Source organism: Dermacentor andersoni, chromosome 5, assembly GCF_023375885.2.
Source record: "Dermacentor andersoni chromosome 5, qqDerAnde1_hic_scaffold, whole genome shotgun sequence".
NCBI classification, from domain to species: domain Eukaryota; kingdom Metazoa; phylum Arthropoda; class Arachnida; order Ixodida; family Ixodidae; genus Dermacentor; species Dermacentor andersoni.
The window spans coordinates 91,741,901-91,813,989 of NC_092818.1; the positions used below are offsets into that span (position 1 = coordinate 91,741,901).

Below are 72,089 nucleotides of genomic sequence, written 5' to 3' on the forward strand. Positions count from 1 at the left end.
CTCGCTAAACTTACTGCGCGATATGGTTAGCGCGGAGTCTTCACATCACAGGGAACCGTCTCAGCGAGCCTATAGAACTTGTTTTAAGTCTGTCTCATTAGCGTTCATATATTAATCGTGTCACTAGAAATCGACAGTGACTCGACCGCACATGAATGAATTCAAGCGCTGATACAAACTGAATGGATGCGTGATTTTTATTTATTTTATTTATTTATTTAGGTACCCTAAACGCCCTGAAGGGGGGTGCCACTTAGAAAGGGGGTGGGAGGTACAGTACAAAATCATTGTGTCAAACGCCTGAACAAACAAGAAGAAACGATTTGGGTGACAGGAAGACACCGTCATATAAAGGAAGTTTAACGCCACTTACGGGATGTTATTCACATTTGAACCAGGCGCTACGAGATAAATATTACACAATTTCGAATGCGCATAAATAACGGCAACACTGAAATTAATCTCGGAATCGGTGAGTACTGTACTATAATATAAAGTTTGAGTGACACATGTGCGTGAGTAAACAAAAAAAGACATAATTGTAAGAGAGACATACACACAAAAATAGCCGTTATTCATGGAGATGCTCCAGAAGCTCCCTTTGAGAACTAGCTGCATCAGTGCAAGCGACAATGTTTTTTGGTAACGCGTTCCATTCGTTTATAGATTGCACTAGAGGTGAACATTGGTACTTTAGTGTACGATCAAATATGGGTTGCACTTTGTGTTCATGATACCGCCTGGATGGAATGTGATCTGCCGGTTTAATGCGATTCGTTGCAAATGTTGACTCACAGTAATATAAAGAATGAAAGACGGTTAAGCGCGATTATTTCCGTCAGTTGTTCGGAGTGGAAATGTTGATGCTGCTTTTTAAGAATGATATGCTCGTATAGGGGGTGAACATGAGGAAAGTATGAATCTTACCGCCTTATTCTATACTGACTCGATGCGGTTCTGCAATGTAATAGTAACTGATTAACTTCATGCGCTGAGAAAGTAAGCCATAGCCTGGAACGTTTAGCTTGAAGCTATCGTTGCGTCTTGGTGACTAGTCCATCAAAACGTTTCTATGTGGAAATGTTGGCTCGAAGCTATAGTGTCTGGACATAGGCTCCCGTGCATAAGTGTGTGTGTGTGGTTTGAGGGGGGGGGGGGGGGAGGAGGATGTGCGCAACGGAAAAAAAAATATGCATCAACTGGCACTGAGGTAAGGACATTAGCAATGCATCAGCCGCCAAATTTTGGTCAGCCGTTCATTTGCAGGAAAGCAGGCTTTGGGACATTCGAAAGGGTTAGGACACTGCACAGGAGGACGCGAAAAGGGTTTGCTACACATTTTATTTCGTCGTCAAATACCATTCTTGGAGTAGTATTCGTATCATGTGGCAAAAAATAGCCGCAAAATACGTCACCGACGGTGAGAAACGCAGGTGCGATAGCGGTGCCAGGTTGGTAGATAAGGCTGTAAGGTATTCCTCGAAAGGGAGACGTCTATGGCTATACTTTTGCGGCAGACAAAGCAGGTTGGCGTCTGCTTGATGAATATCAAAGTTTAGCGTGACCTAATTTAGAGAAACGCACATTAAAACAGCAGAAGTTTTAGACTGTCATGTTAACTAACGCTAACGCGTTTGAAATCGGCTTTTGCATTAGTAAAAGGTTCTCCAGGAAATGAAGGGTGCATTTCTTCCTGATAACTTGCGAATTTTACATGAAAACTACAAGGCGCTGCAGACTTTCACCCTGTCCTATATTGTTTGACTCCTAACAAAACCGGGGCTTCTAGTCAGCTAAAAGCATCGCTAATTGAGGCATGTGGTTCTGTAGAAAATTTTAAAGAGCAATTCTCAAAAGCAGCTATCGCGACATTTGGTGTGGGAAAACCCGCTTTTATGTTGTCGACGGTTGAGGTTCCCATGATCTGTCTCAAATGTTTGTTGAAAGGTTGGCGACATCCGAATGAATTATGTTACAGGCAATTTCTTTAGGTCTACAACCAACATCGAACAGCAAACCAACGTCTGCTTTTACTCTCCTCTTTTTTCATACAGATTATTTCAATATTTGACAACTCGGGCACAGTCGGATTCTCGGTATTTATGTCGCTATGGGGTGAGTGTAAGTCACGTTTTATGTCATGTTGTGGCCACTGTCCAATTGCTAAAGAAAATTATTGCTATGAATATTCTAAATGCTACTAGTTAGATTATTAGGGAAAATGATATGCCCCACTTATTGAAAATTTTCAAATGCCCCGTACTTCCTTTATCCAATAATCATCTATGACATATTGAAACATATATGATTTTATATAGGATCCGATATGTTTAATATCAGTATATTCAATATAGTGATTGTGGAGCTTATAGTACGCTTCGTTTTTTTTTTTCGATAAAGCCGCGTGGCATAATTAACAACTAACACTACGCAAGTACCGGGTGATTACCCGGTACTCGTATGTCGGAACAAATGCTTGCTACCAAAGTACCTAACCTCATCACTCCCGTCCGAAGCTACGATAGATCGCTAAGTCCGCACTCTGATCTTAGCAGTTACACTAAAAATTCTAAAGTAGTCACACATTTAGGGTCATGCCTCTCTTCCCACCACAGTAGATCAGTGATTATAATGTTTTCGTAATGAATACGAGGTCACTGGTTCAAATTCAGACTGCGGTGGTCACATTCCCGAGGGCATGGAATACAAAAAAATAGGAGTCTATGTACCATGTATTGTAAGCACGTAAAAGAACTTCGCGTGGTCAAAAATATTCTGTGGCCGTCTACAATGGCATCTTTAATCCTAGCCTCTTGGTGGCATCTCTCAACCTTGCCTCATCCGAACCACTCTAGAAGAGAACGGGTTCAAGTAGGCCAGTATAGGTGGCGTGGTGAGAATCGGAAACGAAATCAGGAAAGAAAAAATAGATGATAACTCAAAGGGAAGCTCATTACTTTTCGAAGCGAGATCGGGATGCCTTAGAACACGCACCTATAAAGCGAGATATAAGAAGGAAGAAGAAGCATGTACTTGCTGCGGTAAAGCTAGGGAAACTATGGATCATGTGTTATTAGGATGTGAAGACGTCGACCCAGTATTATATTTAGGCACCACTGGCCTTCTTAAAGCCCTTGGGTTCAGCGAGAGCAGTGGAAAAGTAAACATGTCCGCAGGGATTAGTAAGGAGCGAGTGGAAGATTGGTGAAATAAAAATAGGGAAACGACAAAAAACGGAGACGTACAAAAGCACAGTTCGCAATAGGGGATCAGAAAATTTGTTTGTGGGAGTTCATAGTGTTTTTTTATTTAATCTAGGTAGAACATTAGGCAGTATAATAGCAAGAGCTTGGTGGCGCAACCCACCACCCCGTTCCAAAGGGTACGCTCATAACATCCATCCATCCATCCATCCATCCATGAGATGGGCAAAAGTGGTAACTTGAGCGGGACCCCACGTAAACGACACATTCTTCTTCAGAAGAAAAGCAAGTGGTCGGGCAATCCCTGTGAAATTTTTCACAAACCGTCGGAAGTAGGAATTTAGCGCTACAAAACTTCGGACGTCTTTGACAGACTTAGGTGCAGGAAAAGACGTAACAGGACGAATTTTCTCCGTGTCTGGTCGAATACCAAAAGCGTCGACGAGGTGGCCAAGCACTGTGATCTGCCGGCGGCCGCAGTCGCACTTTGATTAATTCAGTTTTAGCCCAGCCTTCCGGAATACTTGAAGAATAGCTGATAAGCGCTCAAGGTGTGTCTCAAATGTAGGGGAATGTACGAGAACGTCGTCTAGGTAGCAGATGAATGTTGACCATTTGAACCATTGAAGCAGAGTCCATCATAGGTTCGAACGTTGCCGAGGCATGGCACAGACCGAATGGCATAACTGAGTTGATTTAGACAATCAGGGTTGACGAACGCTGTCTTCTCTTCATCCATTTCATTCACAGAAGTTTGCCAATAACGAGACTGAAGGTCTATTGGTGAAAATTAGTTGGTACCGTAGAGACGATCGAGGGTGACGTCAGTGTGAGGCAAGCAGTAGACGTCCGTTTTGGTAATTCGGCTGAGATGGCAATAATCTACGCGAAAACGCCACGTGCCATCTTTTTTTTAACAAGCTCAAAGGACGACGCCCAAGGGCTCGACGAGGGTTAATCAATGCCTTTGGCAAGCATTTTGTTCACTTTATCTTGAATAACCTTACGCTCTGAAGCAGAAACTCGATATGGCCGGCGATGTATGGAGCTAGCATCACTAGTAATTATGTAGGGCTTAACAAGTGAAATCGGACTCAGTTGTCGATTGCTGAGGTCGAACATGTAAAGTTTATTCTCTCTTTTGCAATGTCATACAGCATCCAAACATGCATCACCACATCAGGAGGGAGGCTAAAGGCTTTGTATGCCTGACGAGGCCTAGCTATCCTCCTCGTGGTGACAAACAGTGCATTTGAGACGACAACAAGCTTTCTTCTAAAGTAACATTAAAATCGCACGAAAAAGGAACATCCACAATTCTGTACAGTATATAAATGTTTCGACATAGTAATTTTTGAAATTACGGCTGTGAAAAGAAACAGGAAAGAGAGCACACAGAAATCAATAAGTAAACCGCCGTTATCTAGCAATGTTGTAAATAATCTGCCACGTTAAGACTACAGTAGGTCTAAGTTGTGTGTTATGACCTAAGTAACAGATCCTTAACTCTTTTTTTTTGTAACGTATTTTACTTGGGAACTCGTGTATGAGCGTTTCGATACCTTTGTTGTCATTCAAGAAAGTCATAATGGTATGTTCAAAAGTCTGAAGCCCATAGTTAGTTCTAACCTCAGGAGTTGGAAACCAAAAGGCGGCATTGCCTGAACACAGCTGCTGCTTGTTCAGGCAATAAGGCAGCAGCAATCATGGGACTGCATCTCGCGTCGAGGCAAATTGCATCCCGTTGACATGGTGAAGAATCGGAGCAGACGTTGACTTAAAAACTCGTGACGTGATCATCTGCTATAGCATGCCGCATGGCAACCGATATGCCTTGCCGTAGCACTTGCTTTGTCAGGCCAAAATTGACGACGGGGACGCATGTCCAGTTATCGACAACGGTTACGACGGAGGGAGGCACATTACTTTTGCGCATCAAAAGTACATCAGGAACAGATGTGATGACGTAATCATCATCGGGCACAGGGAAAGATGATAGCAAATCGACGAAAGTCAAGGCTTTAGGTGGAAGGTGGACGAAGGCAGTCATACTAAACTTGTTCGGGAGTTCGGTCCCAATATGCGGGAGAAGAGGAAGGTCGAGGCAAAGGGTACCGGCAGAACGGTCGATCAGAGTGGAATGCGCCGTAAGAAAGTCTAGTCCGAGTATTGGGGAGGGGGGGGGGGAGGGGGGGGGGATGGTGGCGACAATTGGTCAGTACTGTAAAAGGAACAGGAACGTGATGGTCGGCGATACTTACACAGGCAGCATACATTCCAGTGATGGCGACAGTACTGCCATCGGCGACGCGTACGGCCCGTGCAGTACCAGGCGTAATAACCTTCTTTAGTCGACGAAGGAGGTTAGCATTCATTATCGACATCTGTGCTCCAGTATCTATTAACGCCGTCAAAGGGAAACCGTCGACGTGAACATCAAGAAAGTTCTGGTTCGTTGGGAGCGTCAATGGAGGATTTTGGCACGATGAAAGTAATGCGGCGCGTCCCCGCACGTCCACCAGAATGTTACGCGAACGAGGGATTAAACACTGAAGGCTATTAACAAAGTATATTTACAAAACAACTGCAGCGCAGGCCAATTCACCTGACACCTCGAGACCCTGGAGCAGTTCGTTTTCCTCGCCGAGGTGCCTGTGCGTATTGTCCAAAAGAAATAAGCAATATGCACATAGCAATACGAATGTCCGTAGCCAACGTGCCATTAGGCCTGCTAATTTATAAGCACAGTCTGACCTCAGCTCGAAGCCCTCCGTGATCGCTTAGTAGCTATGGTGTTGGGCTGCTAAGCACGAAGTCCCGGTATCAAATCCTGGCCACGGTGGTAGCATTTGGATGGGCGAAATGCGAAAACACCCGAGTACTTAGATTTGTGGGCAGATTAAAGAACGCCAGGTGGTCCAAATTTTTCCGCAGTCCCCCACTAGCGCGTACCTCATAATCAGTTCGCGGTTTTAGCACGTAAAACCTTATAATTTTTTTTACCTCAGCTCCAGAGCACACCTCCCGTACCTCCATTGCAAGATGACATTATCCTGAAACATTATTCATTTTCTTCCTGTGTTTTACGTGCCAAAACCACAATATGATTATGAAGCACGCCGTAGAGCGAAACTCCGGATTAATTTCGATCCCATGGGATTCTTTAACTTGCTCCTATATATAAGTATACACGAGCGTTCTTGCGTTTCGCGCCCATCGAAAATCGACAGACAGCCTCGGCCTGGATTTGAACCCACGACTTCGTGAGCTCAGCTGCGCAAGCGTCATATCCAGCACTTGTCTTTATCTGAACTTTCGAGACCATTCCATCTCGATAACGTTGCTGGCGGTTGCAGCCACCATATTCATCGAGTTCTGGAAGCGCCAACAGGTTGTACTCGCCTGGGAGTGGAATCTCAGCAACGTCGACACCCTCACGGTGAGCTTCGCAACAGCCGCGCGGACCACCAGATATTGCAATGAATCCGCCGACACCACCCTTTATTCAATGTGGGTTACTTCGGTAGTACTTAGATTATTGCGCATCGAGAGTTGTTAAAGGGCCTTAAATTCTATTGTTCTCGTCGTCGTGGACGTCGTTTTACGAGTATATGTAGCAAAACGTACTCATCTTCCTTTTTACGAGGCACTTCTTTCTTTATTGTTGTTCGCTTCTTTTATTTTTCGCAGGCTTCATTTTTTTTTGTTGTTGTTGCTATGTTCACGCCATAACTGTTCGCCGTACCATTTGTTTCTTGTTATGTACCAGTAATACAAGGTCCGATTAACTGTTCTAACTTTAGGTTCTCCTAATGCTCCACAATATACAGGGTGTTTCAGCGAACACTTTCAAAAATCTTTAAAAGTTGCCTAAGGCAGATATTACAATTCTAGTTCATGAGCTGGTCTAATCGAAGCGGCGGACAATACTTGCACAAACAAATTGAGATGCGAAATCGACTAATTAATAAAAATTCGCTAATTAAGCTTTTAACTAATTATACTATTGCCCATATTGCAATTTACTAATTATAGCCGTGGAGTTCGCAAGGCGGATCCACTTGGAACGAATTTTCAAGATGGCACCAGTATCGAGATGTAAATTCCCGAACTTTGCGGAGAAATGCATTGGCGTTCCAGTTAATTTGTTAACAAAACGTCGTTTCATGCACTGAAGCACACAAGGAACTGGAACGCCAATGCATTTCTCCACAAAGGTCGGGAATTTATATCTCGAAAGTGGTGTCGTCCTGAGAATTCCTTCCAAGTGGATCCGCCTTTCGAAATCCACTGCTAGAATTTGTAAATTGCAATATGGGGCATAATTAGCTTAACAGTTTATTAGTGAATTCTTGTTATTTATTTAATTTTGCATTATAGCTTTTTTTGCCAGTAGTGTCCGCCGCTTTGAGTAGACCGGCTCATAATCTATAATTGAGTTGTCTGCTACAGGAAACCTTTACAAAATTTTTAAAGTGTTCGCTGAAACTTCCTGTATATATGTTACCGTATGCCCGCTGGTTCAAGTATGTCCTCAGTCATCGTACGCCCCTTTCATAGCAGGCTGCACTGATATTTCATAAAACCACGGACGTACAGCTCGGAAGTTGAAGTGCAATACTTGCAGCTTCGCTGCCGTATATATACAGTACCTACTGCCAACAGGCCACTGTAAGATGAGCGGAGGTACGACACACCTTACTCATCATTACCGCTTAATCACCCAGGAATCATTCGAGTGCCCACTTAAAGGCTGCGCACAACAAGGGTCGTTTAGCCAACGCAGGTATCACTCGCGTACCACATCGGGATATAAAGGGGACAGTTTGTTTCTTTTCACCTTTATAAAGATGTAACAGACTGACAAGGGAGTTTTCCGTCAGATATTCATTATAGTACCCGTGCATATGTTTGAGTCGTTCAATATTGCAGGTCTCGCCAAAGATATGGACTCTTGGTTAATCACTGTTTTTTGTTTTTGCCGTGCAGGAAGTGGTGAATCCAGAATACGAAGCCAAGGCACGCGTCTATAAGCTGAACCCTGTCACCCTCGTAAGCAAACAAACATAATACGGTAAAAGACTGACAGTCGAGATCTTGCATAGACGAATACCAGGGTTATTTCAACCTCCCCCCAAAACACAAGAAAGGCGGTGCGACGGAGTTCCTTTTAAAACGCGCTTTAACTGGAAAATGGTGTTTACGAACGTAACAAAATAATAAAATAAAAAAGTAATTTGCTGAAATATCTTGTTCTGATACGCAAAGAAGCAACTGTTGCGTGCGTGGACACAGTGCCCATGTCTTGAACTTCCCTCAGGTTTCTTGTTGTTCTTTTTTTTTTGTCAGTTCTCGTTCGCCTTTATTCTCACTTCCAAAAAAAGAAAAACTAGACCCTATTGCCCAAATAGGGTAGAGGAGTATTGAGGGGGGCGCTCAAGAAGTCAAGACCAGATGACAAAGGCCGCACCGGTGTCTCAAGAACCATCATACCGCGGGCAAAACGCTCTAGTTTGACAACCATACATGGCTTGGCGTCCACATTTGTGCATGCGACTTGTTTTTGCCGGTACTATGGGTTGGTGGCCAAGAAAAAGCAACAGACACTGAACTTCAAGTGAATTGGGCCCTCTGCATAGTTAACGCGAATTCCATTTCACTTCCAATGCGCCCCGTACTGCTACAGACGACCACATTGCTGAAAGTACCACAATAATTGACGAGTTGTTTGCTTGCCGCATGCCGGCAACAATGCAGAAAGAATAATTTTTCTTTGTGGTAATTCGTGTGGCCAATAATAAAGATGTTCGCGTCCTTCAATATATTGATTTGTTTTTTTAATGCAAGAACGGAGCATTACTGACTTCACAATAATTAGACAATCATTTAATCTCTAATTATAATTAATAGCCAGAAAATGCAAAATGCCCAAACCTACTATCTTGTCTTGCACTGGAGTATCGAGTGCTTCGGAATGAAGTTGTGTAAATTTGGCATGTTTTTTACCAGTCGATTATAATTCGCGTCTGAAAGCGATAATGCAACATATTGAAACAGCAATGTCAAACTAATATAATTTATTAGGTAAGTTCTGGAAGGGCCGAAATCAGCTCAACATAACCAATGAGGTGGCTAATTTGGTCATGCCACGCGAAAGTACACTTAGTACTACTGTGGATGCTCGTGAACACACATTTTAGCGAAAGTAGATCGTTTTTCATAACTGACGTAATTCATCTCTCATCCCCAAGCAAAGGCCATAATTTGCTGGTGTGCAACGCAATGCTAAGCCTAGACAGAGTCAATTGCCCTACTGTAGGTATTCGCGTGAGAAACTCAAAGGCAATATATGGTTCCCAAGTTTCAATTAAGCTTTACTGCCAAAAAGCTATGAACTTGGCTGCTTTACGTTGCAACGTTGACTTCAACCAAGCGTTGTCTTGCAGAGGTACGAGCCCCATGTGCCCTTCTGGGAAAGGATCGGTCGGGTCGCCGCTGCCAATGTTATCCTCTTGTTCATGGTGCGTCATCGTAATATCTTCTTTATGCTATACTGCACAATAACGAGAAATCCTTAAATACATGCCTGAACTACACACTAAAGATTGCGAGGTTTGGTGCATGTGCCCTGAAGTATTGGTGTGGTAGCTCAATTGGTCACAATTGGTCATTCTGCTCTGTCCTATAAGAAGTGTCTGTCTAACCAAATAATCCAGCTCAGGAGGCTTCAGATAGCGATACCAGCCTCAAGCCGGTGGGTTTAAGAAATAATAGCCGCGCAGATCATTTCTGAAGACAAGGCCTTATTTTCTGGCTTCACACGGGTTTGGAGTTTCTGGGGTCTGGGTATCTTGTAACAACATCCAAAAAAAAACGGCCCTTTCGTGCCTCCAGAGCGTCGTAGCGAGTCGTAAAAGATATCAAAATGTAGTTCGTTGAGGCAAGAAGCGAAAATTAGTCGCAAAGCAGGTGCAATAACGGCACGGGCGTAATTAGCGCCACTATAGTCGCAAATTAACCACATTGCACCATAGACTGCTATCTCCGGGATCGACTTGCTTCGCCTCGTCGTACAAAGTGTCGACACTAAAGAAGATGAGGCTGACGTAATTGCGTTTGAAATCCGATACGAATAAAACACGAAATCAGTGAATAACGAACGCGAAAATACAGAATAGCGAAACAAAGTCAACATTTAACCACCGAATCACTTGAACCATCATGTGCGTCGAGCTTGTCTTCTTCAGCGTCGACACTTAGTTGACCTCTTGTTATTTTCTAAACGAAAAATACGCTGTTTCGCCCGGAAGGCGAAGCATGGATTGCGATAGCAAAGTAGTGGACAGCTATATGAAGTAAAGATAGTTGTTTTATCGGTCGTATAAGCTTGTAAAGATAAGCACACTAAGTAAATTAAAAACCATGGTCTCACGCGCGCACAAGCAAACACGAATACATTTGATTCGATGACCGCGGAAGCTCGGTGTCAAAACGCTGGCATGAGGAAACGCGGCAGCAGCAGCGAGCGAAGTGACTCTCATGCTGTCTATCGCTTCAACGAAAAGTGAGCGTCGAGCACACACAGCACGCACAAAGCTACGAGCCGCCGACGCACCTAGACTCTGCCCCGAACGCAGATCGCTCTCAAGATATGGCCGGGCGACTGCGCACTGCCGCCACATACGCAATTGCAGCCGGAATAGAATGGCCCCCCTCTCTCTCTCTCCTTCCCCCACTGCCTCGCAACGTTGGGTGCCTCGCTCACGACGGGAGACGGCGCGTTTCCTGCCCGCTTTTGTCTCTATCACGTGGGCGAGATTGAGCCGCGATCCTCGTCTCCCCTCGCGCGCCTTCACTCGCACATACAGCGTAGGGCGCGCGGCGACGGTGTTACCACCCTTGGACTTTGTGCGGAACATCACGGCGACGGCGAAAGTGCTCTTGGAGTGTCCATATAATTGCTATTGCAATAGTAAAAGACGAAAGGACGTGCTTCTCTATTGCATGAGGTATAGTGCACGTAAACGTAAACGTGGCGTGACAAAAACGATCTGTCCTGCCTACGTTCTCGCCGCAGCTCTTACTGGTGCTGTGCACAGTCATGGGGGTGATCGGATACCGCATCTTCATGGTGACCTTCCTGTCGAGCAAGGTCTCCAGGATCACGGCGACAATCGGCTCCACCGTCAGCGCGTCCACGATCAACTTGGCTGTCATTCTGTGCATGAACAGGGTGCGTGGTGCTCAGCGTACAGAGCCGCTGAAAGAATTTGCTGGTGGAAACTACGCGATCTTTCAGCTACTGCATAGAGATGATGGAGTTCTTCATTACGCTCTTGTGGGGTTATTTACGCTTTTTCTTTTTAATTTTTCAAGCAGTCGTAGTTCTTTTTTTTAGACGCATGAAGGAAACAATTACGGCAGGACTCATCTCACGATGGCTGTCGACGTTAATGCCATTAGTATTCGAGCTATGTATCGACATACCACATTTCTGAAGTCACGATTACGAGAGCGAATCAGGAAGTCTTTGTCCCTATTTGTTTAGCCAAAATACGGCTGTAAATATATCCATTCGCTGCGATGGACCTCGGACTGCGCCGGCCTCCGGTAGCTCCGCGGCACGGCGCTGCTGTCAGTCGTTGAATAACGATTACCGAGTAACGAAGTGCGATTCACCTTCTATGGAGCAAGGGACGAACGCCCATGGAAATCCGCAGGGAAAACGTGGGGAAACGTGTCTCGCTTTGAGAAGTGTTACTGGCAGGACTGGCGTTTAAAAGGCATTCTCAGATCATGAACAGCAGGTTAGCATTATCCCTCAAGAGAAAATTGCATAACAGCTGTGTCTTACCAGTACTCACGTACGGGGCAGAAACCTGGAGACTTACGAAAAAGGTGCTACTTAAATTGAGGACGACGCAACGGGCTATGGAAAGAAGAATGGTGGGTGTAAGGTTAAGGGATAAGAAAAGAGCAGATTAGGTGAGGGAACAAACGTGAGTTAATGACATCTTAGTTGAAATCAAGAAAAAGAAATGGGCATGGGCAGGACATGTAATGAGGAGTGAAGATAACCGATGGTCATTAAGGGTTACGGACTAGATTCCAAGGGAAGGGAAGCGTAGCAGGGGGCGGCAGAAAGTTAGGTGGGCGGATGACATTAAGAAGTTTGCAGGGACAGCATGGCCAAAATTAGTACATGACCGGGGTAGTTGTAGAAGTGTGGGAGAGGCCTTTGCCCTGCAGTGGGGGTAACCAGGCTGATGATGATGATGATGACGACGACGACGACTGGTAGCACAGCGATCTACGTGTAATGATGAAGCCAAGACTGCAGTCTGACGGTTGTTCCACAGTCATCCGGACGAATTCTACGTCTGGGGCATCTAAAATTTAGCGCTGCGATGGGACAAATGTCTGCACCGGTTTCGGGACTAGTGGAAAAATAGTGTAAGGTACGGCAAAACAATACGTGTATTTGTAATACCCAATAGAAAATAGGGGCAAGGACTTCCTGATTCACCCTCGTGTTTGCCATCGGTAGTGGTCATTCTGAGACTTCCGTTGCTTCGGCTATATGCGACGTATGTCGGTATCGTCCCATTTGGCTGTAGCACTCGCTTGCCTAGGTCGCTTACGAGCATGTCACGATGGGATGACGAGGAAGGAATGAGCTCGATGGAATGACACAGGTAAGGACGACGACGACATGATGACGATGATATGATTGATTCCTAATAGATTTCAATGATTTCACGATAACAGTGTAACAGCGAGGCGACATGGTGACAATGGAGTGAAGACGACAGTTTGACGACAAAGGGATAACGAAGCCGAAATGACGACGACGGCACAACTACGATGGCATTATCATGACTGTATGAGAGCTCTGGTGCATAAAATGGACTGCCTGACGACGACGCAATGACGAAGATGACATGACTACTATGGCCCGAAAAGAGTCGGATGACAAAGTTAGGATGATGCCGATAGAACGACCGCGGCGGCATCACAACAACGGTATGAGAACAAATGCATGACGACGACACAATGATGACGATTGCATGACATTGGTATGAGGATAATGAGGTGGCGACGAGTGTATGACGACAATAGCGTGACTAAGACTACGCCGCAAAGCCTGTACGACGAAGATGGTGTAACGACGAAGGCATGACAAGAGTCGCATGACGAAGCTGAAGTCTCGCCGTTGGAACCACGATGACATTCCGGGTGGTGTGACAACGAATGCATGACGACGGTCGCGTGAACATGATGGCATGACGATGTCGGAGTAGAATTCACGACTGCGTATGCTTGTATGCTGGTAACCGTATGCTGGTAACCGCCAGGGACTGGAACGGTCTGCCTGCCAACATCACGCACCACTCCGACACTCATCACTTCAAGGCTGCTCTCGAATCACTGTTTTGTTAAAGCCCATCCCTCATGTAATACCCCATCTCTGGGGCCTTTGAGGTATAATAAATAAATAAATGAGCTGAAGATCACGAAGCTGTAATGACGTCGATGGAACTTGAGCTACTGGATCGGCGTAAGAGCGTGTAACGTTAAGGGATAAGAAAAGAGCAGATTGGGTGAGGGAACAAACGCGAGGTAATGACATCTTAGTTGAAATCAAGAAAAAGAAATGGGCATGGGCAGGACATGTAATGAGGAGGGAAGATAACCGATGGTCATTAAGGGTTACGGACTGGATTCCAAGGGAAGGGAAGCGTAGCAGGGGGCAGCAGAAGGTTAGGTGGGCGGATGAGATTTAAGAAGTTTGCAGGGACAATATGGCCACAATTAGTACATGACCGGGGTCCGGGGTAGTTGGAGAAGTATGGGAGAGGCCTTTGCCCTGCAGTGGGCATAACCAGGATGATGATGATGATGATGATGATGATGATGATGATGATGATGATGATGATCCATCCATGGATGGATGGATGGATGGATGGATGGATGGATGGATGGACGGACGGACGGACTCAAAACGCCTGAAGTTGGCAGACAATGATAATCACATTAATAACTCCCTGCGCACGCGCATATTCGTAGCGCACAGTCATACTACCACAATTTTGCTTACTATTGTTCGCGAGATTGAGCAGAGTCGCCGCCTGGCGGAGAATGGCTGAACCAAGATTGCGTGGATGGCGCGTCGCGCAGCCTGCCAGCGAATACTTGTTTACATGTGCGCGTACGGCGCACATAACCTTTACTGTCTGCTGACCCCGTGGTTGTAGCGCAGTCGTATAAGGCGGTGTGCAATTTCTTTAACGATGTATAGACTCGTTTGGGTTAGCGCTGTAGTCTCTGCACTGCCATAAAATCTGTGTGTGTCGAGCGCGCGATGTGTGATCATCGCGCCCACCGTTTGTCACAATTATTCAAATTTTAGTGCCGAATTGTGATTCAAGCACTTCTCTAGAACATTTCGCGTCGTTTGAAATAAATGAGGTGGTCGAAGCGAGGAGTGAACTAATGCAGTGCTTCAGGGACTCCTGGTAACGGTGTGTTTATGATTTCACAATATTTGTGGTACCCTATGACACATCAACGAGGTGGCGTGAGATCACTCAGCAGTAAGAAAGAAAACCTTAAGAGCCCGTATGATGTCGCGGGATACAATTGCTCTTAGACGTATAATTGCATGAGCGGGGTTGTGACTGTGATTAGTGGTTACACAACCATCCTTAGCTGTTCCGGAGGTGCCCTTCTGTAATTTCGATAGTCCACTACGCAGAAATAGTTTTTCCTCGCAAGCGAATGTTCGCGCTTTGCTACTTTGATTATGTGCTATTAAATGGAAGCGGAAATAGAGCGTTACCAGAGGACCAATTGTAAGATTGCAGTCGCTAGACACAGGATTTCGTAAAACTCAGCTGCTGGCGGCTAATATAATGAGCTCTTTAGCCTGATTTTGTTAGCTAGATGGAAAGTAGAGGTCATTATCTTCACAAATAAAGAGTTTAATAAGGTTGACTCTTAAAATAATTTAAGATCGTTCGCACCAATATCATGCACGTAATTATGCAACCACATCCTTAAGCTAGAATGCTACGCTTTTACCGGGAGGGGAGAGAGAAGGACGTGTTTGAAGTCACACGAGGATCCTTCCACTGCGCTGCAACTCCTAGTGGCATACCCTGTTTAACCAAACTTATTAACTATCTTGCATTTGACTGAGAATAGATATAAAGAAGTGAAAGGTAGTCATTTACGTATGCGTTCAAGTGGTGAAGTAGAGTAACAATAACTACCTACGTTAACTTCACTGCAAAGAAATATAGGCAAGAATACTAGAAAGTTGCGTTTCACACCAGCAGCGCCAACAAAGTCGGTTGAACGCAAGCCGAGCCCCAACAAAAAGGACCATGAATGCACCGGAGCAGAAACTGCGTTTCGCTCTGCTTTCACGTATAGCAGGAATGTTCAGTGTGTTTCAGCAAAAATGTGGCATTGGATAGCAATATCTAATCAGTTCACTGCGGTCAACGCGTATCATTACCAAACAGCATAGTCTTCCCGAATGGCTCATAGCGAAGCGCCGCCGTGTACATTTCAGTACGCGCCGCTGACCGCCCATCCACATTAAGGTGCCAATATGTCCATATAGGGGCCAATGGTGCTGCCCCCTATAGCCTGTGGAGGTATTCTGTAAGAGCCCACCTAGTGGGCATGTCCATTTCGTCCGCTGCTGAAGTGGTGATTGGCTGTAGCGCGTCACTGCTGTGGACACGCAGCCCAGCCCAGCCAATCAGAACAGCAGATCAAATGGACATGTCCACTAGGTTGATTCTTACAGAATACCTTCCCTGATCTCGCAGCCAATAGCGTCATATAATGTTGAATCTCAAAAGTTCGTAAGGGCGAAAGATTGTTTGCAGCTAGAAGGACGAGCTTTAGGCAAATATATGCACTACTCGTCAATGCTAAGCTGGCATGAGCCGTCATTCTAACTGCTTCGGAGGATGCCAACGCTAAATATCCATCTTGTAACGTTATTAAAGAAACGGCCTGCTACACGAGGCACAACAGCACCACGTTTCCAAGGGACAGCTATTGTTGATATATCAATACTATAGTACTCTGCAGTCGAGACGTCATATGAACATTGTTCTTCAGAAGGGTAGGCGTTGGGATCAGTTGCCACATCGTTAAAAAGCTATAAAAGCGCGGCGCACTCGACTCAAAGACCAGAACAGGACACACAAGCGTTAGCTTACAACTGAAGGTTTAATAAAATTTGTCGCCCCCTCTGGACCCCGGCGCATGCGTAAAAGCCATTCATAACCGCTACCAAGGTACATCAAAGTTTCAACGTACAAGTGCGGACAGCAATACCTGTAACGCGCTCCGAATTCTGACACGCTGCAAACAACGTTCCGATATTGGCGTAAAAAATTCACCTACGATTACGGTACTCCCTAATGCGAATTTAGAGCGCAGTTGTTTAGGTGTTTCGAGCTCGTTACGCATTGTGGCAAGGAATTTAATTCTGAACGACAGGGTCCTCTCGGCGGCAGCGCTGAGCCTCTCCCGCCGCGCTCCGCGTTCCCTCCCTCATCCTTCGCTGTGCTCCTTCGCTCGGTTACGCCGAGGGACGCCGACGCTCAACGCAGGAACGGGCGCCTAAGTTCTTGCGCTCTAAATAAATTAATCGAGTGGTGCCAGCTGGCCATGAGCGCCGGATCTCGCGCATGCGTCAACTACTTTCTTGCTTCTATCCTAAGCTGCTAGAGGGCTCTGTGATTTAGTTCGGCCACAGCTCCCTTATATCAGTTACTATTGTCCGCACTTCCACTTAGTGACTGAATATGAAAATCAATGCGACATTTAAATGACTTAAAGTAAGAGAAAAAGTCCACTCACCATCGCGGTCCTGCGAAAGTGGATGTCCAGCGAAGCTGTTGAAAACCACCTTTAAAACTTCTGAGGGAGGTATGCAATGCTTTATCGCTTTAGAGTTATGACACTAGGTGACTTAGAGTAACTGGAGTAATGGTAATTTTGACAGCACCCCGCTGCTTGTCGTAGTATCATTTCTTTTCCCATTTGCTGTTCCACGTATTCACGCTGCCTTCCCGGGGCCCTAACTACGCGTTGCCTAGCCAAAGCGCCGTTGCAGCAACAATAAACTCAGTTGCTAAGCTGGTTCTTTTATCTACGAAGGGCTAGTGACGTCACTGCCACGTCGCAAGCTGCCATTGCCGCGGCAGCTAGCGCAACGATCTATTGACGGGGAAACATGTGCGGAGAGCGCTACGTGCTTCGCATTGTTATCGGGAGCTCTTTATCAATTATGTGGTTCCTATGCTTGTTTTGTGCTTGTTGTTTACTGAAAAAAATTCTCTTCTGTACGTTGTATGCATTATTCCAAAGATTGTACGCCCTTTTCGCTTCACTTTGCTGAGTGCGTGAAGCCTGCTTCGCCTCCGCCGTGGGCCGGCCCGGTATTGCATTACCTCCTAGATTCGCGCACATTTTCGCCCACGTATATGAACATAAAATAGGCCGACCAACGAGAGGCTAACGGCTGCGTTGTAAAAAAAAAAAAATTCTTGAAAACAGGGAAATGGTTTCAGTTCGATTTGCGAATGTGCCGCAGTCCACCGTGGTAGAAAGCCTTAATTAAACTTTCAGTTGCGAGTTAGTACGCGCGTGTACTGTTCTTTTCTATCAGCCCTGCGAGTTTAACGCTCTTTTCACCTCTGAAGTTTGTACTTCAACATGACACTCATTGAATGGTAAATATTCACGCTTGCCAGGAACCTACTTTGTTTACAACAATAATGACTTATGCGGGTTTCAGAGCAACAGTAACAGTTAGGTTATGAGGCACTGCATACATTCGAGGGCGGTACGTTGGCACACGCACGCACACGCGCACGCGCACACACACGCGCACATACACACACACGCACGCACGCACGTACACACACATACAAAGAGCTCTCCGCAAAGCAGAATTCATCAGTGCCACTGATCTACTCATCATCAAGCCACTGAGTAGATGCTCATTGGCAGACAAAATTTGGATGAAACCTCACCAAGATTCACTTCTTTCTTTCCAGGTGTATGGCTGGGTCGCCACTCGTTTGACAGATCTGGGTGAGTGCCTGCGGCGATGGTTTGCGCTATTCGGAGTAACTGCGTTAGTATGCAGACCGATTTGAACGTTGGTGGCTCAAGTAGTAAAAAAACCACAGAACATAATTTGCGCGTTCCTTGCGATGGATTGCTCTTTATGCTATGGAAAGGGGGCGACGCTGCGTCCTCTATTGGGATGGCTGAGTATAATACTATGTATACTCAGCAGTGAGCATACTATTGCATTACGACGCTATAGTGACTAAGGCCTTTCTGAAGCTCTCGGTGTTTCTAGGGCCGTCAATTCCCATACCCGGTAGCCCATGTACCGACACTATGAATCATCATAAATCGCTCCTTCTTGACAATAACCTGACAGTTCTACGATGCGACCACGTAATATTTGGGCTCGCGTACTTTTATTGTTAATATGTTTTCACATGCTAGCACAGCAACCATTCGTAGAAAATTTTGCGGCCCTTGTTAATTCTGTAGGCTAACCAGCCTTCTTTCTTGATTCATTGACTGGCTTTTATTTATTTCTTTTGTAACATAAAGTTCGCACACACTGAGTGGACTCATGGCCCAAGGCTAGTTTCGGTCCAAAAAGAATTATTTTGTCACAATAGCAATTCGGACAGGTTAAGCAACATTGAACATAATCCAATATATAAAATCACCAAATATCAGATGAACTGCTAGTCAACAGTCAAGCATGCAATTTAACTAAATATCAAATCAAATATCCAATCTATGAAATCTAGTCAAACCAAATATAAAATCTGATGTACAATTAATATACAAAAGAGTTTTGAGAAGAAACAGAAAAAAATTTGAGAAATGCAAATGAGTTACATATTTCCTTAACATTTCATTACGTCAGTGTTGCTAATTGTTCAATGTAGTGTTGTTGTAGTGCATGCTTCCGTGCTCTCTCCCGTCATTTTTTCTTCTTCTTTCTTTCCAGAACGGCCTCGGACGCAGCGGGAATACGAGTACAGCTTCGCATTCAAGATGTTCCTCTTCACCTTCCTCAACAACTACTCGTCCCTCATATACATCGCCTTCTTCAAGGGAAGGTCAGAGAACGGCTACACATCTTGCTACCATCATTCAACAATGTTTCGCTAAAGATAACATCTGCGATTAGAAACTAACCTTCAGTCATATGATCAACCATTCAGTTCCTTTGGACGACGCTTTGTCGCTACAAAGAAATAGTTTCAAATCCAGCGACGCAATGAAGCAGTATGCAAAGCTTGCTCGTAACTATTCCTTAATGGCTCGCAAAAAAAAAATGGTGATTTCTTAGCGATATGTACGGCGACAGTAGGCGGCTCTCACTTTATGAAACAGTATGAAACAAACAGTATGAAACGCACCTGGAAAATTTCTTCATGCCAATATATAACGTACAAGAGAGAAGAAAAATTTATGGGGCTTTACGTGCCAATACCACTTTCTGATAATGAGGCACGTTGTAGTGGAGGACTCCGGAAATTTCGACCGCCTGGGGGTCTTTAACGTGCACCTAAATCTAAGCACACGGGTGTTTTCGCATTGCGCCCCCATCGAAATGCGGCCGCCGTGGCCGGGATTTGAGCCCGCGACCTCGTGCTCAGCAGCCCAACACCATAGCCACTGATCAACCATGGCGGGTGGGAAAAAAATAGCGATAGTTATGTAGCAATATCGAAAAAAAAATCACAGTTTTACGCGATCAATGCAACAATAAAGAAGAAACGGGAATTCAGATTCGCTTCAACAGGGCCGCAAAGTGGATCTAGCTGGAAATAAGTTTTTTTTTTTTTCTCGGCCATGAGGCAATTGGTGAACATAACGATGAGGAGGTGGCCAGACGAGGACTATTTGACGGTGCCGTCATCGTCGACGTAACGGAAAGAGCCGACACAGAAATTCGACGTCGGGCTTCCAACTATTGCCGCAGTGAAAGAAGACATTAAATTTTGCATCCTAAACGTGGTTCTAAATGAAACGGGCTACAGAAATACTGAACGTGTGATGGTTGGTCTTTTTCTAGCTACCCACGTTATTAAATTGCGCGTGCGCTTCCTGCATTTAGCCGATGTCCCGGATTGTTACTGCAAACGAGTAGCCCACGTGTACATCACATCGCACGACCATCAAAGTTCAGCTCACGTCTGCGACCTTTCTCTGTTTTATTGCGAAAGCAATACTGCTCGCACTTTCGGCCCATCGGTGGTCGTGGCGCCTCCTTACACAGCTGCGCGTCACGTGACCGTGTGACGTCACGCCAGACCGAGAGACGGGGCCCCAGCTCGCGGCATCGATGGTGGAGGCGAAGCCTTGCGCGCCGCTGCTGCGGCGCTACCGAGAGAGGGCGCTCGCTGGTGTGACGTCACGCTAGGAGGATAAATGGGGCTACAGCTCGGCTCCTCGCAGTGATCGGCGCTATGTCGGATGATGTATAGCCATAAGTTTAACAAAGGGCAACCATGTCCACACCATCAGCCGAACCAAGGCGCAGCCACGGGTATTGCTTTCGCAATCGTCCAGGCTTGACCAAGCTGAGCCTTCAGCCAATTTTTTTCATGGCTCACGTTTCAGGTTTTCAGGCGATCCGGGACGCGAGGCGCATTGGCGAGGCTACACTCTGGACAAGGTTTGTTCTTGTTTACGTGGCTAAGCGCGTAACTCAACTTCTACGCACCTTATTTAGAAAACGCATTTATTCTACGTAGGCTACCGATAAGACTGGTGAAGTAGTGGAGTCATGCAAAACAATCTTAAGCTAACCTAGAAAGACAACCCCGAAACGCGAAATCAGTAACATAATCTCCAAAACCACAGCCATTACCATCGTTCTCAACGTAATCATCGTTTTCGTCATCATCACGTTGTTTGATTCTGCCGTAGTAACAAAGGCCTCATCCCACGATCTCCCCTTACGCCTTTCTCGAGTCATTCGAACTCATCCTACGAGCATATGAGGAGGAGGAGGCGTGGGCCTAGCGCATGCTTATATGTACTTTCACCATATAAATGTACTTTCATCATATGCATGGTGAAAGCACATTCGATAAAATGAAAAAGGAAAGGGGTCCCGAAGCGATACCACTCGATGCTGGTTCCACTGGAAGGCGTAACGTTTAGCGAAAAAAAACGGGTAAAGTTATTTCTGTTTAGTTCAGCCTCTTATCAGACTTGTACATATACAGGGTTATCTTTTTTACCATCACTAAATTTTTTTAAGATTTCCTGTGGCAGATATTACAATTCTAACCTTCGATGAGGCGACCACTATTTCTACGAGAATTCAGATTACTTATTCAATAATTAATATAAGTGGGCTAATTAAGGCTCTAATTATTTATTTCGTGCACATATTTTAATCAACGATTTGTAGCTAGTGAGTTCGCAAGGCTTATCTACTTTTAACGAATTCTCAGGACTGCACCACTTTCGAGATGTTAATTTTCAATGTATCTGACGAAATGTATTGGCGTCCCAGTTATTTTTGTGCTTCAATGTATAAAACAGCGTTTTCCTGATAAAGGTAACTGAAACAGCCAACGCATTTCATCGGACCCATTGAAAATTAACATCTCGAAACTGGTGCAGTCTTGATAATTCTTTCCAATTGGATACAGCTTGTGAACGCACCTGCTATTTTTCGTAGATTGAAATATCTACCGTAAAGCAATTAATTAAAAAATTACCTAGCATAAATATATTAATCATTTAGTTGAGCATTTCTGTTTTTCATAGAAGTAGTGGCCGCCTCATCGAGTAATTTAGATAGAAGTTTAGAACCCTGCTACCTGCCACAGGCAATTTTTTAGAAATTTGGTGCAGCTAAAGAAATACCATATATACGTTAGCTATATTTATTTGCGGCAAAAATATCCGTACCATGTCGTGTTGTCACCAACACCCCACCTTTCGTTTCATACCGCAGTGCGAAGGCGGCTGCCTATACGAAGTATTCGTCCAGCTCGCCACCGTCATGTTGGGTCAGCAAGCCATCAGGACCGGGAATAGCATTGTGGTTCCGTAAGTAGTAACACTACGCCAGTTTCCAGCAAAAAAGATAATACGGCTTCCATAAGCGCAATTCATTCGTATGCTCTAACGAGTTTGTTCTTTTGTGAAACATGAGAGAAAAAAAAGAAATAAAGATGTCTTCAATTTTAAATGTAATATAACCGTTGTGATTGCTCCTACCAAGTTTTCGGAATCTGGCTAGCTATCTGGCCTCGAAGCTATGCCAGCATATACTGAGAGCTGAAATTCGGTTGGTTTCGAACCACCTCACCACAGCGGCCCGATGGGCTACGCACTCGGCCGTGGACTATCCCGCTACCCAGGTTGGCGGGGAAAACGGTTAGACACAGATAGGCAGTCAGCTCCCGCAAGGCGCGTAAATTACTTTAATAGTGTCAATCGCATTAGAAAACACCCGATCTAATCGAATTAAGAAGTCCTGGACATTTAATGACAATAACCTCGCCAGCCTCACCGGAGTATTAGTTGCAGCAATGCTCGCTCCAGAGTATAAAACTCCAGACTCTGTATGTGTGTGTGTTCCAGCATCGTGAAGGCGTGGTGGCGGCAGCGTCGCAGGCGACTCGGCAAGGAAGCCGTCGAGCAGAAATCCAAGCTCGCGCGTTGGGAGGAGGACTTCAACCTCGACGAGTGCCCCAAGCTCGCACCCTTCGACGAGTACCTCCAAATGGGTGAGTGCAGCTCCAGTGCAGCTCCAGTGCACCCACGTCGCTTCGCGGGAAGGTGTTACATAAAGAGTGGAGAATATCTCAAGCACACAACTTGCCTACGCGCGTGATTGAACAGCTAACACCGAAACGCGGGATCTAAGCGACGAATACGTACATGTATGAGTGCGTGGACGTAGACGGTGGCATGCGTGCGTTTGAATGCGGCACGCGAGATGGTAGGCTAAATCATCGTGTATTGTCTTTTACAAGTGTCTTTATATCCAAACTTATAAAGCAGCACATGGGTTGCGAGACACGCCGTAGTCGGGGTCTCGGGATTAAGTTCGAGCAATCAACAAGCGTAAGACAGCTAACATAAGGAAGTATAACATGGATAGAATTGAACATGCTCTCAGGAACGGAGGAAGCCTAAAAGCAGTGAAGAAGAAACTAGCAATTGGCAAGAATCAGATGTATGCGTTAAGAGACAAAGCCGACAATATCATTACTAATATGGATGAGATAGTTCAAGTGGCTGAGGAGTTCTATAGAGATTTATACAGTACCAGTGGCACCCATCACGATAATGGAAGAGAGAATAGTCTACAGGAATTCGAAATCCCACAGGTAACACCGGAAGAAGTAAAGAAAGCCTTGGGAGCTATGCAAAGGGGGAAGGCAGCTGGGGAGGATCAGGTAACAGCAGATTTGTTGAAGGGTGGTGGGCAGATTGTTCTCGAGAAACTGGCCACCCTATATACGTAATGCCTCATGACTTCGAGCATACCGGAATCTTGGAAAAACGCGAACATAATCCTAATCCATAAGAAAGGGGACGCCAAAGACTTGCAAAATTATAGACCGATCAGTTTACTGTCCGTTGCCTACAAAGTATTGACTAAGGTAATTGCGAATAGAATTAGGAACACCTTAGACTTCTGTCAACCAAAGGACCAGGCAGGATTCCGTAAAGGCTACTCAACAATAGACCATATTCACACTATCAATCAGGTGATAGAAAAATGTGCGGAATATAACCAACCTGTATATATAGCTTTCATTGATTACGAGAAAGCGTTTAATTCAATCGAAACCTCAGCAGTCATGGAGGCATTGCGTAATCAGGGTGTAGACGAGCCGTATATATGTAAAAATACTGAAGATATCTATCGCGGCTCCACAGCCACCATAGTCCTCCATAAAGAAAGCAACAACATCCCAATAAAGAAAGGCGTCAAGCAGGGAGATACGATCTCTCCGATGATATTCACAGCGTGTTTACAGGAGGTATTCAGAGACCTGGATTGGGAGGAATTGGGGATAAGAGTTAATGGAGAATACCTTAGTAACTTGCGATTCGCTGATGATATTGCCTTGCTTAGTAACTCAGGAGACCAACTGCAATGCATGCTCACTGACCTGGAGAGGCAAAGCCGAAGGGTGGGTCTAAAAATTAATCTGCAGAAAACTAATGTTTAACAGTCTCGGAAGGGAACAGCAGTTTACAATAGGTAGTGAGGCACTGGAAGTGGTAAGGGAATACATCTACTTAGGACAGGTAGTGACTGCGGATCCGGATCATGAGACGGAAATAATCAGAAGAATAAGAATGGCTGGGGTGCGTTTGGCAGGCATTCTCAGATCATGAACAGCAGGTTTCCCTTATCCCTCAAGAGAAAAGTTTATAACAGCTGTGTCTTACCAGTACTCACGTACGGGGCAGAAACCTGGAGGCTTACGAAAAGGGTTCTACTTAAATTGAGGACGACGCAACGAGCTATGGAAAGAAGAATGATTGGTATAACGTTAAGGGACAAGAAAAGAGCAGATTGGGTGAGGGAACAAACGCGAGTTAATGATATCTTAGTTGAAATCAAGAAAAAGAAATGGGCATGGGCAGGACACGTAATGAGGAGGGAAGATAACCGATGGTCATTAAGAGTTACGGAATGGATTCCAAGGGAAGGAAAGTGTAGGAGAGGGCGGCAGAAAGTTAGGTGGGCGGATGAGATTAAGAAGTTTGCAGGGACAACATGGCCACAATTAGTACATGACCGGGGTAGTTGGAGAAGTATGGGAGAGGCCTTTGCCCTGCAGTGGGCATAACCAGGCTGATGATGATGATGATGCACCTGGAATTCGTTAAAGTGCGCCCATATCAAAGTAAACGAGCCATTTTGCATTTCACGCCCGTCAAATTGCCGCCATCGCTGCGGGGATTCGAACCCGCGACATCGTGCTCGACACTTAGCAGCAGAACGCCACTGGAATGAATGAATCACTGCGGCGGATCAGATGTAGGCACCTAAGCATGGGAGCCAATTCCATGGGGAATTAATCAAACAGTACACGTAAGTGCCTGCAGGAAAAACACTTAAGCATGCATGGGTGCACAATAACGCACTGGAAAAGTCAATCCACGCATAACACAGCATATAACGTAACACAGGTAACTTAACACTCCTACTAGATTTTCGCCATACACGCACACCTTTTGTCACCCTGGTTAGCCTTCGCCCGAGATCCTGCAGTTTTCTCTTTATAACGAACACTTTCTTCTGGCGTCGCAGCGATCCAGTTCGGCTTCGTCACGCTGTTCGTGGCCGCGTTTCCCCTGGCGCCCCTGTTCGCGCTCATTAACAACGTCTGCGAGATCAGGCTCGATGCGTACCGGTACAGCAAGCGGCTGCGACGTCCAGTCGCCGAGAGGGCCCCAAATATCGGTGCGGTAATTTCATCTACGCTGTAGAACCCTTATTCGCACAAGCACAATACGTCACACGCCGTGGTTGCTCAGTGGCTATGGTGTTGGGCTGCTGAGCACGAGGTAGCGGGATCGAATCCCGGCCACGGCGGCCGCATTTCGATGGGGGCGAAATGCGAAAACACCCGTGTACTTAGATTTAGGTGCACGTTAAAGAACCCCAGGTGGTCGAAATTTCCGGAGTCCTCCACTACGGCGTGCCTCATAATCAGAAAGTGGTTTTGGCACGTAAAACCCCATAATTTAATTTTTTAACAATACGTCCAAAAACAATGCACAGCGCCACCACTAAGCACTTGCTCATACTCATCAAACGCTGCTTCGGGCGCTATGTCGTTTAGAAGGCTCTATCCATACCGCGGCGTGGAGTTGCGCCATCTATGATGATCTCGATAAATGACGACTTTGCGAGCTCCAAGATTTCGCTGCACCCGTTGTATAATCAGATACATTGCACGTAAGAGGCTTAAGCCAAGTTATCCAGAAGCGATGGAAACAGTAAGTATAACTTGGTGTTGAGGGTAAAGCTTTCCGTGATTACGGATCTTGGAGGCACATAGGTGCCACAGTATGCTTCAGACAAGTTGACATGAACCATTACAAACAATAAGTACAACTTGGTATTGCGAGTAAAATTTTTCGGGGTTACGGATCTTGGAGGCACGTAGGATACACAAGGCACTTCAGACAAGAGTATACGCGAGTCAGTGCAAACACGAAGTGTAATTCGCCATCACAAGTGAAAAATTGACGTTCGGCGTACAGTATCATCACGTTGCTCACAAAAAGTAGCCTAACCTTCGAACATATCCTACTGTCTTGCTTTTTCATTCATGTCGGACAAAGTCATTCACTGAGAGCAAGACTGAGTGACTTGACAGGGTCCCATCATGCGAAGAAAAACAGCGCCGTTTTATAATAAACAAAAAAGAACACGCTCGGGTGCATGTTGCCATTTCTTTCCCGAGTGTGTGCTCACTTTTACTAGCCTGAATCTTCTTGCTATATTTTTTTTTTGGTGGGGGGTGGGGGGGTTGAGGGCCCGTGTATCCCATGTTTTCTTTTATAGCAAGTTGTTGTTTATACACAAATTCACTTACAAATATGTAGATACATATGACTTGCTAGTATTGTACAGAGAAATACGCATGTTCTTGTAGCAGGTTTTACATGTGCACTAGTTGGCGAGTTAACATGGTGAAGAAATCGCCCGAACAAGGGACAACGAGAGAACGGGAGCGCTGTGACCCGTGTCTTCTACATGCGCCGTACCACGTTTGCGCCGTTTCGTGCACATGTCCATTCTTGCAACAACCTGAACGAACTGTATCGCAGTGTCTTCGACGTTCATGATTTGCGTATTATCTCTTGCACACTTATCTCTTGCGCTTCTTCCTTGTTGTTTGCCACAGGTGCATGGCAAGCCATTCTGAGGCTCCTCGCACGCTGCGCCGTGATTTGCAACGTAAGCCACGAAAAAAATAATAGTAAACCTGCAAACACTCATAATACACATGGGTGATTTTTAATGCGATAGCAGTATCAGGATCAGCCCACCGATGCCTTCGACTACACTGCCTCAGCGATTCTGGCCTCTATTAGAAACCGCATTGGAACATAGGCGAATACAGATATCGCACACATCCATCAGGATTGGCTAACGCACCACGACTGATGGCACTGCCTCGGGAATCGGCCTGCTATATGTTTTGCGCCAACGCCATTTACAAGGGCAGGTGAGCCTGCTGTTTAATGCTAGCATATTAAAATGCTATAGGGTGTTGTGTTTCATAAAGATGTTTTTATGTAAAAGCATCTCCCTCCGGTAGCAGAATAAAAAGGAAGTCTAAGCATCTTATCTGCGCATTTCTGGTTCTGCTTTAGTTCTACATATATTTTTTCTCTTCGATTTTCACCTGTACACGGCAGCGGTAAAACTTAGGATAAAAGAAATAGGTAACAATACATGAATATGTAAAATCGTCCATCAACAAGAAGTTCAGTAGGTTTTTGTAACCAAACTCCGCTGTCACGAAGTCACTGTCGTTATAAATTCAGTGGTGTTACGTGCCAAAGCCGCGATTTGATTATGAGGCACGCCGTAGTGGGGGACTCTGGATTAATCTTTACTACCAGCGGATTTTTAATGTGCCCCCAATACACGGGACAAGGGCGTTTTTGCATTTCGCTCTCATGGAAATGCGACCGTCTCGGCCATACTTTGATTCCGTGACCTCGTGCTGAACAGCGCAACACCATAGCCGCTAAGCCACCACGGCGGATATACCTCGGCTATTATACCGGCTGCTATTTAACGGTTGATATGGGGCAGTAACTACAAACAAAAGGAGAAGCCAATGACGGACACTTACCTATAGTTCCCAAGCACCCGTATTGCGTGTTGTGCAGCGCCTGCGTGTTGTCTTGTGGTGTCATTGGTAGATGCGGTAGTTGCTGACTGCGCCGAGCAGCGACTGTGTCCTTTCCCAAAGCAAGCAAAACCGTGCAATCGTTCAACAAACTTGGTTTAACCGCTTTGAACCACGGCAATTTTTCTTTGTCCGCTTTAAGGCGCGCACTGACTTTTTAAAGCCTATGCTATGATATTGAGTGCTATGCAACGCACCTAACGCCTCAAGTGTCTCAACGTAGTGGCTAGCACAAGGAAAAATTCGAAAAGCTGTTTCATTCCATCTTTTTAGGCATGCGTCTGTTGCCTAAGGGTTAGAGCATCGAGCTTCTGTGCTGGGGGAACGCGATTCGAAACCAGCCAGGGGAAATGCCAAATGTTTATATACTTTAGAACGTACCAACGTCTGCTCCAAGGTAACCTGAATAGACAAAGTGACAAAGAACGTCGCAAGGACTCCAAGCTAGGCTATGAAAGCGTGCTGTCCTGTCCGCTTTTCACCCGTCCCATCATCTGCGCTGTTTCGCCATAATACACCATCAAAGTGAGGTAAAGATCACATTAGAAATGGGTGCCAGGGATTCTGTATTATGCTCTAGATCTATAGATCTAAATCTCTCGCAAGTGCGCCAACCTTCCCGACGTCAGCCGTGTGATGGCTCGCCTTCCCCACACCCACCTACACAACGCAGGCTTTCCTGATCGCCTTCACGAGCGAGTTCATCCCGCGACTGGTGTACCAGGTGCGCCACAGCAAGGGGCTCAGCCTGAGCGGCTACGTCAACTTCACGCTGGCCACGTTCGACACCAGCGACTACGACGAAGCCCACCGGCCGGAGAACGGCACCCTCGACGGGTCCATCGTGCGGGAGTGCAGGTACCACGCTCTCCCATTGCTGTAGTCATTTTGACAGTCCACGTGCTGTCTATAATAGGCCGTGGAGCATTGATGTGGAATTGCGAAGCACGCCTGCCGCTGACAACACCAATAATCGATTTGAACAGTCTGCATGCTCTTTACATATACGGACTGCGGTGCATCGATATTGGATGTACCAGTTACGAACAACATGAATAGTTGATCTGACCAGTATACTATCGACGTCGAATGAAACGAGAACAGTTGGGCACGTGACCGAGGCATAACAGAAGGCACAACACCCGCCGTCGGCCGGTCACCACCACTGACAGACGCGCACATCCGGTTTCGGACTGCACTGTGTGATGATGCTCGCCCTACACTGCGATATTTATGTTTCTGTTTTGGTTCCCTTTATTTGAGAGCGAGGAAACAAGAATCAAGGAAATGTGACTGGCCGACGGCGCGCACTGGGCCCTCAGGTACGCCTTTTGCACGCGCTTCGCTGTTCGCGTTTCATTTGACGACGATAGTGCATGCGGCGCATATACCGGGCGTTTCTGCGAATACATTAAGCAATATTGAGAAAAAGATCACCTGTGGCAGATGGAACAATTCTAATCCATGAGCTGTATTGCTCAAAGAGGGAGCGGGGCGGGATATTATTGGCACAAAAAATATAAATACTTAACTTACTAAATAACAAACATTCGCTAATTAACATTTAAGCTAATTACTTTACGGCACATATTGCAATTTACTAATTGTAGGCGGGGAATTAGCAAGGTGTATCCATTTGGAGCGAATTCTCATGACAACACCACTTTCGAGATAATGATTCCCTAACTTTGCAAAGAAATACATTGGCGGTTCAGTTACTTTTGTAGTTTAAAACAGTTTAAGGCATAAAACTGCGTTTTGTTAAAAAAGAAGTAAGTGGAATCACAGTTCATTTTTACCGCAAGTTTGCTGGCGCTTATCTCAAAAACGGTGTCATCCACAAAATTATTTTCAAGAGGATTTGCCTTGTAGTCTCATTGGCTAGAATTTCTAAATTACAATGCATGCACTAATTAATCTTAAAGCTGAATTAGCGAAAAGCTACGAAGTGGGGGCTGCAACTATAGTGCCGCTGTGTGCGAGCCTCTCAAATTTCAAATGATAACGTGAAGTCAGGAAGAACTAGTACCGGATCGCTTTGCATCATTCGTGCCAGATCATTGTAAACATGTTCAAATTTGTCTGACCATATAAAAGGTACCCATTTCTTCATTAGCACAGTTAAACACTTCGTTCTCGCGGCGTAGTCTGATATAAATGCTCGAAAATGTCCAGCGAGACCAAGGAAAGCACGAAGTGAATGTATATCGTGTGGCTTCGTTAACTAACATGTCCAGTGAACTGACTTTTCTTTTATACTTTTTGTTCTGCATTGAAATATGCTTCCAAGAAAGGCAACATTCTTTTTACACAATGCATTTTCTTTCTGTCATTTATCTTCAACGTTGCTTTGCTGAGAGCCTCAAGAGCCTGAGTGTGGTGGGCGTCGTGTCTTTCTTTTGTTCGTGAGTACATCATAACGTTATTCATATAGACATTACAAATATGCCTATAAAGCCTTCGAAAACGCCGTTCATCATTTTCTGAAGCCAAGCGCCAGAATTCTTCTACCCAGAAGGGAGCCTGTTGTATTAATATATTTCAAAGGGTGGCGGGGGGGGGTCACAAAAGCAGTGAAATGTTTCGTTTCTTCCGCGAGCGACACTGGCCAATACCACTTGTACAAATCGAGCCTTAAGAACCAAGTACACCCTCTTCTTACTGTCTTCTTGATGATGCCGTCTACATGAGGCGTCGCAAGGGGGAACAGTTCAGTTTGCTGATTCACGAAACGATAATATATGTAAAGGCGAGACGAGCCATCTTCCTTTGGAATTATTGATTGGAGATGCGAAAGGTGAAGCTAATGGTTTATCTTAGCGTCCGACATTTTGTGCAATTCTTGCTATAGCCAGATCTTTCTTTTTTTTTCTCGTCTCACACTCTACGGCTTTCTTCTCACTGGCGTTGTGTCATGAAGTAAAAATGGCACTTCTATGGTGGTTGCTGATGAAGGATGGGCTTCGACACAAAGGACCTTTAAGTATAGAGATCGTACACATGTGGCGTCGTTGAATCATCGGTGTTCCTTCTGCGGGTGTTTGTCCTTCCATAGTTATCTCACCCTTCCACAAAATTTTCATAGAGAAACGTTTCACATCTGATCTAGACAGAGCAAGCATATATTCAACATCCTTCATGGCAAGCACCTCCAGCTCCAATCTTGTCTTATTACTATTCTCTTATTACTATTAGGCTTACCCAATTCTGCACGCATCTTACTGTGCCATCGTAACTGTGGACCTTCATGGTACGGCATGAGCGAACCGCACTATCTCGACAAGGCACCATTTTATAAAGCTAACAGAAGCTCCGGCGTCTATAAATGCGTTAACATCTTGTCCGTTCACATTCAGTGTGGCGGGAAGTACGCTAGCTTTCGTCAAATATACAGCCTCCTCTTTAACCGTTAGGTGCAGCTGTGCATCCTCACTTACTCGCTTTTGCTGGGTCATGGTTGACTTCCCGGGTATGGCGAGCGCTGCTTCTGAATATCTGTCCTGCTGAATGGTGGCTTTACGCAAGGAACTGTCTTTGACTGACTGTCGTGACTCTTGAAAACGAGGTCGCGGTAATCTGGTGACAAGAAGTTCACAGTTTCGCTCGAAGGGCGAAACATCGACTGCGATAGCAAATTCGTTGACAGCTATGTGGAGTAAGGATAGCAGTTCTATTGGCCGTGTAAACTTGCAAACATTCGCTTACTAAATAAATTTACAAGCACGGTGTCGTGCGCGCATAAGCAAACTCTGTACTCATCGCAGATCGATTTCAAGATGGGGGCTGGGCGGCCACGCGCAGTTGCGCCATACGCAGCCACTGCCAGAGTAGAACGCCCCTCCTCCCTCTCTCCCCTCCCCCGCTGCCTTGCACGCGACCGAAGACGGCGTGCTTCCTCCCCTTATTCCTTCCTTGCGCGCGTGAGATGGAGCCACCATCGTCGGCTCAACCTCGCAAGTTTTCACTCTCACATACAAGTTACCGCGCGCGGCGAAGATGCTATCGCCCTTGAACTATATACGGAACGTCACGCCAACTCCGACAGCGGATCCGACGAGGACGGCAGAAATGCACTTGAAGTGTCCATGTAATACGAGTAGTTGTCGTAAAAACACCTTTCAGTGCATCGAACGTCTTCAGGAATCTTGCTTGTTTGCTTGTCCCTTGTGATGTCGTGGAGAAACTAAAGTATTATTGAAGATACGGGGGGGGGGGGGGGGGGGGGGGTAGCGCAGATTCAGCAAATTGAAAAAGACTCCTCTTCTCATAAATGTAATCCCAGATACTGCCTGAGCGGTGTTTGGAGGATATTGCCTCTGTCCCAACGGTCTACAGCGTTACTCTCAAAAGCCGTCGTAAAACTTTCCCGCCAGGTCTTCCATGGATTGCTTACGTGCTCTCTGATACGCAAGTTGTACCTTTTACGCGCATTTCCTGTCAAATATGTTTGCATATTCAGCACTTTATCTTCATCGTCCTTATATTTATCGTGTTGGCATGCGTACTCGTAAAAACGCATCCATGTCAAGGCGGAATCTGTCGCTCAGTCAAAGATGTCTGGTAGCACGAGAACTTCAGGTCTCCTAGGAATCGCAGTGACTGCTTAGCTCAAAAGATCCTGAGCTTCTATTCCTGCTGTAACTGCGACACTTGAATGCGCAACACTTCTGTCGTAAACAAGGGGTAGGAACGAAATGTTTTTCGTTCTGGTTTTAGTTCCGTTCCAGTGAAAAAAGTTCCGTTCCGGTTCGGCTCCGGAACGAAAACAAAATGATCCGCAACGGTTCATAACGGTTTTGGATCGCATGGAAAAATTTCCGAAGCAAAGTAACGATAAAAACCAAGTATTTATTTTTCTAAGTGAATTATGAATTCTGAGATCATGCTTAGTGCCATGAGTCAAGGCACTGAGTATGATCTCAGAAGCAGCCCGTCATCAAGTGTACTCGCCGAAACGCCAGACCGCTGTTCTGATAAAACGAAATTAAACGAATATAAACGGATAGAACTTCGGTAACAAAGCGTTGTGCCCGTAGCAAACGAAACGATAAGCTCTTCAGCGCGCTAGCCCTGAGTTTTGCTGCGATGCCGATCTGCTAGGCACCTAGCGGCAAGCTTAAGTTAGTGGTGCACTCGACCGGCTATCACTAGCACTATCCCTGCCTGAGATACGCGCTTATGCAGACCCCTGAGATAAACGCTAATTCTGAGGTTGCCTGATGTCGGTTGTTTCGGATTGCCGACATTCCCCTTGAACCGAAAACCGATCAAAAATATTTCACTTTGACGAAACAAAAACGAAAAAGTAAATAACGGTTCGGTCAGGTTTTCGTTCCAGTCAAAAATATCGTTTTCTTTTACCTTTCGTTTTTGTGTTAGTTTCGTTCTGACACACTCGTCATAAACGTTGCGCTGGCGATTCCAGTGAAAGTTGATCTGCAAGAGCTTCTTGGGTGGTAGGCCGTAAAAAGTAGTTTATCAAAATCACCCAGCCCAATATCTATTCTCACACTGTGTATGGAGGTGAGCTCTGCGGTGGTCAGCTTTGTGTTCACCGAAACAGAGTCGAAAGACTTCCGCTGCCGTAGGATGGCCACGGAGACTCACCAAGCCGTCTCCTTGAAGTTGGTAGCTCCGCAGGTGAGTCTGGCCGTTCCTCTCTACAGTCGTTAGCTTGATCCACATGGTCTTTTTTCGACTGCGTCAAATGTAATGTCTCACACATCAAAAGATACTCAGGTACGCCATGATTTTGGCTAGTTGGCTGGTTGGTTGGTTTTGTCTGCGAGTGGCTCACACCTACTATGGGGAACTGGCCAAGAATTGGGTGAACTAGGGAAATAATTCAAGCCTAGAGAGAAACTTCAATGAGAAATTGTGAAAAAATGAAAAAAAAATGAAGTCAGACAATGTTTTCAGAATTTGCCAAGGAAATCGTCATGATTCAATTACAAACCTCACAATAGCTGCACCAACATCTTTAAGATTATGCCCTAGAGAGGAGGCTCCACAAGATTAGAATATCGGGAATGGCTAGGTTCAATCCAGCACCATGACATTGTTAGTTTAAAATTTGATTTTTTTCAGCGTGGTGAAAAACAGCGACATGACAACGAGAAGTGTACCCTTCCCCGCCACAATGTGAGCACAACGAGGAGAGCGCCAGACCAGATCGATGCAAATAATAGTTTAATGTAGGTATTCGACATCAGAATGGGGTAAACAGGAGTTCCAACTTTTCCAGTATGGCAGACATTTCTACTCCAAGGAAATAGGAAGTGTCGGCAATCAGCCAAATTTGGTAATAATAGGCTCCAAGAGCCTTGCATGACTGCACGTCTGCTGAACCTAGCAGCAGTTATGAAAGCTGACAAATGAAGGACCGATAGAATTGCACTACTTAAGGCCACTCTCACCAAGAAGCCTGCTATTTCAATCATAACTAATTATTTGTGCACAGGCACCTATACCAATCTAATTGTGTTAAGTGAGAGGGTATTAGACAATGAAACGTACGTGAAATGTGCGAGCCACTGTTTGCATTGAGAGCTGAACGTAAAGATAAAAAATTTATTACCATAACAAGTTTCGAAATTGATGAGTTCACTGTTCACAGGGCCAATATAACCGCCAGAAACTCGGCTAAATATACCGGCATGTAGTCACAAAGTCTTAAGAGGAAGCTTTAGCGCGGGCCGCGGACTCCGATTCTGCCTATTCAACTACATGTACAACGCAGTAACGCTTTTATGAGATAGGCCATTAGCCAATTTTAATAAAATGAGTTACATTTGAGAGAGCAAGTTAAATTCTAGTGACTGGCTGAAGATGAATTCTGATTAAGGGCGGGAATTATTTTACAATAATTGCCAAAAATTGGCAAGTTTGAAAAAAATGGAAGCACGATGTTTCCGAATGCATAACAATGCGTTAAAGGTATATATCACAGTTCTGTAAACTGCACCCCTTAGCAAGTTCAAAGCGGACAAATTCGATGTATGAATTTACATTTTACATTATTTTTTACGATGCTTACAATGGTTTTGCAAAATTCCTACTCATATATTAGTGGTTAAATAAAGAACAATGTATAATACATTATTTTTCTGCGCTTTGTATGAGCTATTAGATGCCATTGACAGAATGGCAATACCATTTTTCATTGTTCGGTTGCAAGGTTGTAAAACTAATAGTTTTGTTTTCTCAAAATTTGCGATTTTCAACAGTTTTTATAACAATTTCACAGCATAAATAGGAATCTGCTTGCAATAGTCGTTAGACTAAGATTTTTCTGTAATGCAACAAACCTCAAAAGATTTGGTACCGTGCTTGCGGATAAAAACAATTTCTGCTTTGCAATCTATTTCGATGGGAGTCCCCGAGCTCAAGCTTAATCTTAAGTAGAACAAGCAGTGAAAGACGGAAGAGAAAATTCCTATTGCAGATTTTTCTTTGGTTTTCGATGCATCTGTCGCTGTGATGGCGCTTATCTTTAGTTACACTAAGTGAGTTTGCAAGAGACCATTTAATACACTTTAAGACAGATGTTTCGTGTTGTTTGGGTAGATAGAAAACATAATCTGAAGATTGTCTCTCTCACTGCCAATAGGAGGGACCTCGCACAATTGTACATCCAAAGGACCAACAACTGTCTGTACGAAGACAGCAAGATTTAATATATATATATATATATATATATATATATATATATATATATATATATATATATATATATATATATATATATATATATATATATATATATTACAGGCCGGGAAATAAATAATTTGTAATTTTATGGGCGAATCATACATCCCTAATATGTTTGGACCGTTAATAGCCGAAATGTACACATAATGAGCAGCAAGCGTGCTTCCAAACACAGTACATCGTTGGCAACGAACTTTGCTAAACCAAGGCATAGGCGTAGAGCTTCCCATTCCAGAAGCACAATGGGGAGTCATTTTTATGCTGGTGCTCTAGAATATAGAACACATCGAAATTTCAAACTAGGCCGTAGATACATTTTATAAATCATCACAAGAGGGTCTTTTCTATCTCCGCTCAGCCCCATCGTGGCGGAACTCCTTACAATGTTGAGCAGTGGACGCTCATACTCGTTTCAAGCAAGCACACCAGTGTCTTTACAGGGAGCGCTCGCTTAATTATAGCCCGCCATATGCGTCCTTTAGAGGGTCTCGTGACCTGCGACGCCTGTTCAGCCTAACCAGCAGGCGCAGAGGCAGGAGCCTTGGCTACATGAACCATCAATCCAAGTTCGATAACTGACCTACTAGTCATCTCATAGCCAATCGATAGTATGCTCGACGGTTGTCTGCTACACAGCCTCGAGTTAAGGAGTCTGCAATTCTAAACGTCGTTGAGGCGAAATGCGGAATCAGGGCGAGGAAAGACGGAGGTTTCCAGTGGCGGGTGTCAGGAGTTTCGCAAGTTATCGCTGTCGCTGCTTGGTACTTTGGGCGTTGGCGCGAAATCATTTTTTTCGCAGGTACTCGGGATTCCGCGAGCCTCCGGGCTCTGAGAACGAGTACCGGTTGTCCGGCAACTTTTGGGTCATCACCACCGCCCAACTATGCTTTGTCATCATCTTCGAGGTGACATTTGCGCACTAATTTCGTCTGTGACCATGCCGCCCTTCTAGGACGTCCAGATTATACAGTTTCGCCCAGAGTGCGAAGCTGCTAGAGCGATAGCTAAGCTCCGTGGCAGGATTACGTTTAGTGAGATTCGTTATTGGACAGTTTTAGAACGCCGTTTGTCGCCTTAAGCCTGTTTTACATGGTGCGAATTCGACCGCGTTTTCGCACTTGCGAATTCGCAGATGCGGCAAATATGGGCCGTCGGACCGTTCGTGCATGCGATTTTTCGATGTTCGGAGTGCTGAACTTCTCTGCGAAAACACGCATGCGGCCAGGATGGGGAACCAATCACAGCACGGATTGCAGACACGTCACTGTGACCTTCCTACTTAATATTTGTTTTGATAAATTAACGCACTCAAACACAAACAACTTTTACGAAAACAGCTTCTAAGTTGCGTCATATTGTTCTTACCGTAGCAAACTGACGCCACGAATAATTCAGTCCTCTGCTAGGTGCTAGAAAATGCGAAAATCCAAGTTGCCGCCCTGGGTTCTTATGGAACGGCGAACGCGAAGTTCGCATTTGCGGGAAATCGTAGCTGCGAAAAACGCAGCGTAAAATTCTACCACGTTGACCGAGATTTAGACAGTTTTAGAATATCGTTTGTCGCCTTACGTACGTTAAAGCAAGCAACTTTGCGGGACGTTACGCTGCGCGTCCCAATCAACTCCTTTAAGTACGCGAACGCAAACGCAAGGAGGACGTTAAAAGACAGGGCGCCGTCTCGCGCATGGTGCAAACGCATCCAGGCCAAGACAATTCATTAGCAATCATCCTGTTGTTTCTATGCGGTAAGTTTCATTGGTCCTACGGACGCCGGAATCGCCGAATTATCTAAAAAAAGCTGGATGCGCTATGCGCCGTTAACTAAAATTTCCGGTGAGCTTAGAGGAAGCGATAACTAATTTCAGTAGTTACTGCAGATCAACGGAAGCGAGAGGGTAGACATTACGAGAATCCACGCTAAAGAGGGAGTCATGGGTGGCGCAATGTTCGACAAGGCTATTTCTTATCATGCGTAAACCTTACGAACGTCAAACTCGCCTGCTAACGTACGTTATCACTGCGCACGTAAAGCACAAAAATCTCACTAACGCACTGAGCATCTACAGTGAGCACAGGACTATTTCTTCACGTACGTAATGTGCTTCCGTTTATTTGTAAACGCTGTTGTAAAACTCTCTGTTAAGCGTGACTGCGCAATTTACAGCTACTCTAGCGGTGCACATACTCGGTAAGTTCTGTCTTGCGAAGCAGCAAAAGAGACGTGCCGTAAAACTTGGTATAATCTGTAGCATAGATAGAGGCGCTCAGAAAGGTACAAATTCGCCACAAGTTGCCTCGGCCTGCAACATCCTTGGGGTGTCGAAGCACAAGTCTTAACTAGAGTGCGAAGTAATGACGTCGACATGTAGTAAGACTTGTTATTAGATGTAAAAGCGCGAATTCAGACATTTGTAAACACAACATATACAGCCAAATTTGGTCTGACTGCAATCCTTTCAAAGGCACCTCTCCCCCAGCCTCTCTGATTTCGCAAAAGGAAACGCTTCGCCTAAAGTGAGAAGCAGCGGAAGCAATAATTACCACGTTATTGCGCGCAGTGTCTCTTTGACAGATAGCCGTTAGTCTGTGAGGGTTACACAAATGGCCCCAAAGAAATGGAAAGCAGATCAACGAAAGCAGATTAGATTAGATGGAAGGACCAATCTAGCAAGCTATCAAACACTGACAAAACATGGGGCTAACTAGCGGTCACTATGAGAAGCCTCTGTCTTACGGCCACGTCAACACTATCGCCGCAATTCAGGTGAATGGGCTCACGCTGAAAGCATCCTGCACGATTTGTTTTCTCTGCGTTCCCAAGCATGGCCATCCTTTCTTCGTTCTCTCGCAGCACGTGGTCTTCTTCATCACGGGTGTCGTGGCTGGCATGATCCCCGCCATGCCTAAGTCGGTGGCCCAGCGAATGAAGCGAGAACAGATCGTCGTGCAGGACCTCATCTCCAAGCTGCAGGACATCGACATGGCCGCCGCCACTGCAGCTGCCAATAGGGAACGCCTCATGTCCATATACCAATAGCAGCGATTTATATTGCGTGTCGCGGAGTGTCGTGGTCGACTTTCTTTTTTTACCCGGTATCATGTGTCGTAGTAATTAGCCACTAATTCCGGACAGTGACCTGGCACGATGATTGTGTGAAAACTTTACTTTCCCTCTTTTCTTTCTTTAGAATGTTATCGCGCAAACGTAGCCCGATGATCCCGGTGGGCGTTAAATGTGTCGTGTCCTTTGTTAGTCAAAGCGTACTGTGCTGGCAAGATGGCAAGAAATCGTTAGTCCAAGAAGTTGGCGCATTTGTCTAGTTTTCCAGATGCAACATAGCACCGTCTTGTTCTCGCTCGAATACACGCATGAACCATTTTAGTTTCTTGGCTGGCCGCACAGTAATCCCGCTGTAGCTTCTCTCCGTATTCTGTGAAAGCGCCTACTGTAGCAATTTAATAGTTGCTGGCGAATGGCTCAGCAGTTACCAGCCGGTGACTGTGCAAGATTATTACAGAGCGAATGAGTGTCGCCTGCCACAACCTCTGTGGTTCATTTCGGAAGATGACTGACTGCACAGTCCAACTTACCGGACTACTGTCACGCGGTGTGTTAAGCTGCAGCCTCGATCAAGCGACGTGACAACTTACAGCCAAGCCTACGCCGACACAATTATTTTCCTGCTGGCTATCGAAGAACAACGATGTCGAAAGCTAATCGTGCTTAAGGATATATCGTATCCGACGTCTTTCCTTGGTAGTCACACTTACCATTATTCCAAGTGCATAAAAATGTGCTATCCTATTCCAGCGGCCTGGAGGAAATCTTGATGTTCATTCAACCTTTATCAGTGATACGCACCACAGAATTTGTGCATATGCTCTGCATTTCCTTTAAGTGCAACCGCTGACGACAGCATTCGAGTCTACCCGCCAACTACATGTTACTTCGACAAACTCTTCGACAGCGACTTCGTCAGGAGCGCACAACGTGGTGTCGGCAATGGACTTAATGTGTCGTGCGATTCCGTGTGGACCAGTCACGGTGTCAACAACTAACCCGCGAATCACGCTAGTCGTTGTCACGCTATTTTCTTACTTTTACGCCTTCGTTGGTTGCTGCTGTGTTTAGGATTGCGTGCACAGAGCTGGCAGGCTCGGGACGACGCAGTGAGGCACTAACGCTATTGTGTGACGAGAAGTGTATTTAAGGCCGTAGAGTTAGTGCGCATGTTTATACGATGTTTTGTTGTTCAACCTTTTGGTTGCTTTCGCTCAACGGTGCCTACGCGATGTTTTGCTAGATCTGCATTTAGATCTCTGTTTACATTTCCTATATATGCGTAACTGCTCTGTGAAGATTTGCCAAATGTCGTCAAATAAATGGCGCATAATCCTCTGCGCTTGCGAACGTCAAGCACTGTGCATTTGTAGGGCAATAAAACTGCATTGTTTTTGTAGCCGAATTCGAACTTGGGAAAATCGTTATTTTAGTCATTCATTCATTCATTCATTCATTCATTCATTCATTCATTCATTCATTCATTCATTCATTCATTCATTCATTCATTCGTTGCATCGAAATGTGGCACCACGAACGTGCATTGCAACCGTGACTACGCGCTCAGCAACAGAACGCCACCGTAACCAAGGCAAGGCAGAGGTTTGTTTCGCTAGAGAGCGAAATCAAAAAAACGCTCGTGTCCCTTTGGTTGCACGTTATTGAACCCCAATTGATCAAAATTCATCCGAAGCTCTCAACAACGCTGTTCTTGGTAATTCACTGTGCAGTTCTGGGAAATCCCATAATTTGTTTAAATAACCTGCCATTTTACTCCCAGCCAAGTGGTGACCGATCCTAATGCTAAGCCGGCATAATGTAAAAATTCCTTTTGCTCGATTCTATTCCTTCATTATCCGCATGGCCGCCGGGTTCGATAACGTGGGTGGTATACTGCACAGCCCACGGGCGAAGTGTGAAAAAGAACAGCAACGACAGAGATTCGTTGCTTTATTCTGCCCCTGAGTAGCTTCGGTGACTTGACGAGAACGGCTTCATTCAGCATAACATGGCTGATGGCGATAGAACAGGGCAGCGCATCTTGAAAATAGTTCACGGCGACAAACAAGCGCACGCGGGCACATACAACAGTCAACTACAATTTGCTATGGAGTTGCTCCGCACAGACGTTTCATAGCAATGATCTTCAGGGTGTCCTGCTCGCTTCATATGGACGATATTCTGCATGGATGTAACTTAAATCGCCATACATTAAAAAAAGAAAACCTGTGCGAAAGCCAGACTGGGCAGTGAAAATTGTGTCATTTAGTTCACATGTAATACTAACAAGCTTGCATAATTGTCTAACGTTTGTCTAATACATGCATTGCGCTACCTAATCTGGGCAATTGGACTTTTTCTTATCACCCACCCGCGTTACATATAATTCGTTAATTACATTCCACTCCTGAATATAACTGTTCTCTTATCGTTATGCCTATTATTTCTTTTTCTTTTCTATTACTCGCTGAGCTCTCCTTAGCTCGCCGTCTACTACTTTTAAGTGACCTCATATAAATTAGTAGCTGCGAAAGGCAGTGATATCGCTCTTTCAAAGAAAAAAGAAAAGTAGCTATAGGGGTGAGCCAATATTCGAAGGTCCGAATGTTTATCGAATATTACCCAAGACTACTCGTATTCGAAAGTGAGCTATTAGGTATTTTCGAATATCAAAACTAACCAAATATTTTTCGACAACCCACTGTTAAAGGGACACTAAAGGTTACTATTAAGTCAACGTGGACTGTTGAAATACCATCACAGAAACCTCGAAACGCTTGTTTCGTGCCAAGGAGAGACTTATTTTAAGAGAAAATGCGTTCTGAAGCGTCCGCGTACCGCTTGCGCAGTTCAAATCGCCCGCCCTCCGATCGAGGAGTACTGACATCATGGTCTCATAGTGACGTTGCGCCAACGGTGAGTAGAACGGCGTCCGCAGACGGCGCTACGGCTTTTCTGCGCAAAACGCAAACGCGCGGCCAGAAACAGAGCCAAGACAGAGCCGACAGCAGAGCGAAAGCGGGAGTATGGTGGCTAGCGGAAGGAGAAACGAATCACGTCCCACATTACGTCCCACGGCACACGGAGGGTCCGTTTTGGTTAAACTATAGGCTGCGGCGAGCTCGCAGCGTGGTCGGCGTGATCTGTGAGAAGTGACGAGCCTTTTCGCACTCGCAACAGGGCATAAAAAAGTGCGAATCGACGCAAAACTCTGCCTAGAAACGTGCTTCGCCACAGCCAGGGCTCAATACGACCCAAGCTGGCGCGACCCAGATGTCGTTTCCCGCACCGCCACCAGGCGCCGCTACTATACCTCAAACTCCAGCGCAAGACGCCCATAAGCTGGTACTTCATTTTATGGCGCAAACTTCGACGCTCGTCGCAATGGACCCTGACACCGACAGATTGGCTCGCGATGGTGGGCTCAACTTCAGCGATTTGAGCACCGACGAGCGCGACCTGCTGCTGAGGGCTCGCACTGCCGGCGTCGTTGCGTACTACGACGGCGGCCTCGACACCGGCTCTCCGGAGCGGGAAAGCAACGTGGGCTTCTCACGACATCACATGGACGTGGCATTCTCGCTGCTTGTTCCAAATGAAAGGGTCGCGAGCCAGCAGAACCCTCACAGCACGACGCGATAACGAAAGTACTGAAACTCCAAAGCGTGCGCGGCGCAGAGTCGAGCGCGCAGAGTCGAGCGAAAACGAAACCTTTCGGTCACCCATATTACTGAAGGGTAACGTCAAAATGTTATTTTTTCTTAGAGTCGAATAGACGTAGACAAGTAGCATTTTTTTCCGTCTTATAATCGAATGAAATGATATTTTTAATACGAGTAGTTGAGTATTAGTACCACAAATTATGAGGAGTCCTTTCGTCATCGGGCTAGTACCGGAATGTCGCTGGGGGGTCTCAAATCGTGTCATGCATTTACCTCAATTTCTCGGTTACTAAAGCTCTGTTCGCGATTAAATTGACGCCTTAGACGTTCTAGAACATTGCTCTACCACTTTAACTTGAGTTTCTGGTAACCTTTAGTGTCCCTTTAAAGTAGGGTTACTGCTCTTCGTCTGCTAAATAAAGTATACGAAGTCACTGAATGTGAGACAATGACAAAAGTTCGCGAAGCAATGTAGTAACAAAATGTGGAACGAAAGCTATGTTTTCGGTTTCGCGGCGGAAGCTCACATGACAACCTGGGAATTTCGCTTGCAATTTGTCATTTTGTGTTTTGGCAGTCTAGTCATGTAGCAGTTTTATCTTTTACGCTGCAACCTAGAATAGTATCCTTGCAACGGGCACTTTTATATATGTCCTTCAGGAACGTTCCAACGCGCACTATACAGGTTGTCCCAACTATCATGCACCATTAAAATAATATGCAAATGCTACGTAATGCTTTTTCCCGTCACTTTGAGATACGCAGAATATTTTTTTTTTTTTTTTGCATTACGACAGTATAAGTAATTACTCTTAATAACAAATACATATAATAATCAGATGAAAAGCGTCTATGAGAAAATTGTAGAGCAACACGAAAAACTCCCGATACAGCTTTCTGTTGCTCAATACGAGCTACATAAAAGTATCTTTCTGAGCGTCAAAGTAGCCCGCGAATACGCGCAAAGTGCGTCGAGTAGCCAGTCGCCCGGCAATTTTGCAAGTACTCGCGGGCGTCTTTCACGCTTGGAAAAACACTTTTATCTAGCACGTATTAAGCAATTTTGATTTTCTTGTACAATTTTCTCATTGACAATTATTTTTCACCTACTTATAATATTTTAGAAATTTGTTAAGTAAGACTATTTATATAATTAGGCTGAATGAAAAAAAAAATAATCTGAGTGTCTCCAAGCAAAGGCAAACAACGTTATCCTGGTTCTGTCCAGCTACGTGGCATTTGCATATTTTTTTAAATCTTGGTGCATGATAACTGGGACACCCTCTATGTACAGTTCCTTCAGGATCTTTCTTTTTATTGATATTTTTCAATTCCTTTTTTTTTCGGCAACCATATATTTAAGATTTTTCGCAAGCTAGTCATACAGTAGCCATTCTTTCTTGGAAAGCTTGTTTGCAACAAGGCTCTAAGCTAGTTGGGAGGCTATTCGCAGAATTCTTTTATTGAATATTAGTGACCTTGTGCTTAAAATCGATACTAATTTTCCGTGATAGTTGCCTGTCTTTTTCTCACTAGTCATTACAAGCCCTGGTGGTTAAATATGCCGAAATAAATATTCCTGCTATATGAGTCTGCGTTTGACTATACCATCGTCCATTCGATATTCGGTACTTGCTATTCGTATTCGATTCGTATTCGAAAAATTTGATTTTCGCCCACTTCTAATTGCTGTTCATGACATGTGAGAACCTTCAGTGTGCGCACGAGCCCATTTTCGTACTTCTTTTGAAGAGTTTTCTGCAAAAGTCTTTGTAGGGTCACTGTCACGCAACTTTAGAGTTGTGAAAACTGCCATACTGTTCCAGCGTGCAAAAGGACGACACGCAGCAAATATTAAGTTTGAGAACTAATTTTAAATTTCATTAAGTTAGGCGGTTATCTCGGAAAAATGTTTCTGCGTTTTACATGTATTTAGATAGGCGACATCGGAATGGGACCCGAGCTAAAGCTTCCTCTTAAAGTCAAGTACATTGGCGCTAAATATAACAGCTGGCGTCCGCATATTGAGCACGTAGCAACCAAAGGTTCTGCAGACACCTGCAGACACGCTCAAACCTTCCGTCTTACTTGAACGCGAAGCGCTCCGTCTACGCCTAGTCATGGCTTAAAATATCTTGCGCGCTCTTACCGCACATGCTTGTGTAAGTCCCACACTTTTTTTTAATTTTACTGGTTGCAGGTTTTACCCTAGGTAGGCTTTATAGCTACTTGCTGAAGCCTCGAGCTGTGCTCAGAGCACTGCGCTAAGTAACGCAACCACTTGTGTCGACAAACGTTTGTCATTTGTTATGTGCCACTGGGTATGTGTTACTCTTCACTGACAAAAAAATATAGCATAGAATTCCCCGCTGCTGCACGGAATAAAACCCGCGTCTTACGCATTCAGAGAATCTTGTCGAATTCACAGACGCACCACGCGCAACTTTCGAGGCGGCGCCTCCAGATGGCGCAGCGGGTACAGAGGGAAGCGCCAGGGAGGAGCGCGGCTGCAGTACGTGCCTCATGACGCGCTTCGGCGGTGGCAATACGATGTGTAGCTACATTGCTTCAGTGCTAATCGCATTAACATCGACATTTATTATCTTCTCACATTCATTGTGAGAAGGGCTTTGCTAGCATTATATTTTTACATGCAAGTTTCAGCCCTATATGTTAATATTAGTAGATTGCACTGAACGCATACATTTTTTTTTCGAGGGTATCGGTAATATTTAAGTTGTCTGCTTAATTACACGAGCAAATGGCCTAAGGGGAAGGCGATGGCTCCAAAAAAGAGGCTTTACTGCTCTATGTTAAAGTAGCGGATGCATGCACGTAGTCCACTCTAACCTCCCCGCCTTAACTTGAAGCACGGGCTTCAAGTTAAGGCGCATAATAATAATAATAATATTATAATATTATAATAATAATATTAATAATATTATAATATATCAGATACTGTGTGCTATAATAGTGTCATATAACATACTACAGGGAGCGAAAACGCGCACTTATCCAATCTACATGACGCCTGACGTCAACGCGCCGAAAGAAACGCATTGAGATCTTTGGGCACGTTCACGCAAAGCGTCATATAAATCAAGTCAAGCATGTGCTTCAAGTTAAGGCGCTTTTCTGAATACGAAGTTTAAGCATCCACGAGTACTCAAAAAGTAAGAAAATTCAGAATGATCGAAAATCACACGTTCAACCAACCCTTTTCTGTTATTTGAGAAGATTACTTGCTGCACGTTAGAGCACTATGTTAGATGTTATATGCTGTAATAATTATGTTACGTTATACTACAATGCTGTTAATGCAATGTTATGATACGTTATAGTAAGCTATAATATTATAATATATCAGATACTGTGTGCTATAATAGTGTCATATAACATACTACAGGGAGCGAAAACGCGCACTTATCCAAGCAGACACTGCATGAGTGGCTATCGAAGGTGAACTTAATGTAGTTTAGTAGAGGCGTAGGGCTCTTGCTTTCGCTATTACAGATCCTTTCTATTATTCCTGTAAATTGTCTCGTTGCCATGAAAAACAGCCTCAAACAGCAGCGATTCAGTTGGTGATTGTTTTCTTTCGAAAACGCTAGAAACTCAAATCATAGTTTTTGCAGTGCAGCATACCGAGTTTAACAAAACGGCTGTTTTAGTTCACAGTGTAGCGCTATATTTTGGCACCCTTTCGAAGGATCGACCGAATAGACCGAAGGATCGGCCGAATAGAAAAGGCCGCAACATGAAGCTGTGTACCATGTCTTTCACTGTGACACGCTCCTATATAGCAATAAAACAAATCAAATTCACTCTCTAGCACACGTCACATATGAAAGGGAAAGATTGTCATCCACACGAATGTAGCACGAAGGTACAAAGGAAACATATGCGGGTTTCTCAGGCAAAAAGCTTGGCACTTGCACTTCAAGAGAGACCCGTTTCTGGGTTTTGAAACCCGTATGTGTTTTCTTTGTAGCTTCCTGTTACAGTTGAATGGATAAAAAATTTTCCCCTCTTAATAATCTTAATTTCTCTTGCGGGCTATCACTTAACTGATTCGCCAAACTACCCATATTGTATACAAAGGCTTGTTCGGACTCTGTACTGCCTACTTTAGCAGTATGGGTGGTAATCCGGGTGAGATGGTTATTCATAGTTAGCTGATTTCAGCGCTGACAGACACGTACTCATTAAGAAGCACATGTCATGATCAATTGCTTTCATGTGCAAAAGAAAAAAGTAAATGGTTCGTCGCACCGCAAAGCGACAAGCGAGGCTCGGAGTTCCTTTATTCCTGTGCTCCTGAATCCCTTTATTCCTGTGCGCTGAAAGGCCCGTGTCCGAGCCTTTCAGCGCTAAAGCAAGTTCACTGTTTTCTGAATTACGTGACCCTGTACTTTTCTCCGCAAATACTAACCACCAAATGCACAAATGCTTCTCATCGCATTACCGATCATGGTCATATGCAAAAGGAAAAGAAAATTGGCAGTGGCTTAGCTCGGCTATGCCAGGATATACGTAGAGAAAGCTAACGCATAGCCTTGGTTAATCTTGATTGCAAGTCCAGGTTAGTCTGGTTGTCTAGCTATGTTGCGGCGTTTAGCCAGTCGTTCGGCGCGCTGTTCGTCTGTTTCCTGGGCGATTCGTTTCCTCTTCATCACGTTCAGATGTCGATTCCAGGCCTCCTCCTGCTTATCAGAATTGTCGCCCTCCATACTGCCGCCTTAACTGTGGTTGCGGCGCACGCGAGCTCTCCTTTTCAATCCTCCGACATGTCATCAGGCATGCGACGCAGCTGGCGAAGCGAGCGGAGGCGAGCGCAACGACGAGGAACGCGGTGTGACGTCATACCAAACGGCTTAGGCGGCGGAAAGGCGCGGTGCGGACACCTGTGGCTCGGTGCTACTAGTGGCGCATGCGCAGTAGTGACTAGGGAGCGAGCGAGAGAGAGAAATATCCGCGGCGAGGCGCGCGTTGTGACGTCATGTGCCTCCTCGGAGCACCGCCACGGCGAAATCGCAAGTTCGCGGCCACTAAAGCTTTCGCTTTAAAACGTTTCGCCGCACTGCATGGGGACACAAGAGGCGTTGAATTCCTTGAGATGACAAAGCATCGTTTTTAAGACATATACGGACCTTTGATCCTATTCACAACAGCCAGTCAGAATATGAACCGTTTCAAAAGCTCTGCACAAAAAGTGTTCTCCAAAACGGGCACCGAGCGTCACGAAGTTGATAACAGGCTGTGCAGGCGCGGGGTCGTTCCTAGCTTGATACATCGTGTACTTCTCAGAAACACTGAATGCCGCAATATCAGAGTCGTTCGATAGCTTTTTTTTTTTTTTTTGCTTCATCTTTTTTTCTTTTCTGCTTTTTTTTTCTGCTTCCTTCCTCGAAATAAACTTACTGTGAACACTGTTAACGGTAAACACGTTCTACGCGTCGCCACGTGTATGTTGCCAGAACACAGCACAACACAGATACGAAAATGCTAGGTGGCCGGCACGAGGGAGAGAGAGAGAGCGAGGTCATAAGGGAAAGGCAGGGAGGTTAACCAAGCTGAGCCTGGTTGCCTACCCTGCACTAGGGAAGGGGAAAAGGCGACTGAAAGACGAGAAGGTAGAGTGATCTTCTCACTTTGCACGGGTGCACCCACCGTTTTTATGTTGGAGTTTTATATGCCGCCCAAAGCAAACGCGACACCTTTCAGCATTGATTAGAGATCTCTAACTGATTTGAGGAGGCTAACTGGCGTGCATGCTAACGAGCGCAGTGCAATATTTCTACGGCAGCTTTATAAAGGCAGCATGAGGACGTGCGCTGAACTGACAATAGAAAGTGGCCTGCATTTCCAAGAGGAAGAACCGTTTGAAGCGCACTACATGCGAACATTTCAATTCAATTGCCATTTGTAATTACGAAACATATGTCCGACGTGTCTTGGGATTAGCCCACGAAATCACCGAAGACGGTAAAAAATTCTTGTTACTCCAAATATGTGCAATCTTTATATCATATCTATTAGAATTGCATTGAAGTTCGGTGCACTTCTGGCGGTGTTAGATTTCAAGAATGGAGTTCTTTGTTATCGTCGTTGGTTTAACACACCTTTCTTGTGCCGCCTTCCATCAGTAGTCAGTAGAAATCCCCGCGCAGCCTCCGTAGAAATGCATGCCAGCTAGCCTTCTAGAATACACAGCTGGTAAACCCTTTCAAGTCATAAAGCTGCGCCGGGGCTCCTTTAGATTGTCATGTCCAATTTCAAGTTTACTAGGCGAAAAAAAAAAACATCAAATTAGCCTGGTATAACGTCGATTTCGAGAAAAAAACCTATGCATCCCACTCATCTGATAAAGACATAGAGTGCACCCGGGTATTATATATTTCGAACTCATCGCCAAGTCAAAACATGTGTGATTCGAGAATATCATGTGTTATTTATTTGATTTCTTCGAACGGCTATTACGTGTGTATATTACAATGTATCTACAAAGCCGCAGTCAAATTATATATTCCCTAAAGAAAGCCTTCAACGCTTTCTTTAGGGAATATATAGTTTGACTGTGGCCTTCTAGTACATTGAAGATAGGACGTTGCCTGCATGCAGTGTGAAAGTTAAGGCTGCCTGCACTCAAGATTGAAGCTTGCTTGACGCACACTTTCTTGCTTCTGCTAGTACCAAAGCGGACAGACCAACCGCATATAAGAGATGAGCTCACATGGTCCACAGTGAGCGCATGATGACCATTCGGCGTGCCTAACATTATGTAGGTCTCTGTGCGTCTTTTAATGACGATGCCACATTATACGCGTCCAGATTGCGTTTTTAGACGAGCCATATTTCTCGTCGCGAACAATTTCGCCCCGGCTAGAGTTTCAAGCCTGCCACCATGGTTGTTACAAAGGTCATTGTCGCGTCTTTCAATCAAGTCATGCGGTCTGAAGCAACTCTCGCCGTCACACAGTGTGCGTATGTGTGCGTGCGTGCGTGCGTGCGTGTGCGTGTACGTGTGTGCACATGTGCGTGTGCAGTACATGTCTACACTGATGGATCGGCGCACAAGATCAGCGACCTCCACAGCTGCTTTCGTCATTACAGAATTCCTTTTTCGTAGAAGCAACAAGCTCGGCTGCAAGACAACGTTGATGGCTGCGAATATTGCTACAATCCGCGAAGCAGTTCGTTTCGTCTGCCGAAAGCCGCCTCAGACGCGGCCTGTATTTTGCGAAGCTAAACCAGCACTACGGATTACTGACTCTTTGCTAATACGATGAAATTATGGCGTGCTTGTTCACGGAGTGGCCGAATTTTAACGAGTTCACCTCGCGAAAATGGCACCACATAATATGGCAATGGGTTCCCGGACAATTCGGTATTGTTGAGAATGAGCTCGACGACGCAGAGGCTAAATTGGCCTTCCACAATGCTACTTCCCTTTCAATCCTATTTTCGAAGGCCAACGCTAGCGCTCTCTCATCTACCTATCAAACTGCGTCTTTAAAGCAACTTACAGGACACGGCGAGATCACAATCGCCGCCGAATGCATGTATGCGTCATACAGAGCATCGACTGAGGTTACCACGCAGCACACAGAAAAGATAGGCAAGCCTTTTACGTAGACGCACACTTGGCGCGACCTTTACTGAACGCCAGGCATTTTTAGTTCCACGTACGCAGAAGGTTTGCGCACGCAAACGTGAGAGTTCTACATGCGCTTCGCACTGCGTGCGGCGGATGACTGTAGTTTAGCGTATGCAACATTCGGCGCGTGGAAGACTGACAAATGTAAAGGTCGTTGCTTCCGCATGCATGTCTGTTGGCACCCTCTGCGGCAGACAAGAACGCTATTCCAGCCATGTTTATTCAGGGGCGGAATCTTATAACGGTTCTGAAAACGAACCGTTCACTTCGCCGCTTACATCGCTAAAAGGGCCACTCACAAGTCGGAGGTGGAAGAAGGGGAGGACGCTACCAATAGACCAGTGGGTGCTGCCTCTGAAGTGTACGTCATCAAATGACGAGCTAATCGAGAAGCTCCAGAATGTTTTGCTTGCTAATTAAATATAAACTCTCAATTAAATATTATATAGCATGCCCTAAAGTATAAAAGTGCAGTGCCGGGCGTTTACGCAATACTTGAAGTAATTAATTACTGTCATTCTTTTTCATTCTCAGCCGACAGGCGGTATCGAAAGCGTATAATGAGTTGGCAGAGCGCTGCCCTATGTCGTCTGCTACGAGGAGCTTGCACGATGCACGCACCAGGAATGCACTGCCAGCACTTCTTAAGTAGCACTTCCTAAGTTCCTAAGTTCTTATGGCCACCTTTACAAGCCGACTAAATCAATTTTCCTTCTTTTTTGGCCCTTCGTCATCGGCTCGGACATGACTCGCTCGCCGCCGCGCTGCCGCTATCGCTGTGATCTGCCTCACGGCACGTCGGGTGATAGAAGCAATGGAACTTGAAGTCGAACATTCCGATATACGTGCCCTGCATTGCCTGCGTGAAGTAAAATTGAAGAGCGTGGTGCTGACGATGCATGCTGTGCCGTGAAATTGAGGACGAAAGTGCGGCACTCCCGAACTAGAGCAAAAATGTTAGCCAAATAAGAGATCTCCACAATATATTCCCATCCTTACTGTATATAGTTTTATCATCCGAACGAAGGAAGCACTGGAGCAGCCTAGGTTGAACCCTTCTGATTGCTGAATGGCGATCTGCGAGCTATTCTCGCTGGTGTTAGCACTGGAAATTCGATCTCACCATGCAAATATCGCCTTTGCATTGGCTATGAAGAGGAAGTCACGGGAAAGCTGACCCACCCATTCTATTGGCTAACACAGCAGTTGCGAGAAGAACTTCGTGGACAGTGTCGGCAACAGATATGTAGGCCATTCCGATTAATGCTTCGCTTCCGACCGACCTCTGAGAACTGCAGGCTGGTGGTGATGAACCGCAGCTCGCAATTCCTTCGTCTGCGTGGAATGACCACTGGTACACTTGCACCTGACTCTCCTACAGTTGGTAGCGTAGCCTCCAATAGGTCTACTTAAAAAAGCCGGCAGGGACGGTGCAAATAATTATCCGTCATCTCTAGGAACGCGTATCGCACGTCTAGCCGTGGTCGACACCGAAAGAGCAACGCCGTGTTAGGCTGCTGAGCACGAGGTCGCGGGATCGAATCCCGGCCACGGCGGCCGCATTTCGATGGGGGCGAAATGCGAAAACACCCGTGTACTTAGATTTAGGTGCACGTTAAAGAACCCCAGGTGGTCGACATTTCCGGAGTCCTCCACTACGGCGTGCCTCATAATCAGAAAGTGGTTTTGGCACGTAAAACCCCATAATTTAATTTTTTTAAAGAGCAACGCCAAGCAGACGACTAGAGCAAGTGATAGGCTCCGAAGCAACCAACGCACGCACGCGCGACGCCTGCATGTCTCCGGGGTCGCGTGACCGGCGCGCGCGGCCAGGTTAGCAAGCCAACAGCCAAGCCACAGCAACGGAACCCAAAGCTGACTACCCCTTCACCGGTTCCGTTCTTAGCCAATGACGGGTTCACTTTGAAAATGATTGACAGATGCATGACGTGATCATAATTTGCGGTGCCGCCCCGCTGTCTCTGACGGCCTCTGACGCAAGCAAAACTTTGGCCAATGAACGGTTCCTCTTCCGAACCGTTATGAGATTCGGCCCCAGGAAGAGCCGGAATCAGGGGCCAACGCATGATTCTCGCATCTCATAAACTGCGCGTCCGTGGTAGCTTGTGATATGTTCTGTACCTGGTAGCTTGCACAGCCCGTCACGAATGTGGCGCACGCAACGCAAGGGCGCAGATTTCACGCGCCTACGTGACACGCGACGGGACTCAATACGTCCGCGGACGCGCATTGCGATCCAGCAATATCTTCACGTACTTTACGCTTCTACGTACGTGAAAAACTGTCTACTATCAATATCTTATGGGCAGTGCGGATAGCCCGGACTGTGATAACTTCACCGAGTAGGACATGGACGAAGTAAAGAAATTAGCAGGGAGTTCCACTTGATAAAATAAGAGCGCCCCGCCCACCGTCCCCGCACCCTCATAAAGAAAAAAAAAAAGCAGGTCTAGCACGCAGTCATGTCGCGGTAGGCTTTAGTTTCTTCCACCGCCGCGCTCAGCGCGCGCTTTTCCTAAAGGACCACTGATGTGACAGCAACATGTAGATGCCGCACTTGCATGTTGCAACGAAGGAGAAAGAAAATGCCTAACTTGCACAAGCATATCCTGAGAACAATTGCAGTGAGCGGTTGGCAGGGCCCGAACAAGTGCCGCATCAGTTAAAACCTGCCGGAATCTAAACATAGTGGGCCGAGTTAGCAGAGTGCAGCCAAGGGTTGGCTCCCCTTTTGGAGCCACGAGAGGGATATCTGGTGGAAATGATTTTGTTCGTGAATTGGAGTGTTACTTTCAAACACGATTGAATCAATATGATTACGTCCAGCCGCCAACTTGTGACGCTATGTTCAGCACTACCGCGCCCAGCGACTTCTGCAACACCAGTCAGAACTTTGCCTCTGGTGGTGCGTCCGACAGACTTTCTCGCGCCTGCAGCGCTGGTGCTGAATCAGTCATCGTCACAGGCGGCGTTTCAGCCAATTTCGTTTTACCGCGGTTGCTAGGGCGCTCTGCCTTCTAGATTTTCAATATATGCGGCCAGGGCAATACTGCGGTCGCTACTGCTCCCACAGAAACATTTCAGATGTTATTTGCAAGGTACAACGCCGTAAGGCGCAAGAAAGCTACGATCCGCCACGGCCTGACTTAGGCCACTGCTTTACCTACTTAACCGCGCCGGCAGCCAGCGCCCGAGCGTAAACTAGCCCCCACTCCACAATGCCTGCACGACTAGGGAGAAACGCCTACAACACACGCTAAGAAACCTCCTCCGTAGTACCTAGGCAGAGACATATATTCAAGGAGCAAAGGTCCCCTGATTTTCTCTCTCACGCTCACTCTTACTCGCGCCTGCGCACAAACGATTGGCGACCCTCAAATGAACGTCTCGTCGCTGTGTGCACTGCCGCTCCGCCAAGAACGGCCACACTGCGCTGTGTTCGGGCTGAGAGCGCGCAACCCCTCTACCTTACAACACAGCCCTTCTCTTCAGCGTGCGCACCGAGCCGCTGCAGAGAAGCTGCAGATGTCTTCACGAGAAAGCGAGGGAATACTACAGAATAAAATTTCGAAAAGCAATTGTTGCTAAGCTAAGCAACGTTTGGACGGCTGCAGAGGACCCATTCAAAGAGGCAGGCCAGCTCGTTCTATTTATTATATTTGTGCAATTTTAGTAAAGGTAGTGAGGAGGAACCTGAAGCTAAAGTACTGTAGTGTTTAGTTAGTAATTGCGCAGATATAAAAGGAAGTTTCAAACTGGTGCCTCTTGATTGCTGATGTTAACGACATGGCATCCGCCACAAATGCTTCAATTTCATGGACTGACAAGCGCATCACCCCAATTATATATGTCCTCGAGATTGTCATGGCCTGTTGATATAAAAATAAACAGCAATATCTTTCACAATCTTTAGACACTAACACATGTGCGTGCTGTACCCCCAAGTGGCGCTTAGCAAGCATGCGCTTAGCATATTTTGAATGCCTGGAATACAAAGTCAATAACACGCACGTACCCAGAGGGGTGCCCGCGGGGGCCCGGCAGACACCCCCACCCCCCCCCCACCCCAAAATTAAGCAGCATAACACGCCCCCTCCCCGCCCACACCACTACTCCTCACACACATTCCTCAAGCGCCGCGAAATCAATCTTGAGACTTGAGGGCTATTCGGCGGTCATCATTTTGCTGCCTTTTTCACTTCTTTTGGGTGGCGGTAGTTATCGGCATCTCCTGGAGTTTGAAGGCCAGTTTTCACATCGATTTGGTGTCCGCACGATTAAACCGAGCCGCGTTGAGTTGTCACCATCTATTGCAACGGTCACGCGTATCTCTGCTGCTTCGTTAGTTCAACCTTCTTTGTTTAGACTGATCCAGGGACCAGGACAAGAATTCAATTAGTAGTCAGCTGGTCTGTATGCTCGTGGAACGAGTTGCGGCCGGAGAAAACGTCACTTGCGTTTACATTTTTATTTTGTTTTATTGTTTCCTCGAGTGACGGCTGGCCGGGACGCTGGCAGATCCTCTGAACCATATACCCGCGATATGGGTTAGATAAGGTGGAAAATAATATAATGCGAAGCAGCGTTCATCATCAAGCCCTGCAATAACCGTTAAACCAATCAGCAATATGAGTGTCACTCGTTAACTCGTCTGGTTTTTCCCTAATCGTACAGCACTTTTCGTGAAAAGTAGGCAACTGGAAACAAGAGTCGCAAGGAGTTGACAAATTAGGCGATCTACTAAGGAGAGAGCCGAGGAAACAGCCAAACAGGAAGGAAAAGCGAAAATTAACAAATTTAGCCGTTATTGGTGAAAGTATTTATGGATCAAGATCATTTCATTTAAAAAGGAAGTAGAGGATCGAAGCGCCGCCGGAAGTGGAGAATGATTCCGTGTGTTTTGAATGACGCTTCTACAGTTATTAGTCGAGCCGCCTGACGTAGCACTTCTGTGCTCCGGTTATGTGAGTGTTTTTCTAACCTTCCGCGGTGGCCGCAGCACGTCTAGAACTGCAGCGTCCTGCCCTGCACGCGGTTGTGCAACACTGGCGGCCACTCATCGTTGCGCAACTTCCCAAATAACAATACGAGTCGGTTTTGGCACTTGCTAGAGCAGTAAACGAGAGATCCAAAAGAACTGCGATTGTTCCGCAAATGTGTATTTCTCTATAATTATTCCACAGATAATCCCAAAAACGCTTCTAGAAATCTTTATTTTACACTTTCGCTCGTTTACTTGTTCTTGGCAGTGTTCTTCCTGCGCTTCATTCCTGCGCGGGTGCATTTGATGTGGTTCCTTGTTCGTCGAGTATAGGGGAGGTGTACCTCACAGGCGTGCTTGTGAGATACACTTTATTTCATTTCTCTTTTGTGGGTTTACGCGTCTTTATGACGAACGGTGGGCATTATTCAAATCTGTATTAGTAAAGGCACCCCTCCCCCCTTCTTTTTCATAGAAAGGTCGCCTTGGGTTGGGTCCGCCCCCCGAAAAAAACATCCTGCGCACATGTCTGATAAGGTTGTTCACTGTTTTTCGAAACAATGCATTTTCAATCATTTGGCTGACTCATAGCACTTCTTGCGACCCGTCGGGTGCTCAATTAGTTGCGAAAGAATGCAAATTGGAACCGATATAAGCACCGGCTTGCTATGCGCTAAGCAGAAACACTCTGCAGAAGCTCGTTCATTCCTGTAGTGCATCGACCCACTGCAAATAATCAATATGAGAGCACTGATATTTATGCTTGCTGCAGCAACTTTTCTACTTTGTGTAGAGCAAGTACGGAGAGTGGAATCAGTATTGCGCTGTCATTATGTCGCTGCTCGATGTACGCGCTTTTAGGAACGTTATTGTGCCGAGGGTGATGTACTCGTATGCGCCTCCTTCAAGGCCTCATCTCGTTTGTTTCGTAGCCTACCGTACACAGTAATCTATAGCTTTATACAACAAGCTCAGTAAGCTATAGCTTAAGAACTGGTGCTTAACAGGGTGACCATTTTTATGCCTTGCGGAATTTTCAAAGATAATCTGTGGCAGATAGCATAACCGTATCCAGCTTTTCTGGACACGAGGGTTTAGTCCGCGTGAGTTCCACCACGTGCTGTACTGGCCTTAAACTTTTCAAACTTCCCGCGGTGGCACGTTGATTTTCGCTAGAATAGCAGAACGCGTTGATGACGTCAACAAAACAAAAATAAAATAATTAGAATATGATCCTGCGCATTGAACTTCACCACAATGCTTGTCGCGCCGGCGTTATCAGTGTTCTTGATAAAGCGTAGCCGCTCGTCGCCTGGAACTGACTTATCACCCTAAGGGCGTTTAGTCGCGATGACTGATGATTGCTTGTGGGCTTTTGATATGGTTCTTTTTTTTTTTTTTGTCTTTTCCTCTTCTTTTCTTTCTGATGCTACGGAGTAAACAAGCTAAGGTAGCCGTCAGAAGCACTCCGTGGCACTTTTTCTTCAGTCGGCACACATTCTTAAGGGCCGTTTATAGTCCGACGTAACGCACGCGCGCACGCTACGTCACGTGGGCGAAAACGACCCCTCTATTGGCCTCGAGCTCCACCACTGGAAAAGCTGGCGCCACCGTCGGCGTGACGTGCTAGGAGGGATCACGTGGACATAGCGGCCGCGTCGGCTGCTTCGGGCGCGCCGAAGCGAGCTGAAAACGAGTTTAAATTCCCTCGTACGCTGCGGTCCTCATTTAGTGGCGAAATTTTCCCGCTTCGAGTGTCTCCTTTAAAACGCTTGAAAGCACTAAAATAGGTAGTGGCTGCCTTTGAAGGCGCGCAACATGGTAGGCTACTGCTCGGTGCCGCAGGGCCGGACGCACGTAACGGAGGCCGGTGTGAGCCTTATTCACACGTAGCCGCAGGACAAGAAGCTGCGTGAAGCTTGGCTCGCGAAACATAAAACCGGCAAACAGTCATCGGCTACAACTCGGGTATGCAGCAAGCACAGACGCGAGGAAGATTTCTGCAACGGCGCCCGGTCTGCGATGTTCTGAAAACGCGCACTGAGACGCTCGCCCGAGTCCGCTGCCCGACTAATGTCGTGACTGTTTGGTCTATGAACTTGTCGATGCTATAGATACTGGCAAGTTCAGTGGAGTGGAAAGGCAGCGGTAAGAAGCACATTTAAAAAAAGCATGGCATATGGTCATGTTTGTGTTATGAATAAATGCACTGGATTACAAAAAAGGAGCAGCGGGAAATTGCACGCTGAGAACACCGATAAACATACAGTGCGTTCAATATAGTATTGAAAGGTCAAAGAATTTAGAAGAAAAAATATTGAATCGTCGCGACGGCACATCAGGCGTCGAAGCGTCCTCAATGAAATTATTTTTGAACAGCTGTGATAGCGCCCACGCAACAATAGTTGCTTGTATACTGTCAAATGCTCATATTCTGCGGCCTAAAGCTCATGGCACGGTGCGAAAACGCGCGCGCGGAGAAAGCGAAACAGTGCGCGGACAAGCATGCAGACGCGCAGTCGGTCGCTGCGAATCTGCGCGATCGCTGCATTGAGGCTTCGTTCTATTACACTCCATTTACTTATACAAACACTGTAAGAACATATTTCACATAGTTTGCTCTCAGCGTTTACCTACCTTTCACGCAAGAAGCCGGTTCGGGAGACTCCATCGCGGCGACCGCGCGCAGTGGCGTTCACTGTACGTATTCGGAAAAGAGATAGCGTCTGTAAACGATTGTGTGCTTTCAGTTTGCCCAAGATTATTATTTAGACAGTAAGAAACTTATCTCGTTTCGAAAGTACTTATAGAAATGTCCGGGAGAGCTCGCGCGTGGTGTTTTCAGTGAGCGCTGACAGCAAAACCTATGAGGAGCGCGCCACGTGATCCCTCATACTACGACAGCGAGGCGCTTCCGATAGATGGCGACTCCGTAACTCCTCGCCGCCAATAGTCGGGCGCACCGGCGCAGCCAACGTAACCGGCGGCTTCCGACGCGCCCCGACGGGCCCGGCGCCGGTATGGCTCCTGAGCCATTCGCGCGTCGGAGTCGGCGGAACTCTCGCACCACAATGCATTGCGCGCGAAGAAAAAGGCGCGAACACGACTCCGCAGACGGCTTTTGCGGACGGCGCACGACTTGGCGAACGTTCTGCGCATGCTCGAAGATAATAGCCGACGGCGGACGCGCAACCGACGCAGCGTGACTGACTGCGAACGACGCTCGCCCGCGCGCCAATAACGTCGGACTATAAACGAGATTTAGCGTCCGAACATCGCACAGCGTCTACGAGACATGCCGTCGTGGACGGCTTTTGCTTTTGACCGTTCGATTTCGTTAAAGGGCCCCTCACCAAGTCTGGCCATTTGTAGCTGACAACCGCAGAGCATACATTGCGTGATAACGATCGTCTCTGCAAAGTATTACATCGCTACGCGCCGCGGAAAGATCTTAAATTTCAAACCGAACGCCGTTTTTCCTTCTCGCGGCCGCCGCGGTACAAGCCGGAGGACGACGTAGTCGCGCCCCTGCGCCTACGTACTCGAGTCCGCAGTGTGTCGTCATTCGTGATGACACGTGACTTCGAGAATTATTCAAGGCACCATCCGTTATTTGTGGGATCTATTCGTGCTTGAATAGCGTGCTTGAATTGACGAATTTAAGTTTACAGAAATAATAAAAAACAAACGGAATGTCAGCTTGTTTTTTGTTTTACTTCACACCGAAGCAAGAGATATGTACTTCCGCTTCGTCTGCTTGTTCCCGCGGTCGTGCAGTCACGTGCGCAAGTACCGAAACTATGCCGTTTTCTACCCTGTTTCAGCGTGTGATCATGCTCTGCGATCCGCTTGTAGCAGCGCGAAAGCGTGCGCTGCTAGAAACGAGGCATCACAACCATAGAGTTTCCTACAAGAATTACTAGAGGGAACTCTGGCGCTAGTGTCTACGGGAGCTGCAATGGGAGCGGTTGTCCCTGCATGGGAATTATGGGAAGTACATGTATTTGCCTAAACTTCGTCCTTTTGGCTTCAAACGGCATTGTGACTTTGTTAACTCGTCATTTTCAACAGTATATTGCGGAATAAATAATTAAATAAACATCATTAAAATTGCCCGACGGCAGGATTCGAACACAGGGACTCTAGCACAGAAGCCTGATATTGAAACCATTAAGCGACGGACGCACGTATCGACAAGCGAATGAAACGCCCTTATGAATTTATCGCGGCCATGCCAGTGCTATGAGACGCTTGGCGCGTTTCGATTTGGCCACCTGGACAAGCTCAATCGTTGCAATTAATAGAAACTGTACGCGTTCCCGGCGTCTTCTGCACTTCGAAGAATATAGATTGCGCCGAAATATACGACAATAATATTTATATAGCGTAATATACAAAGCCACAAGAACGTTTGAATCCACAAGCACGAAGATCAGACAAATCCATGTACTTCCCATCATTCCCATGGTAGGACAACGACTGCAGCGCCAGAGTTCCCTCTAGTAATTTTGTAGGAAACTCTATGATTACAACAGCTCGCGCGCAACGCCGGCAAAAAAAAAGGAAAAGAGAGGAGACAAAAAATGAAGGCGAGGTCTGTGACGTATGCGTCAAGCGATCGTCGAGGTCCGGTATGGGAGAACGCAGGGAAGAAATTTCTCTTGCGAAGGCTAGACGGGGCTAGTGGAGAGGGAGTCTCGCTATGCAGTGGAGGCCGCCTGCTGAAATCATGGGTTCGCGGCACTGAAATGTTTCTATCTCGTCTATTAATGAGCCGATCTGAAAACTTTTTGCGGCAGAACGCTCCCTAGAAGACACGTAACTACTTCCGATGTATAAACAAAATTTGCTACGTGGGCTGGTGAGGAGCCCTTTACGGGGTCCACATACACAACTTCGCCGGTCATGACGTTTGACAGAGTGGAAGAGAACTGCGTTTTCTTTTTCGCATTGATTTCGCTTTTAGAAAGAGATAATGTTGTAATTGCGATGTCATTCGTTCTCGTCTCGTAGATTTCTATATGGTTTTTAATGAACTGCATATCTCATTCATCCGCAAGAGTAAGTGTAAGCGGCGAAATACTCGCTAGCTTGCTGGCTTACACACACGTACATACACACACACATGCACACACAAACGCAAACACACAGGGATACGACAAATGCTCGCCCGCATTCATATTTACACGTGCCCACGCATGCACACACGCACAAAAATGTACGCACGCACAAAAATGAACGCACGCGCGCATACGGGACGCACGCACAAACACGCGTATGCTCGCACATACAGACACGCGCTCGTGCGCACACATATTCAGATACAAAGACACAAGCACGCACGCTTACGCAAGTACAAGTACGTCAGCACGCACGCTCAAGGCGTGCACGCCCAGATTCACTCCCTTCCTTCCCTGTTGCATAACAAAAATATGCGCGTGCAAAGAGACTGAATCACACTCGCTTTGCAATTACCGTTTAAAACTGCAGCTGTAATAAATCGATTTATGGTTTAAATTTCGCGCTTCCTGAAGTCATTGTGCCCTCTGCTTAGAGGGCACAATGTATCAAAGCTGCCTGCACTCAGGATTGAAGCATGCTTGATGCACACTTTCTTGCTTCTACTATTACCAAAGCAGAAAAACCAACCGTAGACAAGAGATGAGCTCACATGGTCCACGTGAGCGCATGATAACCATTCGGCGTGCCTAACCTTATGTATGGTCTATGTGCGTCTTTTAATGACGATGCCACATTATACGCGTCCCAATTGCGTTTTTGCACGAGCCATATTTCTCGTCGCGAACAATTTTGCCCCTACTAAAGTTTCAAACATGCCATCATCGTTGTTCTAAAGGTCATTGGCGCGTCTTTCAATCAAGTCATACGGTCTGACGCAACTCGCGCCATCACACAGTGTGCGTATGTGCGCGTGCGCGCGTGCGTGTGCGTGTGTGTACATGTGCGTATCAAAATGTACGTACATGTGCGTATCAAAGAGGTCAAAATATAGTCATGCGGCCTGAAGCAACTCGCGCCATCACACATTTCTGTAGCATGTGCGAATACAGTGAATGTCTACGCTGATGGATTGACGTACAAGACCAGCGACCTCCACAGCTGCTTTCGTCACTGGAGCCTTCGTTGTTCGTAGAAGCAACAAGCTCGGCCACAAGACAACGTCGACGGCTACGGATATTGCTGCAATCCGCGAAGCAGTTGGTTTCTCCTACCAAAAGCCGCCTCAGAGGCGGACTGTATTTTGCGAAGCTAAACCAGCACAACGGATTATTGATTCTGTGCTAATACGATAACATTATGCCTTGCTTGTTCAAGGAGTGGCCGAACTTTACGAGTCCGCCTCGTGAAAAGGGCACCATATAATATTTCGATGGGTTCCCGGACATCTCGGTATTGTTAAGAATGAGCTAGACGACGCAGAGACTAAAGTGGCCGTCCATAATGATGTCTACATTTCAATCGTATTTGCGAGGGCAGACACTAACGCTATGTTATCTACCGATCAAACCGCGTCTTTAAAACAACTTACAGGACTCGGCGAGATCAGAATCACCGCCGAATACATGTATACGTCATACAGAGCATCGACTGAGGTTACCACGCAGCACACAACAAAGAAACGCAAGCCTTCTACGTAAACGCGCACTTGGCGTGACCTTTACAAACCACCAGACACTTTTAGTTCCACGTACTCAGGAGCTTTGCGCACGCAAACGTGAGAGTTCTAGGGGCGCTTCGCGCCGCATGCGAGGGATGCTTTTAGTTTAGCGTAGGCAACAGTCTGCATGTGGAGGGCTTCCAAACGCATAAATCGTTGCTGCCGCATGCATGTCTGTTGGCACCTTCTGCGACAGGCTAGAACGCTATTCCAGCCAAGTTTATTCAGAACGAGCTAGAATCAGGGGTTAACGCGTGATTCTCACACCTCGGAACTGCGCGTCCGTGGTAGATTGGGCTGTGTTCCCTGCCTGGTAACTTGCACAGCCCGTCACGTACACGTGGGGTACGCATCGCAAGGGCGCAGACTTCACGCGCCTACGTGACAAGTGATGGCACTCAATACGTCCTCGCATGCGCATTTCGAATCCGCAAGATCTTCACGTACTTAACGCTTCTACGTACGTGAAGCTAAAACTGTCTACCATCACCATCTTACGGGTCATGCGGACAGCCCGGACTGTAATATCTTCAACGAAGTAAAAAAATTAGCAGGGAGCTCCACTTAATAAAATCAAAGCGCCGCCGCCCCCCCCCCCCCCCCCTCTCCAAGAAAAAAAAAGCCGACCAAACAAGCGATCATGTCGCGGTAGGCATCGGTTTCTTCCACCACCACGCTCAGCGTGCGTTTTTCCTTTAAGAACCACGACTGTGACAGCAACGTGCGGATGCCGCATTTGTACGTTGAAACGAAGAAGAAATAAAATGCCTAATTTGCATAGGCATATCCTGAGAACAATTGCAGCGAGTGGTTGGCAGCGCCCGAACATGTGCCGCATCAGTTAAAGCCTACCGGAAACCAAACATAGTGAACCGAGATAGCAGAGCGCATCCAAGACTTAAATGTGCCCTGGTTGGGTCCCATTTGGAGCCAGGAGAAAGATATTTGGGGAAATGATTTTGTTCGTGAATTTGAGTCCGCATTGCTTATTTCTACTTATATTACTATATTCTCTTTCTTTCTTTCTTTCTTTCTTTCTTTCTTTCTTTCTTCGAATATTTAACTTTTCTCATCTTCTGGTCGTCTTATCTTGTTACTGCGTATTTTGTATGCATTCTCCAGCTCGGACCACACCATGGCCTGCAGTATTGTAACATGAAAATAAAATAAATAAGAAACGCGAAGTGGACTGCTTCATAGATAGTCGTCTAGCGAAATCTGATTGGATGACGTCGTGCCTTCCACCTACATTCTAAAGACAAATTTCTAAAATATTTCAGAGAAGTATTGGATAAGAATCCCCAGATTGCATGTTCTATCGTTGAACGGATTTGTCTGCTTATGTTTTTGAAAAATTACATATGCATTTTGTTTTACAGGCGCTCTGTAATCTGCCTCAACATAATCATATTGCTGTCTATTTCTGCAGTGTTCGCAGAAGTTTTACACTGCAAAGTAGCGGAAAACGTTCAATGTATTGATTTACAAGTTGCAAAGCGAGAACAACTAAAAAAAAATTGTGGGGTTTTATGTGCCAAAATCACTTTCTGATTATGAGGCACGCCGTAGTGGAGGACTTCGGAAATTTCGACCACCTGGGGTTCTTTAATGTGCACCTAAACTTAAGTACACGGGTGTTTACGCATTTCACCCCCCCTCGAAATGCGGCCGCCGTGGCCGGGATTCGATCCGGCGGCCTCGTGCTCAACAGCCCAACACCATAGCCACTGAGCAACCACGGCGGCTCGAGAACAACTACATGAAGGCAGGCAGGTGTACAGACACGAGGAACACGCAGCTATCAGCTGCCATTAAACACCACGTATTTTAGAGGCCCTTCCCGGTAACCGTCACCTCACGTGTGTCTGTTCTGTTACATACAATATAGGGCGTAAAACATACGTTATTTGTCTGTCACTTTCATATCATCCTAAGTTTACAGTAAAACCTGTGAAACGCTTCGCGATGCGGAGTTTCTTTGTTGTTGCTTTCTTGTATACAAGAAAAGATGTCAACAAACTGTCTTTTTTTAGTTTTTTTAGGCATTTCTTAGACTGTAGTTGCTTTCCTTCTCCTATAATTCTGGAGTCTATTGATCACGTGCTTTTTGCGTGTTCGCTGTGCTCGCGAAAGCATTATGTCCATTCACTGTGTGGCAGCTGAACGAACGGAGACGGATGGACGAACTATGAGTGTATTCGAACTAGCCCAGTTTACTATTATTTGTACTGAAAACTTAATCACAGTATATGTTGGAGATGAATCGACAACCGGCCACTTTTCTGGAAGTCTTTCTAGACCACGGCCGAATTACTCTGCGTGAAAGGTCCTGAAGGTCATTGTGGCTTGTGTGAGACACAGTTAAACTGAAGATTGTAATACATGCTCAAAGTTTTCTTTTCATTTTTTTTGCATCCACGTAATTTTTTTCATTAATCATTATTTACCTCGTTTTTTTTTTTGCTTTTCTTTCCTTTACCCCAATGCTGAGAAGCTGCCTTGAACACAGCGGTTCAGGCTGGCCTGCCACAAATATTCTCTCTCTCTCTCTCTCTTTCTCTCTCTGATGATGCTTACTCGCGTTTCTTTCTTCCTTTCTTTCTATACTTCTTTCTTTGTCGTTTGCTGCCACTCAGGTGTCACCGTTGCAACACAGTAAGGTGTCATGGGCTAACCTGTCAAAATTAATACACGCGCTATGCGTCTTAACGGCTGTGTTCGTAAATGTTTGCCTTCGCAACGCCTTGCATGGTCAATATGTCTTGCGAAAGTTCCGCTTTCCCTCATCTTCAAAGTGATAAAGTGACAAGCTTTCCGGCCCAGTCCACGTTTCTCCTTTCTATGTGTAATTAATTTTGTTTTGTCTTTAAGTGTGTTCGTTGAATCAAACGCACTGGAGACAAGCCTGAACAAATGCAGCGGCCGTGTAAGCAGCAAGCGTTTATTCCCGAGAAAGAGCGCATCTTGGGCTTAATATCCGATATCGCTCGAAATTGGTAACGGACAATTGGTAACCTGCATTGCAGTAGCGGTATATGATAAACGCTTGTTCGTGGGGTAGCTCGCTTGGAACTGGTCTGCATTTAAACCTTCTCGGTGTGCTGCAGCTGCTGTCTTACCCAATAGCTCCCACGCAGGAATTGCAACAAGTTAGTTTATATGCCACGCCTACAGAAGTGCGAGTTATACCTGCTCTGTTCATACGGAATTACGCAGTTAAATAGCAAAGTAACAAATAACATCAGTGCGACATATACAGGGTGCCCCTCGTAACTTGACCCAAACATTAAAAATATGCAAATGCCACGTAGCTGGAGAGAACTAAGGATATGTAATTGTTGTTACTGCTTTACGCATGTATCCCACTTCCTTCTGTGATGCCTCCGTTCCTGACGGTATGTGAAATAAATAAATAAATAAATAAATAAATAAATAAATAAATAAATAAATAAATAAATAAATAAAGAAATGGTTGCCGTTGCTTGGAGATACTCAGATTATTATTTTTTCTTTCCGCCTAATTAGATCATTAGTCTTAATTAATTAATGAATTTTTCAAACATTATAATTAGATTAAAACTGTCAATGAGACAATTATAGAGCAACATGAAAAAGTCTTGATACAGCTGTCTGTTGCTCAATACGTGCTACATAAAAGCGTTTTTTCGAGCGTGAAAGAAGCCCGCAAATACACGCAAAATTACCGCGCGGCTGGCCGCTCGAGGCCCTTCGAGTGCATTCCTTTATCAAAGAGAATCTTTCTGTGCTTTCTACCCTGGGGCATCGGCACGCCTGTTCGGTTGGTTTCTCGAAAAGTAAAGTGGGCCGGTCATTGAGATAGTGAAATAAGCAAACTGGGCCAATCGCGGAGACGCTGCTATCTACATTCGCGTAGGTCACGTGGGTCAATAGTCAAGGGTCAATGCATATAAAGTTTTCGAAATCTTCTACCCACACGAACTGCTTCAATGTAAAAATTTCTTCTGCGTGTACGGCCGTTATCTGCTATGTTTTCTGTTTTGCGAGAGCTCTACATCACAACAAGCTTAATTTTTGGTAAAGAAAGATAAAGGGGGGGGGCTTGTTTTATGTAATGTGTGGCGAAATTTTAGCGTTTTTTGCTTAATTATGATTTTTGAAAATTTTGTATAGATTGTCTCATGTCCTAGGTAAATAAAAGAAGGCACTCTGTTTATATATGGTCAAAATAAGGGTCAAGTTTATGGGCGATGTGTAGGCATAGTTAAAAATATGTGACTTACGACTTTCGCACGAAATTATTAGTGCAAGTATTTTAGATAGTTATAAGTATACATTTAATAACAGCGTAGAACTTACCCAGCTGAACTCGCATACTATAAACGACACCGAGATCAAATTTCATTTTATAAAACAAGGAGGTGGGTAGTATGGTTAATATAAATACAAGTTTAAATGTTTGTGGTATAAGTAGCGTTTCCTAAAAATTCTTAAACAAAGGCTCGAAAGTTATGCACGCGGGGAACGTTTGACACGGGTGAGTCATATACGCGGCCAACGTTTTATCAAAGCTTTATTAAAGTGTGTGGCTTAATTACTGGCGTCTGAAGTTATTAAGACAATTTCTCGAAAGAAACAGCTTCGCTGTAAATTTGTTTGAGATTCTGCAAGGTCGCACAAGACTGATGTAATTTTTCCCGTGTTCTTGTCGCTTGCGCTGACCGTAATGATAACATCGCAGATGTGCGTATACTGACCGCCTAGGGCATTGAATAAGGGGCTCACTTCTCACCGTTTTGTTGTGGCCGCAACGTTCCATGGCAGCTTGGTTGCAAAGTTCGCATATTCCTCGAAGCAAGCTTCCAGGAAGCGAGGAATTGAGAATGCTCAGGCCCACGCAAGACACCTTGGCCTGACCTAGGCGCGGCCCTACACGCAACGTAACTAATACCAGTAAGTAACTATTACCAGTAAGCACGCTGCTGCCGGTGGGCCATCGACTCCATCACGCAGGGAATATTAATATGATAGAAAGGTTGCTATTCTTATCGTCAGAATAATCAGACTGTGACTTGGACGCAGAGAGGTCGAAGAATGCCTGTGGCCAGGGCCTACTGACCAAGCCTGCGAGGCTGCAGCATTCGCACAGGTGTAGAATTTTTTTTTTTTTTCATGCGTGTGTGCAAGCGACACACTATAGAGGCAAATATTTATAAATATTAGTTTTTTTTCTTGCTTGATAGTGGTGGCTCATACAAACACTGTTCATGACTAATAAACGCTATGACATTCAAAAGCTGTGCTAGTCATTTTGTCCCTGAAAAACCCCAGAGGGCAAAACGTTTACTTGACTGTTAAGTGAGGGCCTTACTGCAAATAAATACAATTCAGCTTTTTTTCCCCCTTATTGCAGTGCCAAAAGAACAATGCACTGGACCCATGCAGTCCTGGCTGCATTTGCGTTTCAACCGTTTGGAGAGTGCAGATGACGAGACTTAAACAGCGAAAATAAAAGCAACAATGACGTCGGCTTCATGCTGGTGTCTACAGCTTTCATAAAGTCATCCCGAGATAGTTGCCGCGTTCAGAAGCTTTCTTATTAAAACACTGGGATTACAATGCAGTCTCCGAAATGAGACTCCGGCTCCTAAATATTTAGTGCATGTCGAAGGTGATCGTTTGTTTGCTTGTTTGTTTGTTTTCTTTTTTAACTCTAGGAAGCAGCTGTTCAAAGCTCCGCAACAGATGCAAGAAGTCTGGACAAGTATCTTTAATCTAGCAAAAATAATCTAGATCTAACGAATTTTAAGGAGTAAACAATTGGAATATTGCGCAATAGATTGTACAGGGTTATCTACCTTAATGAAAAACGCCTCAACAGTATTCAAGCTGTCATAACTTCTACTTTTCTTCTACTTCACGTGTGAATGTGTCTTATATGGCCCCTAATGATCTCAACAAATGAAAGAATAGTTTTCTAGATTTTATGTTAATCTTCAGCGGTTATAAGCTCGTGAATATTGCTAATGAGGTGTTTTCTCTAAACGTGGCCGGTCCTGTAAACTTGGAGAAGGCTGAACAAGAATCGACACTTCATTGACCGAAGTAACACGCCAAGACACGCCAAGGCACGCCAAGTCACGCACCACTTGGAATCCTTCTGCTTCAAACCTTGAAAACTAGTGCCTGCACTGGTCTTTGAAGACATCATGACAAGCAAAACGCTCCAACTTTTTTTTCTGCAATCACATGAAAAAAGACCCAGGCCTCCGCGGCACACACAGCACAGCTGCAGCGCAAGCTGGGGGAGCGGCTCCATAGGAGCTCCATTTTCGGCAGCGCGCACTGGAGGGTCTTCGCGACGAAGTCTCTGTGCTCTTTGAGCCCGATGTTGAGTGGTTGCCGCTGCGCGCGTAGGTCTATATGTATACGATTCACTTCTTCAGCAGTGCTTCGTACCTTCCGAGGAGGCGCCAAAATGTGTACCGAATAGTAAACACAGGTATCGAGACTATGCAGCGCACATGTCACATCTCTTGACATGTGACACGATGCAACTGCTACATGTCGCGACACCTGGTGGAATGCAACATAGCTAGAATGCACGTATCGACCCTGCGTGGCGTGCATTTCACATCGAGTGACAAGTGGCCCGATACAATGTTGACTTTGATGATGATGATGATGATGATGATGATGATGATGATGATGATGATGATGATTTATTGGCACCCCTTTTTGAAACAGGGCAGTGAGAAATAGTCACCTAGCCTGCTTGATTTAATAAGGTGTGCTATACGTGGTTTTCAGTCTAGAATTTTTGTGTATACATCTCCTTAATTCTCATTTTCTTTCTCAAAACTCCTCTACCTACCTTGTACCGCTACCTATGCAAATGCTACATCGCGTGCCACCCGGTGCAATAATATGCATAATCAATCGAAAGTGTGCACGTATCGACGCTACGCGGTGCACATCTCACATTACGTGACTCCTCGCGCGCTAAGACGCGTGTATAGGGCATGCTTCCGCAGCAGCTAGCAAGCGCTCCCCACTACCCTACGTTTCTGTGAAACTACAGTAGCTAGTGTAAATTTTGGTAAAAGTAGGGGTTTTTGGCAAGACGTGTAGGCTCTGACTCCCCCTGTGTTCTCGAATATTCATTGTAATCAGTCTCCGCCGCGATGTCTTGGTGTGCTTCTTGATAACTTCCGTAATAATGGGCCTCATTGGACGTCTGTTATAATCACTATCCGTCAAAAGGTGACAACCTGGCATGGACATGAACTCTCCATTTTTGCGAGCGCTAGGGCATGCAATATATTTCTTGCTTTTAAATTTTATGTCCTTCAGGTCTTGAACTGCTCTCGCATCCTTGTTCAAACACTTCATAGAATATTTGCATGTTTGATTTGGCGTTCGTCATGCAAAGCCATGAGAAGGGAGGTCTCAGTCTTGCGCATTTATTTGTGGGACAATTGGTCATGCGATTATTTTACCTTAAAAACGTCCATCATCTATTCCTTCTTGCGGTTTATAGAACACGTTTTGCTTCACACCTCCCTTTTCTTTTTGTCACCGCAAAACTTGATCAAAAATTGCCGTTATGGGGCTTCCTAAAAGAACTTGTTGACACTATTTCATTGTTTAAAGCCATATTCACTCTACAATATATGTCTATCGTTGATCGAACGTCGTTGAATATAGCACTTGTACATAACCTTTTCCCTGAACCTATGTATTGAAAGCCGTATCTGTCTCTATTTCGTCAAGTTCTTTGCCGTGTCCGTAGAATGTGTATAACGTCAGCGAAAATATATATTTTTTAAGCTGCACACTTCGACCTTGCCAGTTAAAACATGGCTTCATGAAAAAGGATTATATGCACCTTGGAATGCAAAATGTACGCTTATCAACCAACCCGAGACAATAGAACATTTCTTTATTATTTGTCGTGTCGCATTTGATTTTTGGGGCATTTCACAAAGAATGATCAAAAATGAACTTCCTCTCACATCATACGGTATCCAGTTCCTTCCGTTGAAAAGGACAATCGGTAATTCACTGTATGAGTTGTTTATGTAATTAGGAAATTATTCATTATGGAGAAATCGCATGATCGGCAGACATGCCGAACCACCTCGCTCGACAAGATCTGTCTTTCGAGAAGAGGCTGCTCAAGTGCGTAGTGTGGTTGAAACCTTTGATTCCGTTCCCGAGCTGAGTGGATTTCGCTTCTGGGCGCTTGTGTTTGTTTGCCCGACTTTTGAACTTTCACTGGACTGCGTCGCGTGTATACATTTGCCTTTCATGTGGCTCTAAATGTACTGTAACTAATTTTTCCGTAAAACTACTCATAAGTTCATGCAGCGAAGGAAAAAAAAACTGCCGTGGTGCAGTGGTAGAGTAGGTGACTCTTACGCAGACAGCCCACGTTCGTTTCCAGACAGGAACTGTGCATTTTTTTTCTCATTCTTAGCGATAACTGCGACGCACACCGGCGGCAGCGGCGGCGACAGACAACATCGCCAACAGACAGAGAATAAACATGTTTATTACATAAATGAAGCTTTGGTGAGGCTTCCTCATTCCAGAATGCCTTGAGCTCGGGCCGCGTCCTGGGCCCTCGCAATCAGCCGTTGCTGATCTTCGAGGTCTGAGCTGACCAAGGCTCTCTCCCAAAGCTTGTTGGTTTGATAAAGGTTTGGAGGATGTAATGGTGCCTGTCTGCAACCTCCTACTATGTGCCTGAGCGACCCAGGTTCTGCGCAGAAGCGGCATTGCGGAGGGAATTGTGTAGGGGCCATGAGATGGTTTCCGGTTGGGTAGAGGAATGTATTAACTTGTAGAGCTCGGAGGAATCGCTTCTGTTCTATTAGTGATTCTATTAGCGGGTTAGATTGTAACATTGTTTGATGTCTTGGTACGAGACTAGAGGGTGCATGCGCTCGGGTTCGGATTCCTCAGCACCGGCTTGACGGGTCAAATCTCGAGCCACGTGGCTGGTGACCTCGTTTCGAGAAATGCTGCGATGAGCTGGCGCCCAGATGATCATGACTGATCTCGTTGGCGGCTTTTGATTGACGATTTTTAGCGTATTGTCATGAATTCTAGCGCTAGCTGAGCTGCGACATGCAACCGAAACGGCCACTGGAATGAGCCCATAACAGCTTACGCTGCAAAAGATTGAACCACAGCATGACCTACGCCTAGTATATTACTTGTGCGAATTGTATTTATGTTATGTTTATTTCGTCACCACGCCACAAGCGTTCAATAACCAGCACCTAAACGTGCTCCGTGTGCTAACTGTTAACTCCTGGCCCTCGATCACCCATGTAAACCTCTTGCTTTGGCTAGTTGGTCCATGCTTGAATGAGTAAAGGCAAGGCGCAAAAGACAAGGACTGAAGAAGGACACAAACGCCGGTCCTGTCGTTTGTGTCCTTCTTCAGTCCTTGTCTTTTGCGCCTTGCCTCAATCGCCAGCTGCTGTGCAGCACAAAACGCTGGTCGGGCCGCTGAGCTGAGTTCGTAGTCAATAATTTCTGCGTCAAAATTTGTCCACCACCTTGGGTCACTAGGTATGTGTTCGTGGTCATGGTGCCGTCGAGGCCATTCCACCGTCATTTCAGCTTTGTGATCTTAATCTTCATGTCGTTGTCATCACGCCTTCAACGCCGGCTCAGCGACCCAAGTTGTCTAATAGCTTGGACCGCAAAGTATGTTCTGGTGGTCGTGATGCCATCGCAGTCGTTGCATCACCATCATTCCAGCTTTGTCGTCGGATTCTCGTCATGCCATTGCCGTCCCGCCATCGTCGTCACGCTGTTGTCCTCATGACGTTGTCCTGCCATCGCCGTCATTGCGTCATCACGCATTCGTTGTCACCCCGTCGTCGTGACGCCATCACGGTCGTTCCGTCGTCGCCATTCTAACTTCGTCAGCTGCCCCTCGTCATGCCGTTATCATCACGCCATCCTTGTCATACCATTTTCATCCTGCCTTCGTCGTCACGCTGCCCTTTTACCATCGTCATCCCTTCACTAATGTCATGTCATTGTCCTCATGTCGTCGTAGTCATGCCGTCATCGCGATACCGCCTTCGTCATTACAGCGATGTCAGTTCTTCACTTTTCTGTCGTA

General features: G+C 45.7%; 1 protein-coding gene across 1 annotated transcript; it reads left to right on the top strand.

Moving 5' to 3' along the window:
* Window positions 1-2,110: 2,110 nt before the first annotated feature.
* Window positions 2,111-38,942, top strand: LOC126532008 (anoctamin-4-like). Its single transcript, XM_072288337.1, has 14 exons — window positions 2,111-2,115; window positions 6,477-6,642; window positions 8,193-8,255; window positions 9,650-9,724; window positions 11,281-11,436; window positions 18,290-18,326; window positions 19,273-19,384; window positions 20,895-20,949; window positions 22,246-22,340; window positions 22,878-23,023; window positions 25,573-25,730; window positions 28,869-29,053; window positions 36,705-36,810; window positions 38,757-38,942. Exons 1-14 carry the CDS (start codon window positions 2,111-2,113, stop codon window positions 38,940-38,942), a joined length of 1,545 nt encoding a protein of 514 aa, XP_072144438.1.
* The last annotated feature ends 33,147 nt before the right edge of the window (window positions 38,943-72,089 follow it).

Bases quoted from the DNA above. Each gene is read 5' to 3' on its own strand.
- LOC126532008 (XM_072288337.1), top strand. The intron at 11,437-18,289 runs GTGCGTGGTGCT...CTTTCTTTCCAG, and splicing joins TCATTCTGTGCATGAACAGG to GTGTATGGCTGGGTCGCCAC. The intron at 20,950-22,245 runs GTTTGTTCTTGT...TTCATACCGCAG, and splicing joins GAGGCTACACTCTGGACAAG to TGCGAAGGCGGCTGCCTATA.